General features: G+C 40.1%; 1 protein-coding gene and 3 long non-coding RNA genes across 6 annotated transcripts; 2 read left to right on the plus strand and 2 right to left on the minus strand.

The window, feature by feature from the left end:
* Window positions 1-945: 945 nt before the first annotated feature.
* Window positions 946-3,445, minus strand: LOC143413680 (uncharacterized). The gene is made up of 3 exons (XR_013094287.1): window positions 3,391-3,445; window positions 1,512-1,910; window positions 946-1,354 (listed from the first exon to the last, which is right to left on the minus strand). It is a non-coding gene; the product is annotated as an uncharacterized LOC143413680 (long non-coding RNA).
* A 23,071-nt stretch (window positions 3,446-26,516) lies between these two features.
* On the plus strand, window positions 26,517-28,940 carry LOC143413684 (uncharacterized). Its single transcript, XR_013094288.1, has 3 exons — window positions 26,517-26,623; window positions 27,844-28,518; window positions 28,723-28,940. It is a non-coding gene; the product is annotated as an uncharacterized LOC143413684 (long non-coding RNA).
* Window positions 28,941-29,299: 359 nt separating this feature from the next.
* LOC143413686 (uncharacterized) lies at window positions 29,300-32,311 on the plus strand. The gene is made up of 3 exons (XR_013094290.1): window positions 29,300-30,717; window positions 31,313-31,589; window positions 31,664-32,311. It is a non-coding gene; the product is annotated as an uncharacterized LOC143413686 (long non-coding RNA).
* A 41-nt stretch (window positions 32,312-32,352) lies between these two features.
* On the minus strand, window positions 32,353-38,994 carry LOC101468782 (uncharacterized). 3 transcript variants are annotated; one of them, XM_076877038.1, is made up of 15 exons: window positions 38,905-38,994; window positions 38,685-38,742; window positions 37,591-37,694; window positions 37,311-37,385; window positions 36,718-36,934; window positions 36,331-36,406; window positions 35,815-36,126; window positions 35,606-35,687; window positions 35,429-35,526; window positions 34,975-35,172; window positions 34,488-34,741; window positions 34,135-34,263; window positions 33,933-34,070; window positions 33,085-33,187; window positions 32,353-32,815 (listed from the first exon to the last, which is right to left on the minus strand). In XM_076877038.1, the coding sequence occupies exons 2-15, from the start codon at window positions 38,712-38,714 to the stop codon at window positions 32,598-32,600; spliced, it is 2,034 nt and encodes a 677-aa protein (XP_076733153.1). In that variant the 5' UTR covers window positions 38,715-38,742; window positions 38,905-38,994; the 3' UTR covers window positions 32,353-32,597. The 3 variants fall into 3 exon arrangements, with proteins under 3 accessions (XP_076733153.1, XP_076733152.1, XP_076733149.1); XM_076877037.1 differs by lacking the exon at window positions 38,905-38,994 and having other exon boundaries at window positions 35,429-35,523; window positions 38,685-38,792; XM_076877034.1 differs by lacking the exon at window positions 38,905-38,994 and having other exon boundaries at window positions 38,685-38,792.
* Between the last annotated feature and the right edge of the window lie 17,609 nt (window positions 38,995-56,603).

The raw sequence follows: 56,603 nt of genomic DNA on the forward strand, positions 1-56,603 counted from the left end.
AAGCATACACATACAGATCCATAGTGCTAATTGTTCTGACTTTGCACACACACAAGAACAGAAAGCGGGTTCCTTTTGTTCATCTCTGTCTGTCAGCTCTCTACCAGTTCAGAGGCTCCAACCATTTTCCTGAGCTTTGACTTTACGCGTTATAAAGTCTATGCAAGCAATAAAAACAATATATAAAACATGAATTCCAAACCTGTTTGATAAAATGAGTTCTAATGAATGTGTAGCCAAAGTAAAATCATCTGTGGCAAATATATAAACAGACTTCTAGCAAAAGAAGAGTCAGACAGTTTGAGTAAGGTTTCGGTCGCACAAGAAGGTCAGCAACCATCTGGGAACTACCAAGTCTGCATTCCCCGGCTGGTTGGTGACAGGTTGCTGGTGATATTGGTGACAAAGAGGTCCTTCAGATTACTTTGGTCACTAGCATGTAGTTTGCATGGAAGATGCCAGCTTGTCTGTAAACACTCGCTAACAAACCACTCAGTAAAACTTGGGCAGCTTACACCAGAAAAGGAGAATGTTTACTATTGTTTAGCAAATAGTTTACAATTGTTGGCAGTCTTTACAACTAATTTCACGACTGACAGAAACTTCGAGAAACTGCTCACAACCATCAGAGAATCTATACTTCATCTAGACTCCACACATCTGTATGTAAATGAACAAAGCTTCAGATGAGCTAACTGGGAGTTAAATAGTCTTCCATTAGATTTTGGTGTCCCTCTGAGTCATCCGCATTTCTTAACATTTATCCATCTGCTACTATGTTTGCTTTACTTTAACAGGTTTATTTCGGTTACCTTTGTGTCTTTGACATATCAATATCCAGGGTTAGTGCTCTTATAGAGCACTTCAGCAGCACAGGAGCATTTTTAGAAATATTAACTGTGTTTTAATATTTTCTGACAATAAACACAAAAGCATGTGGTTTTCCAAAATCACAACATGAAGCCAGATTTCTCTTTTTCTTATCTATCAAAAGGATATGAATACAAAAAGATGACTGAACGGATACTAAAACAAATAAACCAATTTGATTTTCGACCCCCAAAATCAAATTGGGTGGTTGTTACATGCATAAGATCCAAACTTGTAATTTGAACTAAATAATTCCATGTTTCTATGGTGAACGTAATTAAATCATGTAGCATCTGCAAGAAATTCAGCAACTTAATTTGTTCTTGTTGAGATGACATCATACAATCTAGTAAGAGTGGCTGGATCCAGGCAACTAACCGCTCCTCTTCTGTTGACCAACCAGGTTGTCCAAGTGGAGATCCAGCTGAGCCAGGAACTTTGTTTGAGGGGGGATGGTGGCAATTCTCTTAAACTCAGCGTTGATCTGAAAACATGAGCACAGAGAAATGAGCTTCAAAGGTTTAATACCTGGAAGAAGGCCGCAATCACTCATGCTGAAGAAATGGGCTGTCAAATAACAACTGTGCCTTAACCATTTTAGGCTAATACCACAAGAACACCGTGTATGAGGCGAACCTTACCTCATGGAAATCAAATAGAGCAGGCCATCTTGCCATGAAAGCCTCCACCATTGGTGCATCACGAACAACTTCATGTCTTCTGTATGAAAAAGTCTTTTCCATCTTTAGTTTCACCAACTCTGTTACTCTTTTTTTTATGTCCATGTGGTGGGCTTTGACATGTCAATAGCTTTAAGAGTCCCCTTGTCTGCTACTTCTGAAACTGAGGTAAGGTTAAGAAACTCATTCCCAAACAAGGAATCCATAAACTGAAGTCTGAAACTGCCCTGAAGACAACACTGTCTCTTGACTTCAACGATGAGATCCTCAGTTGATTCAGGCGCTCCATTAGAGAGTGAGCCTTCGACAGGTTCCGTCAGCCAAAACAGTCTTTAGGACCATAGGACTCCCCATAGGACTCTGTAGGAAAAAAAGAATTAATATCAGACATTCAGAAAGAATCATTTCAGTTTAGTTTTCATAAAGCTATCCATACCCAATACTCAAAGTTATAAAGATCAGACATAAAAAAGAAGAATTTATCTAATGAAATACATGCGACTGAACCTATTACACTTATATGAACACCTTTTATTTCTATATGCCATTTTAAAGTCACAATGTGGACTGATCCAATCTCATAGTCAACCAATGGATAAGTATCAAGGAGTTCACAGAGTGAAGCGAGAGTGAATATTCTTGTGGATACTGGGGGGAGCTCAAAAGCTCTGTCGTGCTCTCTGTACCAGCCACCAAGCTCTCTGACAATGTAGAATATGCTGTGGTACAATGCAGATATGGTTTTTCAGTATTCTGGCAATCCACCTGCTGCCCTTTGGGCCAGTACCATTCCATTTCTATACGTTATGCCCTTTAATGTCACACACTGTGCAAAGTTGACCTCTAGAATGTCAGGGAATATGTACCTAATGACTTAAGCTATCTCCTCTTTAAGCAAATCCACTAGAAAGGCCGATACAGCTGAGCTCTCTAATTCAGACTTGCCAAGAGATGGGGAGTTTAGATGGTAAGCTATCATCATCTGATGTTTTGACTTCTGTAATCATAAAGGTAAAAATTCCACCATCACAAAAAACATTAATTTTAATTGAAAAAAGGTATTCCAGTCCAGAAGAGCATCAATGGTTTTTTAAAGTACCAATCTTTCCCTCATTTATACATAATGTTTTGAGAAGCAGCTCACATATGTTCTACACAAAGTAGAAAAAAAAAGAGGGGGGGGGGGGGGGGGAGGGTCCTAATTTGTTTTGGGCCGATGTTGGAAAGTTCACAATACATCACTTAATAAGACATAGTCTGTTGAACAAACTTATCTCCTTGTAGATATCTGCTGTATTATTTGGGCATGATCGATAGAATAGTCAAGTAAGTGACACTTCACCTAAAACAATGACTAAATGGAAAAATGATTTGGCATTTATGGGCACAGGTTCTCAAACCCACGTCTAAGGTGGCAGGATGCTTATTATAACTTGAGTGCATGTCATCAGCAAGAATTAAGGTATGGCACTGTGGCCCTCCCAGCTTCTGAAACTCTGACGGTTACAGCCAGACTAATTAGCCAATGTAGCCATAGCTAGCACGAGTAACACAAACACTATTGCTCTCTCAGTGACGTTTTAACTTGCTAAGCCATCAAAAACGTCAGTGCTCTCTGTCACATGCATAAATTCCATATCTGACCGACAACAGCTGCTTTCTCCCGACTATGTGCAATTTGTTAATATTTTTCAGCTTTGGCCACAAAGCTAATACCAACTTTAGCTAGCACTGTAAAAACAACATGTAGATGCATTACAGATTACGTTTCATATAGCATGCACTACAACAATTCTGTGAAAACGTACCCAACTAAAACAAATGTATTTAAATTACTTACCTTCTCACTATGCCTGACTCAGTGCCAAAGGTTGCATGTGGCTGAACAGTCTTCCAGAATCTGGCGGTCAATTGCGCTCTCCTTAAATTATGCTGTTGTCTTATTGGATAAGGTAGGTCCTATTATCCAATCAAATTTAGTTGTTGTCTTTGAATATATTGCATCATTTCCGGTTGTGGTCAAACATGATTACAATGGTTTTAGTATTCTAATTTAGTCACTTTAAATCAATGCAAGAAAAATGAGTAGTCTCAGTATTGTTTATAATCAAGTAAATGGTACTTTATTTAATCATGTAAATAAGAGAAACATGAGAGGCTTGTGTAGCATTAACTAAATTCATTTGTGCAAATTCAAAAGCCTGCCAATTCCCATTATTTCAGTGTACCCTGTCCCTCTTGCCCTATCACTTCCGCAGCCCAGATAAAGCTAAGAAGATGGGTGGATTGAAAGTTGCTGTAAATCCATTGATTTCTTTTGTTGAACATTACTTAATATGAATACAACATGTACTACAGACATAAGTTACATTTCATTCATTCAACAAGATTATCATTGGTGTAACAAACAACTATTTTACTAGTTCATGTAACAAGACAGATTTTTGATGTGCCAAAGTGTTTAAACAATATAAGATGGATTTAAATAAATTTAATTAGACTAACGTGGTGCAAACATGTTGATTGAACAAAAGTCAAATTAATTGAATGTTAATGTTAATATTATGTTAAACCTACACACATATATTGTGTTGACACAACACAATCAAGATGGATTAATATAACATGATTTGTTTAGATGGAATATAAGTGGCAAGATAAAATTACGTTCATCCAATGAATTATTTTTTTGAGTGCACAGCATCAAACACTTAAATGTCTTCAGAAGCATTAAAATATGATGCCAGGTGAGCAGCCTAGTGTGAGTTGTGCGTCACAGCACCAACTACCACGGACAGTTTGTCATTTGGGGAAATTAGAACTGGCTCAGATTACAGAACAAGCTCAAAGAGAGACATACAGAGACCACAGAAATATGGTAAAAATAAAACAAAAGTGCACAAAAGACACAGTTAAGTTAGAAAGCACACAAAACAGGCTACCTGACTTATATTTGGGTCATAGATTAGACAGGCAACTCCAAAACCAGCAAAAGAAACACAAGAATTAACATCAGCTGAGGCTTCATTGCATCCAGAGATGCAGGTTGGTGCATGTCTTTGTGTGTGTGTGTGTGTGTGTGTGTGTGTGTGTGTGTGTGTGTGTGTGTGTGTGCGTGTGTGTGTGTGTGTGTGTGTGTGTGTGTGTGTTTGTGTGTGTGTGTTTGTGTGTATTTGTGTTATCCTAGCCTCTGGGAGCTGAAGCCACACGGAGCATATACTCTGTCCCACGATGTGTGTGTGTGTGTGCACCTGCAATCACAGTCTTCACCGGAGATCTGTACTGACAGTTGAGCCTCGCAGCAGCAGTTTCAGTCACATGAAACACCGAGAACGAGGAATCTTTTTATGTTAAACACACACGCACACACCGCCGTGTCTCTGTTGTCAGTTAACTTTGGGACAGAAGCCATCAGCCTCGAGCCTCTGCAGCACACACAAGAACACTGATTCAGTCACGTATCACTGATGGATTCGAGTTAGAGATGCTTATCAGATATCGAGGGCAGCACACTCACAGCATCTCTGCTCAACTGTAGATGTTTCCTGGTATCAGTGTGTATCGGATTTGTAGAAAAGTTTGCATTTTACAAGGTATGCTCCCTGAAATAGTACATCCAGGCCACCGTGCCCTACAACATGCTCAGTTGTATGCTTACAGATTCAGATTTGCTGTTTCTCAGCTCATCAGGATGCAGGATCCCTACAAACTGGAACAGAATTGTTATTTGGTGATTTGTATTAAAAGATCTTCCCCAGTTTAAGATGTGACAGACAGGTGAATGAACTTTTTTTTTTATTTTTTATTTTTTTTTACAAATTTATAGCATCAAACTACTGCGGAGCTCCTTGGTTAACAGAATTATGTTTGACTCTGAGATTTAAAGAAGCAGAATAAGGTGTTTAGATGACCTCCCACCAAGCCCCATTCTTCCTCTGCCTGCTCTTGAACACTTTAACACCTGTGTCATGAAATTCATCTTGACTCTTGACTCATCTTGAGAGTCAAAAGAAAGCAATCAGCAATATTCACCAAATGCAGCAGGCTGGAGACAACTTTGGTTGGTTTCATTATAGTGTGTAAGCAGAGAAATAAGACACAAAAAACTAAAAAGTAGGATGGACCAAAAGGTGTGCAGGATTCTCCAGAGTTATGAATCTTTAACGTCTTAGCCTCTCATAATGCATGCAGCCTTGATAAAAACATCCCTGTTAGCATCCTAATAGCAGACGTGCCAGCCGTAAAATACCAATAGAGCATGTCCTTTTGCCATTATTCTGCATCAGACTGTTCACTCCATCTGTCAAATGGGTTGAATTATTCAGTTCCAAAAATGCTTATTCTTACTCCTTTGAGTGAGGAGCAGCTCTGCCAGCGCATCAAGGATAAAGATTTTTACTTGAAATCGCTTTCCTCATTTCTGTTTGTTTGTGTGTGTGTGTGTGTGTGTGTGTGTGTGTGTGTGTGTGTGTGTGTGAGAGAGAGAGAGAGAGAGAGAGAGAGAGAGAGAGAGAGAGAGGGAGAAATCGATCTAAGTTGCTGTGTAATCAGATTCTCACACTACTATGTGTTGTAAGTGAAAAGGTTAAGGGAGTGGCTGTAGAGATATAAAAACAGCTTTTATCCCTCAAACACTACAAATGTACTTCCATGATACTTCTGATACTGCAGTTGCAAGCTTCTCTGTGCTGGACCATCCAGGGACGTCCATCTCTCCACCCTGGAACACCCATTTTCTCCACGTTTCTCATCCCACAGAATGTTTGTGTCTCTCACCTCCAGAAGGTGTTCTTGAGTTCTGCTTCTTTCCAGAAATTGTCTCAGGTCTCGATATCTGACAGTAGTTAGATGTTGGTTGATGTTCACATCATGCATGTAGTGAAGGGGTTTAGGGACTTTTACAGCACTGTCCAGCTCTACTAGAGTAACTGCCTGTTTCATGGATTCTCCTCCATGCTCTTGAGACTGCTGCGAGACAGCAAACCTTCTGACAATAGTGCACATTGACCTGCAATCCTGGAGGAGTTGGACTACCTGTGCAGCCTCTGTGGGGTCCAGGTATATCCTCATGCTACTAGCAGTGACATATGAAATGTCAGTGTCCTCCACCTGTAAAACACTTTTGGGCTTGTCTCATTGTTGCCCCTCTCGTGTATCTGACCAACTCACTGACAACTTCACTGACGTGATGCTGAACCCTGATTAAAAAGTGTTCCTTTAATTTTTACTGGAGCGGTGTACATACTTTGTTTTCTTTCTGTCCATACTCTCAGCATGTCCTCCTGCGAGGACCTACACTCTTATTCAATCTTGCATTCATACTATGAATCCTTGTCAAGAACACAGTGTGTAAATACACACACATGTAATCTGACCTTCATTTGTAATGTAATTTATTTGGTCAAGTACAAATTCACTTTAGTCTCGACCTCCCCGCTTTGAACACGCAGGGACGTTTCGGTGTCCTCCCACCTCTGCATGCTCAGCTGTAATTCATTTTAAGACGGTCTTAAATATATTTGGTAGATAAGTGAAGAAAGGAGGCACGCTATCTCTGCTGTCTGGCCTGGAACAGAGGCAGACTGTTAACAAAACAAAGCAATTTCCCAGCACAAAGGCAGAGAGAGAGCAATCTATCATCGGCCCATGAGAGTCGGAGGCAGGCAGCGCCTGGGCTGGAAAATGGGCAGAAGCTCTTGTTTGTGACCGAGACTTCGGCTTAAATCTGCCTCTGTAAGGAAGTCAAAATAAATAAATAAAATTGGATTTAGGCACTGTCTGCAATGACTTGTTGGCAGGCAGTGGCTTCCCGTTCATCAATGTCTTTGCTAAAAAATACAGGTAGAAACGAGACAAGGAAAAAGAAACGTAGACCTCTGTTCCAGCTCCACTTGTACATCCTGCTTGAATAATCTGACTGGGATCATTCATAGCGGCTCAACACCGTTCTAAATCGATGTTTCAAACACTTCTGTGAATATTTAAAGAGGCATTAGGTGATATTTTCCCCTCCCTGTTGTACAAAATGACCACACAATATATTACAGCTGCAGTAGCTGATGGGGTAGTTGATCAATACTAGTGACTCAGCACTCGCTTTGCCAGCTGCTGAGATTTTTGCTTTTCATTCATTCCTCCTCTTGTAATTTGGAGACATTCTGCTCAACAATGAACATTACCGCCTGTTTTATTAAAGAAGACGTCTTCATTTTATCTGCATGTTGCACAGCCGATAAACTCTCCTCAGTCTTAATGGCAGCTGGAGATGGGGACGGTGCCACATGACACCGTGATATCTCATTTCTTGATGACTGGATGCCATTTCTTTATATCATCATTTATATACAGTACATTTGCACATCATCTATTATCCCTGCAGTGATTAAATGCAAGCTGCTTTGGGCCAGTGTCAAATTAATTCATTTTAATGAATACAGAAAATGTCTAACAAATGAGAAAGCAAGCTAACGGCAAAATGAAAACCCAAGTTATTTAAAAAATGTCCTGTGGGTACCTGCAACTACACACCGATTCTGAGTAGTCAGGAATAACCCTCATGACTGAGTCAGTACTGATCCTTGGCATGCGCTCAAATCAAATGTCTCAAGGCACTTTAAAACACTGATTTTAGATCTTAATACAAAAAGTTTGTAACTTATGCACTTTGTCCACAGACTACAACACAGATGGCTGCAAATTATGTTGTCGATCATGCTACAGAGAATTGGTCCGTTATGAGGTACACCTGTGATCCAGGTTACTGTCAGAAGTTCTTTCATATTGTAAAACCGCAGAACCTGTGACTTGTTCGCTCAAAAAGGACAAAAAGAAAGAAAGGCAGTAATATTTTGCACAGCTAAATCTGTACTGCTGGGCTTAACAGTTAATTCATGTAAATGTAAAAAAAACTAAACATTTCCTAGATTTGTGTGTTTTTCAAATATGATAAGAGTAAATGCCAAATAGTTTTTAAAATGATGATTTCATTTATCAAGGGGGGAAAAAGTGAACACATCATCTGTATGCGACACAAACAACACAACAGCGTGGGATATTGTGGAGGCTCAGCGAGCCGGAGCAGCTCAGCGAGCCACCAGCTGAGGAGCCAGCACCGCTGTGGCTCAGCGAGCCACCAGCTGAGGAGCCAGCACCGCTGCCGGTGGAGCCAGCGCCACTGCCGGAGGAGCTCAGCGAGCCGGTGGAGCCAGCTGAGGAGCCAGCGCCGCTGCTGGAGGACCTCAATGAGCCGGAGCTGGAGCTCGGCGAGCGAGAGGAGCTCAGCGAGCCTGTGGAGCCCGCGCTGCCGCCGGAGGAGCTCGGAGGTCCGGAGGGACCCGCTCAGCCAGAACTGGAGGCCAGCGAGTCGGAGGGACCTCCACGTCTGGCGCGCCCTCCATGCCATCCACGTCCAGCGCGTCCACGTCAGCGACCAGTGCGTCATCGGCCATGTACCACACCTCGCTGTTGCTCACCGGAGCAGCGCTGCCGCCGTCGGACCCGGGGCAGGCCGCCGGAGGAGCAGCACCACCACCGTCGGACACGGGGCAGGCCGCCGGAGCTGCTGCGTTTCCACCAAGGGGTTGGAGGTAGGCCACCTGAACTGTTTTTCCGCCACTGCCTAACCCACCGCATGTCCCGCTTGTTTTGCCGTCCTGCGGGTCGGCCGCCAGAACTGTGTTTGCTGCCACTGGACCGGGGGTTTGCCTTTTGCACTGGGTTTTTCTTTTGTTGTTGTATGGTGTCTGTTTAACGGTGAGGTTTTACATGTTCCAGCAGAAAAACACACATGCACAGGATGGAGAGGAGAACACCAGAAAGTACACACAAACGGCACCAAAAATTGGCAAGGCGATCAGTGAGGACCGTCTAGCCATGACAGTAATTGGCCAAAGGGCAAATGTGCACGTCCCAGGGCAGCGCGGGGGAAATATCACATTGTGTGCTGCCATAAGCCTTCGAGGGCTTCTGCATCATCATGCAAAACTAGGTCCATACAATAGCCAACATATACTCACATTTCTAGATGCTCTCCATAATATAGTTGTACAGAACAGACCAGATCAGCCCAGGTTTGTGGTGATATGGGATAATGTCAGTTTCCATCGGGCTGCTCTGGTCCAGGCCTGGTTCTCCAACCACAACCAACTTGAAGTGGTATACTTGCCCCCTTACTCACCATTTTTAAACCCTATAGAGGAATTTTTTTTGGCTTGGAGATGGCGAGTATATGACCGCCAACAACATGCCCGCATGCCTCTTCTGCGGGTAATGGAACAGGCCTGTGGTGACATTCAGGTGACAGCAATCCATGGATGGTTTCGGCATGCAAGAGGATATTTACCCCGGTGCCTAGCGAGAGAAGACATTGCTTGCGATGTCGATGAGGTCCTGTGGCCAAACCCCAACAGACCGTGGGATCCATGAGCCCACGTATGCACAATTGTCATGATTTTTTGTGTTTACAGTATAGTGTTTTTTCTATTACTGTATTATGGTTTTTTGGTTTTTTGTTTTTTTTTGCTTTATCTCAATTCATGGTACTGCAATGTACAGTGCTGCAATGTACAATATTGAGTAGGCCTATTTGCTTTTTGGTTGTTTGAAAATGTGTCTCCTGAAAATATGCCTTCTGAATAAACAATGGAAATCAAAGACTGCAGTGTTTTATATAAAGTAGACTAGTGTGTTCCCCCTGATGTGTAAGTGTTTGCATATGATGCAAGTATGTGTCATTTTGTCAACAGAGTTACATTTTGACAAAGGAATGTTAGGTTTTGACAGCAGAGTTTAGGTTTTGAGAGTGGAGTTTCAATTTGGCACAGATGTGAATGGTATAATTTCCTAGTGTTGTGTCATGTTTACTTGTGTTTAGAGTTTTGACACAATGAGCGAAGTTTTGCAAAATGTGTTCAAGCAACGGGCGAAAACTGTAATATTCTTTGATTTAGTTAGGTTAGGTTTTGTTACTGGGCCTCCCCTGTGTTCCACGTGTCACATCGAGTCAGTTATGCTTTCATGTCTGTTGTTCCAGCGTCAAGCCCGCTTCTCTCTGTGTCATGTTTCATGTTTTATTTCTATAGTCCATCTGTAGTGTTGTCTGTTTTGCTTCTTGTATTGTGTGTGTGTGATTAGTCCCAGCTGTGTTTCCCTCCTGGTGCTCATTCCCTCCTTACCCTTCTGTGTATTTAGTCCTCTGTTTCTTGTTGGGTCATCTGCTTATATCTCCTTGTGGGTCCCAAGTCCCAGTTTTGTTTTGTTTTTTGTTTGTTTGTTTGTTTTACGTTTCAGAGTCCACATTCTCTTCACTCCACACCATCTGCCACTGCAGACATGACAGCACCAGCCACTACCACCTAATGGAAAACCCTAGAAACTGAGTCGAGTCAAGCCACGCTGAGTAGGTAGTAGTGGAAAATTGCTAAAAGAACCCAGAACAACATCTGCAGGCCTGACTTGGCTCAGCCAAGGTCAAAGGCCATGATTCAACAATAAAAAAGAGGCTGGGCAAAAATGGCCTCCATGGTAGAGCTCCAAGGAGAAAACCGCTGTACTCATCTCACATCTGCCAATCTCACATCTCATGATACCTGAGAAAATATTTTGTGAACTGACGAGACAGAAGCGGAACTTTGTAGAAGGTTTGAGTCCCGTTACATCTGGCATCAAACTAACAGTATTTCAGAAAGAGAGCATCACAGAAACAGTGTGATTGTCTGCTGTCACGTTGGTTTGCTGCTTCAGGACGAATTGCCATAGCTGATAGAACCACAAATTCTGCCTCTACCAGAAAATCCTGAAGGTTTTGTCGGAGTCAAAGTGTGAACTGAGATTCTTTGTCATGACCTTAAGCAGGGCGTTTAACACTGATACAGCTGAATTAAGTCTGCAAAGAAAACTGGAACAAAATTCCTTCACAGGGATGCAAAAGACACTCGCTGCTACAGTGCAGGTAGGTTTGGATAGCTTTTTTTCCCTTAATAAATGAAATCATCATTTAAAAAGGAATTCTGTTATCTAATGTTAAAATTTGTTACATACCAAACTTTAATTTTGGCAAACTTTGGCATAAACTACAAATTGTATGTTTAACCACATAAGACAGAACAACCCGTTTACTGTCGTCACGTTAACGGACATGATCAGGTTTTTTTCTGTTAGTTTTGGTACTAAATGTGTTTTCTGCAACAACACAAACACAAAGTGCCAGTAAATTTACTGAATTCAGTTAATTAAAAGACTCCTACAGAGTTGTTTTTTTATTGGTTTAGCTGCATTTTCAATTACTCCACTGTCAAGCCTGTTAAAGAGAAACAACTGCTGATGTTTACAAAATGCAAAACTGCATTTCAATTCAGAGAAATACATTTCCATATTTATTCATATTTATATAATTACATCAATATGTATCGCAGGACATTTTCTTTTTGCTAAATCTAACCTGCATAAGGCTTCTTCCATTGCCTGCTCTATAACTGTGGACAGGAGCAGCCCCGGTCTGCATTCAGCTCTTATCAGCATTACTCAGAACTCTACAAAATACAGATAAAGTGAACTGTGTTGATCCCCGAGGGAGAATTTGGGTCGTTACGGCAGCAGAGAATGGAGAAGAAGAAGAGGATGATGGAGAATACAGAGTAAATAATATATTAAGCCATTTGAAAAAGTGAATTAAAGATGGTTAAGCAGTGAAGGAGTTTATGAAAGCCTGCGGTTTGTGGAAGTACAAATTTACAGTTGTTGACGTATCAGTGCAGTTAGAGGTCTGGTGTATGAGCCTTGGTGTGAAGGCTTCATATCCTGCTTTACTGGATGTGGGATGTTCAGGCTGAGGGAAACAATAGCTTATAGGAAAACAGGTTACACTCCTATTTAGAGCATAATTTCTCTCTCTGTCACATTCTCTCTCACTATCCTTTTCTGTGTATCTATCTTTGTTTTCCTAAGTCTCCTGCATCATTTTCATCTCTCCTCTTGCATCCTCTTTGCTGTACACGGAAATAAATGACCTCTTGTCTGTGTTGCACGCGTACAAAAACACTCCCCACAGCCCCATTCATAAAGGACATGAGTTAGATATTGAGCCAAAGAGAAAGGAGAGGCAGGGAAGGAAAGAGGGAGAGAGTAGAGGAGCACAGGGACATCAGCCAAGTGTGACAGTGGAGTCGTATTTCTCTCCCCGGCCGTCCGCTGTGGATTCTGAGCTGAATACTGAGCACGCCCACTGCAGAGCCCGAGGACAGACTGAAGAGAGCCACAGAGGTGGCCTGAGGACCAGATCAACCGCAAAGCCACCTGATGGGATCAGATCTTCCAAATCAGGTCTATGTGCAGCCCAAAGGCCACTTCAGATAAAAAAAAGAAAAACAGCTGAAACTGGGAAACTAACTGTGATCGTCTACATTTATTCTATAAATATTAAGCAAGGGTGTGTAAAAAAAAAAAAAAAAAATTTAACCAAATGAACAAAACCGAAACTGCTCTAATGAAACTGTATTTGATTAACAAAGCAGGAATTACTGCATGATGACTTCACCAGCAAAATGAGAAAAAGGTGTATTTTATCCAGCAGAGCCGAGTGGATCACAATGCAGTGAACTGAATGTGATTAGATTAGTGGTGCAGTGAACACTGAGACAAAGACCGACAAGAAGGTTGGAAAGAAAGAAAAAAAGGCAAAGGGTGAAGGCTGCCCTGCACACAGTGCGTCTCAACTGAACTTTGGGTCCAACAATCACTCCTGATTGATGATCTTCCGTCTTAACAGATATTTTCAAGTATTCAGCATGTGGCTCTAATGTCCATATTTGTGTTACCATCCCTGCAGCTCATAGACACACAAGGTTTTAAAAAGGTAAAATACTGAAATGTCAGGTAAGCAAGCATAAAAGGGTAATTCTGCTCCTCCCAGCATCCTCCTCTGTTACACTAACCCTCTGCATCGTGCTTCTGACTTTCATTCCTCTTCTCTCCTGATCATACCTCCACCTCTCCATGCTCTCATCCCCCACTCCCTACTCTCACTGTAGGTCACAAACAAGAAGGGGCACAGAGCAGAGTTAATCCCACCCCCATTCGTGATGTTCATTTTGTAAACTATTGTCCTCGACTTGTGCACGCTCATTGGTCAATGAAGTTAGCCAATGAGCGTGCAGTGTCCCTTGGTTTCGCAGCAAGATGTACAACAGCTGTCGAGACTCACAGTAACGGCTCAAATGCGCACCTCCAGACGCAACGTACATTCAAAGTCTTTACTGAAGTATCACTGGTGTAGTTCCTGCTCCACTGGTGTGGTACTGGTAAATGGTCCAATAAGGGAGCCGGCAGAGGCAAAACCAGGAAACTGAATTGGTCCAAAAACACTGGGACACTACAAGAAAAACGATGGAATATTAATACTACAGCAGACGGTCAGCAAAGGAATTCAGGCATAACATACAGCTTAAATACACAGGGGACATGATTCAATGAAATACATTAGGGTAGAGCAGGTAATCATACAGGAGGCAGACAGATGAGCACGGGGGGGGGGGTCACCCTGAAACCAGAGACAAGGGTGAGAAACAAAAGCATACACGAGGGGGAGAACAGCTCATAACTGATGGAGTCCAGAGGGGTCTCAGACCGCGTCCATCATTGGCCACATTTGCCAAAAAAAAAGTCTGAAACAATTTTTAAAAAACGTAAAAATGACTGATCACTGTTAGTCCTAACTACCTGGCCCAGATCATCATTTATGACATGCCTGACTTTATATACTATAATTTATGTGAATGTAATTGAGTAAAGTACAGTTACAGCTTTTCTATCCTTTAATGTCAATAAAAAGATTTTAAGATGACATTTATGATAGCTGCACCGCTGTGGCTTTAACATAATTTGTACCCTACATAATGGTCTCATGGTGTAGCATGTTTTCTGCAGTTAGGTCATAAGGTCTTAAACAGACTAAAGCACATTTCATTTTATGTCTCTAATCATCTTCCATCATCTATCAGTTCCAGCATAAATGCATCAACAATTCCAAACATGTGGTCATTTTTAGTTTAGGAAAGAGAGCTGGAAATCTATTTTCTGTTTCAGTCCAGATAAATTTATCCTCACATCCAAATCACCATCAGAGCTGGCAACAGAAGGCCTCAAAATTGTGATGCTCAAAGTCGCACATGCTCTCTAATGGTACTGGCAGAAAAGCCTCGGTGGACATCATGATGCTCAAAGTTCCTGCTCCAAACTCGTTGTGTCCAAAAAAAAAAGCCTGCAAATTTACAAAGGTGTGTGTGCAGCAAGTAAGTACGTGGATAAGAATAGCTGTATTATGTTCACACTTCATATGTTTTTACTCATTTTGTAATTCCCCATGTTAAAGGGGAAGCTCAGGGTCATTTGCAGAGCAGCAAAATTTCTCTTCAATGTCTTGTGTGAAGAGGAGCTGCTGTATTCATGCCTTGGATTCAAATAATATGCAGTCACTGCTTTACTGCAGCTACATTTATTATCTCATGCTAGTTTATATTGTTGTGTGTCAACTGTGTGAGCTGTTTGTTCCGGACCCAAGTGCATGAGGGAGGAGACAGCAGGCAAATAAAAACAAGCATTTAATGCTAATTAGTCTGAATTTCAGGAACAAACAGAGAACCAAGCAAGGGAATCCAAAAATAAAGAAATAAATAACAGAAACCAGCTGGAAATATAGATTCACAGGGAAACACAGAGGCCACAGGGCCAGGGAACACAGGGCTACGAGGAGACCGAGACATTATGCACATTCACAGGTGGGATGTACGGCTGGAGACAACAGACATAATGAGACAGTGGAAGCAAATTGAACACAAGAACAGAAAAAAATATTACCAAAATAAAACAGGAAGATTTAACTGAATGAGGAAACGAGGATTAATTTGACACAGAGGAGGACAGACTGAAAGACAAATGACAACCAGAGACAAGACTAAAGGAAACACAAAAATACAAACTAAATATAAAGTGAGAGCCACAAAAAACTAACAATGAATGAAGACAGGGCAAACTTTGGAGTACACTAATGACTAACACAACTTTAAAATGTTTAAATCCAAGAGAATAAATTTATAAAGGAGCCAATGAGAAGGTGTAATAAATGCAAAGAAGCTGACAGCAATAAAGGAACAAAAATGAAAGATGAAACATAAAACAACCCTTTACTAACTCAACCTGAACTTGAACGGTTAATTTTGTAAATGCATCATGTTTGATTATATTTTTAGTTGCAACTTAACAGTTGATAAGTGCAATGTGTCACCAGATATAACATCAAAACAACAAGAAGAAGTCTTGAAATTCAGTGATGAACGTTACCACCAATAGTGGTTTAGTTGGTTGAATGTTTGGGGAGGAGTTCCTACAAAAGACAGAATTATCTGAATGCCTCTCATTAATAAAAAGACTGCAGCCCATTAGTAGAGTCAGCAAAACTCTTGCGTTTGCCGGAGTGTTGACTGAGTAAATAGCATCAGGTCTGATGAACTTAACTGGATTAGCGGCCTGTTCATTCATGAAGCGCACGCCTTTCAAATCTTATCACTGAGAGGGATCAAGACTTGCTGCCAGCTTAATTGTAAAGGGAGGAGTGTTATCTGGATAAAAACAATCTACTGTGATTATATACTAAGTTAATTAAAAGCAATCCCCCTCGTTGCTCAGCCATGGAAATCATAATCTTTAAATATGAAGAAAGAAATACAGGCTGCTATTTTTTATTGCAAGGAAGGCCTACTGCCTTCCACTAATAATAGGATCCAAACTCTTAAGCCTCTAATTGCAGGACTGCTGCCCCGCCCACCCTTTGTGATGCGTGACATTCTGAAGAATTAATTGGACGGCTTTAACGGTAATAGAATAGCCAGAAGGCTCTGACAGCAGCCCTAACATGCTCCATTAATATAGAAAATGAGTTCAGAAAATATTTAAGTCAGATCTATGTCGGCATGGAGACTGGGAGAGATTAACACTGTGTCACACCAAACTCACCAGCCTGCAGCTCTAACCTCCTCAGGATGGAGCTTCAGCCTGTGTCTCAGAGTTATATCACTGAAATCAGCAAATGAAGTGATGTTGCCATGCAACAGAACCAACAGGCCAATCGGTCAATGAGGAATGATTTAGCAGGAAGGTCTTTAGGCTGTTTCACTGGGTACAAAAAAGCTTTTAGATCCAGAACGCTTCTCCATTGCTCAAGAGTCCAGTGTCAGCGTGCTTTGCACTGCTGCATCAATGCTTTGCATTGTAGGCTACTTGGTAATGTAAGGCTTGGATGCAGCTGGTCGCCATGGAAACCCATTCCCTAAAGCTCTCCACACGCTGAAGTTTGGAGGTCTGCAGCTATTCAGTGGAAAACGTTGGTGATCTCTTCACACTACGTGTCACAGCATTCACAGACCCCAGGCTGAGTTGGTGTCATTCCCAATCACTTCTACTTTGTTATAATCCCACAAATAACGGAGTGGATTTGTTGCACAGGTGGCATTCTATCACGGTACCACGCTGGAATTCACTGAGCGCCTGAGAGCAGCCATTCTTTCACAGACATGTGCACAAGCAGTCTGGATGCCTAGATGCTGATTTTATACACCTGTGACACCTGTGGAAGTGATTGGAACACCTGAATTCAATGATTCGGATGGGTGAGTGAATACTTTTGGCAATATAGTGCATAATAGATGGAGACAACCACGATGACATCACCCTTTCTGTTTTGGAGCCTCAGCCTGAGCCTTTTTGCCATGAAATAGTGATGGGTGATCGTGGCTCAAGAGTTGGGAGTTCGCCTTGTAATCGTAAGGTTGCCGGTTCGAGCCCCGGCTCGGACAGTCTCGGTTGTTGTGTCCTTGGGCAAGACACTTCACCTACCGCCCACTGGTGTTGGACAGAAGGGCCGATGGTGTGATATGGCAGCCTCGCTTCTGTCAGTCTGCCCCAGGGCAGCTGTGGCTACAACTGTAGCTTGCCTCCACCAGTGTGTGAATGGGTGGATGACTGGGTGTGTAAAGCGCTTTGGGGTCCCTAGGGGGGACTAGTAAAAGTGCTATACAAATACAGAACATTCTCTGTCATGTGGGCCTGCATGAATAAACTTTCTGAATCCTTTATCATCCGCAACTGAAAATAGTTGTGGATGATTACTATACCTTTCTAATGTGATGTTGTTGTCCCTGGCTCTCTTTCTCTGTCTCCCCCTCCTGCTCTGTTCCTGTGCTACTGCCAGTGTAACTACCGCCGCTCCCCCCTCTTCCCAGCGCAAAGCACAAGGCTCGCATGCGGAGTGAAGCGGGAAAAAAAGTGCGAGAGAGAGGGTGAGAGAAAGAAAAAAAAAACCCACGGCTCCCAATAAGGAGTTGACTCGCATCGTTCACTTCAAAGACCAGTGTTACTACTGTCACATCACACCGAGAAGGTTCCTGGTTCAAAGCTCCAACTTACGCTGGTAAACTTGATAGATGCAAAAAAAAAATGAACAGAGAGGTGGATGGTGATGGCCACTGGATATCTAAATCGTTTTTATCTCTATCTTGGAAGCAGTCACATTTACAAAATTACTAAGAAAAACGCCAGCTCTATTCAATGGTTTTTTAAAAAGAAACGCTCTAATACATATCCACATACAGCAGACACAGACTATCAGGATAGAATTGATAAAAAAAAATCGGGCTTAAGAAGCATCTTCTTTAGACCAGAGCTCAAAGCAGAGTGAATATTTATTTAACCCTTTAAGACCTACCATAGAACCAAGTCCGCCAGAGCTTATATTATATTTTTACATGCTGTGGAGCCATTTTTGGGAGCATTTCAAGTTGCTATACATCAATACAACCATTATAGCCCAAACTTTAATAATATGTCTGCATTAGGTGCATAGTAATTACATAAATTGCAGAAAAGTGCAATAAACTACAAAAAAATTGAACGTTTTTGTTTTTTTTAACATATATTTCTAGTTAGAGAAATTTAAGAGGCTTATCCCTCAAAACTGTAAATACAAAAAAGTTGCACAAACTAGTTTCCCACCACAGGAAATTTATTTTAAGTGTCTTCATAGTTTTATTTTTTAAATACACCAATTTTCATATACTGCAGGGAAAACGAAAATAAATATTATAATGCAAATTTGCAAAATAACAGCATATGCATCAAAATAAAGTATTTCCAGCAGTGCAATATGAGTCCTAATCATCCCAGAAATGACACAGAAAGTCATAAACTCAAACATAACTTGTAAAAACACAAGTATAGGCTCATAAGGCCCCGATCGTAAAAAAACTACATTTTCGCAAAATGACGTCACTTCCGGTTTCGGGCAGCTCATGGCGGACATGCGACAGTTCACGCTGATGGACGTAGGAAGTGTTACAAACAGCTGATCGGATTGGCGAAGCGTGTTTCTGGAATATTGTGTTTTTGTTGCTGCAAGTGCTTTTTATGCAGTTTTTGCAAAGCTATACGTGGAAGGAAACTGTGACCTAGGACAAGCTGATGGCATAAGATGTAAGTACAACTCCTCCGGTTTCATATGCAAAAAAAATTATTGCGCTAGCTTACGTGGTTGCAGTGCTACCGGGATTTAAAAATAGTTACGCAAAATGGAGCGTGTCCGCTCCTACCGGCTTTAAAGGGCTAATTGAATGTATTCAAAGTGGTCAAAAAATCTGACTCTGAATTTGCTACATGAGGATGTAAACTGGTTGCGTTGTGTTCTGTATTGTCAACATATACAGAGTACAGCATAAAAACTTAACATATCATGTCACATTTGACCTCTGACCTCTCCATCAAGGTCAATCTGAAGGTCATAATAATGGAGCTGGGTTTTCAAGCAGACAGGAATATGTTGGCATGGGATATTTATAGTTGATCAATTTTATTATTACACTAGAGTAACAGGTTCTAACTGTTTAAACACATTGCAGTATGAATACATGTATGATCTCACTGAAACAGAATTAGTTTTTAGAACAAAAAATTAACTTTTGTCATGTTATATTTATTACTGATTTCACTAAACAATGAAAAGAAAGCTACATGTACATTATCCACATAAATAAAAAATACAACATTAATAATCTCAAAATGACTTGTATTAAAATAGGTTTCAACAAGGCGTGCAGTTTGAAGAGAGTGAGCCTTGGTTGAGGTTTCCGTTTGCTGACTGCTTAGTATTTTCTAATGTTTCTGACTTAAAATCAAAATGTGATGAAATGTTTTTTTCAAATGTGAGTCCCACAAAGCCTTCGTTGTCACGACCACTGATACGATACGCTTTCACTACAGAGGCAAAAAAAACTTGTGTAGTTGTGGCAGTGAATCCAAAGAGATAGTGGTGGGAAGACTCTACACTCCAGGAGCTGATTCATCAGTCAGACTGGGTTTGTCTTTAAAAACTAGTTGTGAGGGAGCGCATTAAATGACTAAGAAAAAGAGTGTGTCATGTCGTGAAGCTGTTCTTTGACTCATGATGGATGGAAGGGCAGAACTAATGAAGGCAACTTTGATATGACAGTTTGGACTCAGGGGATCACCTCCTTACCACATCAAGGGCTTTTGTTCATGCGCACGAAATGCAGGAGGCAGACATGACACTGATTAATGACATGAGAATCAATTAGCTCTACAACATCAGTGTTTGTCCCGTTTGGTTACCGGCGCTCCGGCGATCAGATGTCAGAAGTAACTTTGAGGCACCTCAGAAAAGCTCATGGAACCACTGAGGGCATGTCAAAACACGGCTGACATCTCTGCTAGTCATACGAGCTGCGGCATCAGCTGCTGTTATGCTCGATCTAGCTACAGTTAGCTCATTATTAATGGACCTCGCTCCATGAGTGTGCAGGCAGCAGATGGCAAACTCTTCACAAATCGTGAGTGTACAAGGCAAGCATCGATGTGCAAGGAGGAGGATAAGAAGCAAAAGGCCCTCCTGGCTGCTTCGAGGGATTCCAAACGTGATGTCACGGTTAATCCCATCAGGAAAACACAGCTAAATCTGCTGCCACTGGGCCACAGTCACGCAGATTAGCCATGGCAGGAGCCACGGAAGGGATAGGCCTATAAATAGGACTGCAGAGCAGCAGCCTCTGGTGCTGTCAATGGGGACTGGGTGGCAGACGACTTTTATCCGATGGGGTGGTCGCAGAGAGAGAAGAGTGGAGAGGATTCCCCCTGTGACTCAATGCCAAAATGCTCTTCCCCAATGTCATGCGCTCGCCCCAACATGCTCAGGCAGAGTGGCCGCGAGGTGCAGTGGCAGCAAACACTCAAACACGATGCTGGTTGGCTGTGACTTTGCAGGCTGTGAGGCTGCTGAGCTGAGAGTCGGCACACAACATGATTTTTTTCTCCTACTCTTCATACACAGTGTTGTAGGGATGCTAGTGTACAGTCAGTCTGTTGGCTTGCTGCAGGCAAAAATGTTGAGAGCAGGTTGTATTATCACAGTTAAACGTATGGAATCTATCCTGCATCTATGTTGCACTTACATGTCCAACTCCTGGTAATGGTACATTTCGATGTGCCATCCTGGAGAAGGTTTGTTGTGTCTCCCAGCACAGTCTCAAGACCACAGAGGAGATTCCAGGAGACAGGCAGCTACTCTAGGAGAGCTGAATAGGGCCCTGGAAGATCCTCAACCCAACAGGAGGATCTGAATCTGCTAGTTTGTGCAAAGAGGAACAACATTCATAAGCTTTATTTTTGGCTGATTCTAGTCACAGTCATAAAGGTAGCTGGCTGGTCAGAATGTCAGGTCAGGACAATATATATCAACAATATAATGAATAAAATCTGATGGTCCATATGTAGAAAGTTCAAATCAGTCTTGTGGAGCTTCATGCAAACAGCTGCGGTTCAGATGGATTCTCAGGTCCTGGGAATATTTTGGCTTCTACTGTCAAAAAGCTGCCTTCTCTTTTCCGAAGTGAACTTCCACAACAATAACACAAAATGAAACAGCTGATTAGGAAGTCAGAATTCAGAGCTAAACAGCTTTTCCACCTAGCTGCAACTTTTTCTTAGTGACAGCACTGAATCCTCAGTGTGTTTAAGAACTTCCAGAAGACGGATTATGCAGATTCAGAACCATGCATCACAAATGTGAGTCTGCACACATTTGTGATGCCCTGCATACATTTATGTATGACTGCAGCCACACATGACTGAGTTACTAAATGGATTATTCACATGCGGGCACATGTGATTGAAGAAGCTTGCTCTGGGAAACTCACACATGAAAGTGTTGAGAGATTATGTTATTTGGTGGGGAAATCACCCCTGAAAATACTGCACACTGCTGCCATCCTGCAGAAATCCTACAGAGAATACACTGAAGGCACTAATACAGAACTGTCTTAGTAATTCATACTAATATGATACAAGAGCCACAATCTGAGGGCTGACTGGCACCGTTCAAAAAAACCTCATCATGAGCCCCTTTTTTTCTGTTTAACAGAAGATGGTTTAATTAATATTCTGATAGAGCAAATAAATAGAAACATATTTGTCAGTTTTACATTTAGCAACACATGGTATTTGTTCTCCTGTGTCCTTTGATCTGGCTGCAGGGTTACTGTGGTACTACAAAGAGCACTGAATGGAGCCCTCCCACTAAACACTGGATGTCAGTGTCAGTGGGTCAGTTGGTCAATGACCAATTCTGGATATCTATGCGACGTCCAAACTAGGCCCACTGGTTGGACATCCAAAAATGGCCGAACTTGGAGGTCAACATGACGTTCAACATTTGAAGTTTGGACTGGGTAATTTTTTTGCATGTCATGTGGACGTCTATGACAGGGGCAGGGAATTTACATGATTAATAATTGTAATATTTTTATTTACAAATATCAGCATCGTTGTTTTTAACATGACACATATGAAGGCAGATTATTTATAAACACACACAATTTATTATGTGTCAGCCTTTGGATTTATTCTGTATATGCAGGTAATTTTTTTTGTCATTTTACATTTTCCTGTTTTTATTTAACTAGTTTACTTTTTTCAATTAATAAACTTCTATTATTTGTTTGTAACCAGGTTAAAGAGTGTTTGCATTATATATGGTTATATTTTTTACTAGCAATCTGTTTTATTGTGAAGAGCTCAATAGTTGTAAGAGGAAGTGAATGTGATTTTGTGTATTCTCTCACCCCAACCAGTCGTGGCAGATGGCCACCCCTCCCTGAGCCTGGTTCTGCCAGAGGTTTCTTCCTGTTATAAGGGAGATTTTCCTTCCCACTGTTGCCAAAGTGCTTGCTCATAGTGGGTTATGTGATTGTTGGGTTTTTCTCTGTATGTGTTATTGTAGAGTCTACATTACAGTATAAAGCGCCTTGAGACGACTAATGTTGTGATTTGGTGGTGTATAAATAAAATTGAATTAAATTGAATGTGTTTGTGATCGGTAGCTACATTAAGTCTAAATTTAACATTGAAAAGACGTCCACAACAACCACATCCGGACTTTAAATAGCCCGTATACGGAGGTCCTACGGACGTCAACACTAGAGTTGCAGTAGACATTTAAAAAAACACGATGCCTGGCTAGAGCTGGGCGATAGAACGATAACGATATGTATCGCGATATAACTTTTTCTCGATAGAAAAATTAAACTATTGCGATAGACCTCACCGCTCTTGTCCTCTTAAAAAAAAAAAAGAACAGCCAATCCAAATTAAGTAGCGCAGAGCCGAACCAATCACAGCCGCAGCGTCACGTCACGTGACTTGTTACGTACAGCACAAGTGCCAAGCCGCACATGTGTATTTGTTTGGGAAGCAGCCAGCCACCGTACTGCCCGGGTAATGGAGGAAATGAGTGTGCCGACTAGAAAAATCAACCGAGCATGACCGAAGAGAAAACAGATGATGGTTCCAACGCCGGAGAGATTGTCGAACGGAAGAGCCATAGAAGTTCCGTAGTGTGAAGGTATTTCGGCTATTTCAAGTCTGACAAAAAACAGAGTAGCGCGCACTGTAAATTGTGCTGAAAGCAAGTCTGGAAATACAATAAACTGGTGCATGCGCTACGTCCACACGTACCCGGGTATTTTTGAAAACGCAGATTTTTCTATGCGTTTGCACCTTTCGGCCACACGTAAACGGCGTTTTTGGTCACTGAAAATGAAGATTTTTGAAAACTCAGTTTTTGCATTTACGTGTGGACTAGAAAAACGGAGAAAACGCAGCGTCAAAGGTGTGCGCATTTTTTGACGTCACACTGTGTGGACGTAACCTCAGTCTCTGACTGGAAGCGCTAATTCGTCATTCGGCTTTTGTCAGACTAAAGTAACTGTTAAAACTGTTTGAAAAGCTCAGCTATACAACAAGGAGAGATTGAGAATTTCTTTTTAGTTCTCAGTTTATTTGATATTGACAAAAGTTAGTCAGTTTTGTCTGTTCTTCTGTAAAACAAACTAAGATTTATTTTTAGAATTAATATTTTGTTTCTAAGTGGAATTGACAGTTTAGTCTGTTTCGCTTGTTCTATTTTGAAACTTAAACGCTTTAGCGGCTGCCTTTTGTGTAGTTTGCAATATTTGCCTTTATTTATCTGAAAAAGTCTCATGTTCCTTAAGTACATCTACCTGAACTTATTATGGGAAATAAATATTTAAATAAAAACAAGCTGCTGATTATTTCACATTTTACTTGTGAGCAACGGCACATTTAAATTTTACAAATATAGTTATTTGGCTTATATCGTGATAGATATCGTTATCGCCTGAAATGAAAAAAACATATCGTGATATGAAAAAATCTTATATCACCCAGCTCTATGCCTGGCTTTACAAAACACCCCCATCAATGGACCAAAACTGGACATCCAAAAATGACATCATTCGGATGTAACTTTGACGAGGCACCCCCCTCCTAAACCAACAAACTCACTGTGCAGAGCTGGCAAACTTAAATTTCACTTATGAAAAATGACATAACTAACTGACCTCTGCTGCTGTTTGACACACTGATCGTGATGCCAGCAGGAGGAGGAATGGTTAAAATCAGAGCCCAAACAGCAGCTTTTTGTTCTCAGATTGTACATGCTGAACTCAAGATTCAAATTTCCTAACTGTGACAGGGGCATACATATACATGATACATACAGACATCATTGCAGTCTTATGATATTCCAGTCTTTGAACAATCTGGATGAATAAATTATTTTTAGAAGCACTTCCTCAGACACACAAACAGAATGCAAAATGATGAAGAGTTGTGTGTTCTCATTAGTCTGAGGTTGAGCTGCTAATTTGTTTGCTGATTCCTGAATATTGCAGAAAAGGCTTTAATGAGTGCTAGGTCTTCAATAGCATCTTCCCCAGAGGACTTTATAAGTTTGTAAGCTACAAAACAACAAATAAACGCTTATACTGCACTTCCTGTTGTTTCTGCCACTAATGGTTCATTATTTTTGACATGCATATTGTCTTAGTAAAACAAGCCAGATGTCACCCACATTAAGAACTCCGTGTCAGGCATACATGGACAAGGACTGATAACATGAGACTGATGCAATACTACTATACAAGCTGATCCAGTGAGAACGGTTATAACAATCCATGTGGCAAATGTGGATAAAGAGAAAACCAACAGCCACACTGACTAAGAAGCACCTGGTGGCTCAGATGTCCTCAGCTTGGAACAACTGTCAACAAAGAAAAAAAATTATCAACTGAAGTGATTTTCTGTTTCTTTAAAGGGAAAATCCTTTTGCATCTCTAGAATCTCTTGAAGGAATTGATTGTTTACGCCAGGGGTGTCAAACTCAAATACACAGTGGGCCAAAATTCAAAACTGGAACAAAGTCGTGGGCTAACATTAACCCTTGTATGGTGTTCGGGTCTGTGAGACCCGTGTTCAGTTTTTTTCAAAAGAAAAATTAAACAATTAATTATTTTTTCACGTGTAAATGTGTTGTGTCTTTCCACTCACTCCACTTGATTATAACTGATTTATTTATAACATTTTATATAAAAGAAAAACGAGAAGCACATTAATTCATAAATGTGATCTAACAAAGGTAAAGGGAAAAAATTAACCATGTTTGCTGTTCATATGTCTTGTAATTGGGATGAAGTAAACATCTGTTGAGTAATTTAACATAAAATTGTTTGATAGTGTTAATTTGGAAAGCCAAAACTCTAGCGGGTCCACCAGACCCATGAACACTGGCTGAGTAACAAAAATACGAACACCACACAAGGGTTAATATTTATTGGACAAAAAAAATCTTCCTCCAGATATAAGAATGAATCTTTTGTTATGGACTCAAACAAGTTTTGCTGAAAAACTGAATATGGAACAAGCAAAGCCTAATACTAAACGATATATATATTAGCTGTATAATACCAGTAGGCCAGCTCTAATAGTAATTTGGTGTGGCTTCGTGGGCCAAATGTAATTAGGCTGTGGGCCAAATTTGGCCCGCGGGCCAGAGTTTGACACCTATGGTTTATGCCAAGGTTATGGAAGAAATATAGTATCATCAGAATTCAAGTATTTTTAGACATTGAATTTATGACACTGAATTTGTATCCTCCAAATTTCCCTGCAAAAATATTCACCTGCAAAAATTCACCTGCAAAAAATTCACCTGCAAAAATTCACCTGCAAAAAATTCACCTGAAAAAAATTCACCTGCCAAAAATTCACCTGAAAAAAATTCACCTGCAAAAATTCAACTGCAAAAGTGATGAACTTTAATGACCCAAGCCAGAGCAATCAGCACCAGATCGAGTCGAGTGGCTCTCGGCCAATTAAATTACGCTGTTTGATCACATGACACCGTTAGCCAGCAGTTTGTCTCCTAAAAGAGAGCTGTTTAGAGGTGAGTGATTAAGTTTTTCTCCTAAATAGAGATCATTACAGAACGCCTAGTCCTACTTAAAATCCCATTTATTTATTTTTTTTTTTTTATCATCTACTCGAACTAAGGAAAACGTTTGACTAACTCAAAGACAATTTCCACGCCTCCCCTGCCTGTCTGCAGAAGCAGTTTTGAATTTAGGAGCGCCAAGATGGCAGCGGCAAACCCTGGCGGCTCTCCGGTGAGTATATATTTTTTTTTATCTTCAAGTTTGTCTTTTGAAACCTTAATTTTATTTAAATCCGTTGCTCACGTATAAAGTACACAGACGGGGTCTTTGCTCAACTTGTCTGAGGCGTGTCTCACTAAGCGCTACATGCTAGCATCCTGCTAACCGAGCTACCCTTTACATGCTGTGCTTTAGAAAATAGGATACTCGTTAAAAAAATACTCCGCAGATATTGATAGATAGACGAACACTGCAAATATAATGTTGGAAACGAGAACGGCCTTTGGTGAAGGGGTAAAATACACCATGAATAAAGCCATAGAGTGAATGGCTGCCATGGTTGCAGAACAGCCTGATTTAATGACAAGAATGGGGAAGAGTGAGGTGAAGTGAACCAAAGCCACAAAACACGGTCAGACAAGGCGGCAAAAGGGCAGTGATCTGTCCGTCAGTGTGTGCTTTGGTGAACAAAAACTCCAGACCGGTAGCAGGAAGATGGGAGACTCGTGTTTCACTGGAATAGTGGTGAATTAAAACATCCTTTGTTGGGGACATTTCGGTGTAAATGCATCCATACAGGCAAGACAGAGGCAGACCAGACAGTGAAGAAAACAAGGCAAACATTAGAAATATTAAAACGGAAATATAGGATTGAGTTGAGGCCCTTGCAGGCTACCCACAATTTCCCCAAACTGAGCCACCCATTAAGAAATTCATTCTCACTGTTTCATAAACAAAAGGGATTAAATTTGACAATATCAAATTTAATTTTCTGACCTTTTCATAAATGAAACACGCTGCCAGGCAATCTGTTTTCGTTTTTTTTCATCCATTCAGAGTATTCGTTGGGAACACTGAACTCAATAATCATTTCCAGCTTTCTTCATTAAGTTTTGGTTTGGCTTTGTTCTCAAAAACATTTAAATAAAACAGATAAAATAGAAAATAAAGCTTTTTCTCTTGTGAGCTCAATTTTTACTGTGCTATTAAAACAAAAGATGTAAGAAAATAATAAATAAAATCCTAACCAGAAAATCAAAATACTGCAACAAATGGCATGAATTAAAAAATATACTTTTTTCAAAGAACCATAAGGAAATATGATAAAATAAACATTGGAATCTTATAGCCTAAGAATATTCAGTTAACGTAACTAACCTTGTGTTTTTAACTCACTTTTTGTTGGTGATTTAAAAATTACAAAAATAATTCTACTTTTTCCTCTCCTTTAGGATCTTCTCCTACATCATATTCTTCTGAGACTGCGTTCACGTTTAGAACATTGTCTTGAACACCTTCCCCTGGATCTGGACTTTTTAGATTTCATTTGCACCCAGGAACTAGTTTTTCTACAAGCTTTGTCTGGTCAAGTTCAGGTTTGCCCTGTCCTCTTAGATGCATTATGTAGTTTACATACTCTGATAAACAGAGAAAAGGATAAAATGAATCTACATAGTGCTGTCATTCAGTTTGAGTGGGGACCTACTGGGCGACTAAGAATGGCTCTTTCCCCCCCATCATCTTAACAGTCTTCTGGAACTGAACTTGTCCATCCCAGCCATTGCTAAAATTTTGGGAATGTCAAGAAGCACAGTATTCCGACGCATGAATGAGTTCAATCTTTCAGTCAAAGCACTCTATAGCAGCCTGTCAGATGAAGAGTTGGACCAATGCATTACAGACATAAAATCCAGGCAGCCTCACGCTGGATACCGGATGGTGAAAGCACTTCTTCAGGCCAGAGGACACAGAGTCCAGTACCAAAGGGTTAGAAGTTCTATGCACCGTGTTGACACAGCTGGTGTTGTGTCAAGGATGTTTTCCTTGGGATGCATTGCTCGACGTGCTTATTCCGTCCCAGGACCACAGTCTCTAATGCATATTGACACAAATCACAAACTGATACGGTAAATTATTTGATCTTTTGAAGTGAAAGATATTCCTGAGAATTTTTTCATCTGCAAATGTTCAGAACTGTATTTTGTTATCTTACTCGTTACTATATTTGCATCTGGACATACATAAATTACATCTTGCATTGCTTACATTTAAACACTTCAAAGTGATAATTCAAAAACTGATAAAAAAAACATTTTGTTTTCCCCATTCAGCTATAACATTGTGATCTTTGGAGGTATTGATGGCTTTTCTCGTAAGGTAAGTTTAGTTTAGTAAGTAAATCAAATGTAATATTTACATGGAAGTTTCCCATTGTTCTTTTTCCTATAAAGATTATGTATCTCGGTGCTGCTTCCAACAATCTGGCATCAACAACACTGGCATTCTTCCAAAAATCAATCGAGAAGTTTGGTTTTCCTCTCAGGTAATAAGTGATGCATTTTATTATGGGTTAGGTATTTTCTTACATACCTTTTGTAAGACTACATTTGGATATTTCATTAAAAGTTGTTTAAGATGATTCTAACTTGCCTCAATATATATATCTCTAATTTCAAATGATTGTTATGGTGAAAAATTAATTCAACACCTTTACCAAACACTGCTGTTATGTAATTGGATACAAGGGGTGAGATAGTAATATTTTGCCTCCTTGGCTGTAACTCCCTGACATTACAAGGGTAATCATTTTATGATGTCGGGTTCAGTGTTACACCATGATTTCAAATTCAATATCATCATCAATAAGAATTAGTATTATCATTTCAGAGTTGTAGGTAACCACTTTTAAATGCCATAGACTACTTATTTGTTTAATTTGATGTAAATATTTTTGCAAAAATATTCTAAAAATTGTCTCCTTACACAGATCATAATGATACAAGATGGCACTTGCGTAATTTCCAACAAATACAATAAATCTAAGTAATTACTACTAACCTGTGAAATCCTGAAAAATGTTTTAACAGCTGTGTTAAATTAAACTTCATACTGACACATGCTGGAAAGTGCATTCATGAGACAATTTTTCTGATGCATTCAAGAGCAGTAGCAATGAAAGATTTTAAGGATTCTTTTACAATTTGTTTTTCAAACTTTGCTTAAGGCATATACTGTTCTTTATTATCAGATCTAAGTTTGTTTAACCCTTTAAGACCTACCATAGAACCAAGTCCGCCAGAGCTTATATTATATTTTTACATGCTGTGGAGCCATTTTTGGGAGCATTTCAAGTTGCTATACATCAATACAACCATTATAGCCTAAATTTTAATAATATGTCTGCATTAGGTGCATAGTAATTACATAAATTGCAAAAAAGTGCAATAAACTACAAAAAAATTGAAAATCGTTTTTGTTTTTTTAACATATATTTCTAGTTAGAGAAATTTAAGAGGCTTATCCCTCAAAACTGTAAATACAAAAAAGTTGCACAAACTAGTTTCCCACCACAGGAAATTTATTTTGAGTGTCTTCATAGTTTTATTTTTGAAATACACCAATTTTTATACACTGCAGGAAAAACGAAAATAAATATTATAGTGCAAATTTGCAAAATAACAGCATATGCATCAAAATAAACTATTTCCAGCAGTGCAATATGAGTCCTAAGCATCCCAGAAACGACACAGAAAGTCATAAACTCAAACATAACTTTTTAAAACACAAGTATAGGCTCATAAGGCCCCGATCGTAAAAAAACTACATTTCCGCAAAATGACGTCACTTCCGGTTTCGGGCAGGTCATGCGGTCATGTGATAGTTCGCGCTGATGGACGTAGGAAGTGTTACAAACAGCTGATCGGATCGGCGAAGCGTGTTTCTGGAATATCATGTTTTTGTTGCTGCAAGTGATTTTTATGCAGTTTTTGCAAAGCTATATGTGGAAGGAAACTGTGACCTAGGACAAGCTGATGGCATCAGATGTAAGTACAACTCCTCCGGTTTCATATGCAAAAAAAATTATTGCGCTAGCTTACGTGGTTGCAGAGCTACCGGGATTTAAAAATAGTTACGCAAAATGGAGCGTGCCCGCTCCGATCGGCTGTAAAGGGTTAAAGCTTCGAATGTTTTGGGGTACGATTCTTTGTTTTCAGGGTTCGTGGCGACCACGGAGGGGAAAATGTGAAGGTTGCACGGCTGATGTTTACTGTTCGTGGCACAGGAAGAGGCAGTTTCATTTCAGGAAAGAGTGTGCACAATCAAAGGTTTGTTCTCATAAAATACTGTCCACCTCAAATGTTTCTGACATAAGATGGAAGGTGTTGCATCTTTATTTCCATTATTTAAAAATACATACATTTAAAGGGTATAGTTTTATGAAAGTTTTACAGTAAAATGTCTTTAGAGAACAGTGCCCTATCCAGCATGATATACTTTCTGATATGTATCAGGTGTTCCTTTTTTTTTTTTTTTTTGGCATTTTTTGTTGTTTTTTCCTTCAATTTCCATTACTTACCCCTCAAGGAAGAAAACATTGGACAGGTCCTACAAACCCCAAAGAGCCTTCAGGAATGTGCCCTATTTTTTAGTTATTCACGCACCTTTTCCAGTCTGTTCCTTCCTTCCATGAATGTTCATTCTGTGTTAATGGTCTGGTTGTCATCTCATGTTGCCACTGATCATTACAACCCTTTTGGCACCTTTTAAGTGATATGCCTGGGTCCTTCCTACATGCCCTGATAATGTATTATTACTGTTGTCATGCACACATTTCATGTAGGGTTAGAAACAAGCAGGGAATTTGTCATACACACCAAGAAAAGCCATACCTAATTAAATATTTTTTATATATTATTTCAGAATAGAGCGACTGTGGAGAGACCTCTGGGTGGCCGTTACATGCATTTACTACGATGTTCTTCACAACCTTGAGGAAGAGGGCCTTCTTGACATTTCAAATGTTGCACACCTCTTTTGCTGCCATTACGTCTTTCTTCCTCGACTGGAGGATGATTTGAATACATTTTGCAGTGGATGGGACAACCATCCACTGCAAACAGAAAACAACATGAGTCCCAACCAGCTGTGGGAGTTGGGTCACAGATATCACCCTGTTCCTGTTCCAGAAAACACACAGGTAAAGGTGCACATTTTTAGTACTCTGATTCCTATATACAATTATTCTTTCCTAATTTTGCTTGTTCGTTGCAGGGCTTCCAGATTCCAGACATTGACTGGGAGGACAGTGGCCTATCTTGCCATAACCATTCAAGCATTGTTGTTCCGAACACTGACTGTCCATTGACAGAAGAACAAATGACAACTTTACAGGGCGTTGTTAATCCAAGAGCGGCATCCCAGTCCTTTGGTGCGGACATGTACATTATGGCTGTTCAGTTTTGTCAGCAATTCATTTAGAATAGGAAAGCTACATACAGTTGCAGGAAAAAGTTTGTGTATCTTGTTGAATTTCATTAATTTCTGCACAATTTGGTCATGAAATGTAATCGGATCTTCATCACGGACATCTGGACAATCAGTCTGCTTAAACTAAACCAACTCAAAGAATTTTCAAGGATTTTTTCATTAACATAATTGTGTATAAGCAGTTCTGATTATTGTGACTTTGGTCATGAAATGGGATCTGATCTTCAAATTGTGCTGAAATCTGAGATTACACAGGGTTCACCAACTGTTTCAAGCTATAAACTTCGCTATAAGTAACAATTTTTAGTAAAGCTTCGTAATGTAAACACTGAAGAATTAGGAGAGAGGGAACTTAAAAATATTGATTCACTCAGAAAACTAAATAGAAACTGCTTGTCAGTTTGAATGTTATGTTGTAAAGCAATATTTGACTGAAGGCTGATGGTTGGAATGTTTCAAAATTAAAACAGCAATGTAAGTCAATCTTGTCCTTTTATTTTGATCAAGATGCATGCAAGATGTCATTGACAAGGTAAACTTTCAAGACATTAACAGTTTTAAAAACTACTTAAAGGCATTTTCAACCGAGAACTGAACCAAGAACCAATGTTGCCTGCACAGAGTAAATGGCATCAGAGAGGCCCAGTAGATGTGAACATTTATATTCCAAATCTTAAACAGAGACTTGTACACCACTACCTTGCATTATGGGAATGACTCAAATGAGTCCAAACCCTGAGTGGCAGGTTTCAGAGCAGGCAATGAGGTCTTCCTTAAAAGTTAAATAGTCCTTGTAGTGGTATGGAATGCGCAAGGTCTCATAGCAGGTGGCAGCAGTTGGATGTCTGCCATCCACTAGCTCCACTGTGAGACTTTTTGGCACAATCTCCCATCCAGTCCAGAATTTTAGGACATTTGTCAGCTCACTTGGTGTTGCTGTGAAGAAAAAAGAGGTTTAACAACCTTGAAAAAAATCCAACCAATATATTTTTAACATTACAATAATATTGGTATTCTACGGAGCCCCGCAGGGGACACGGGAGAAAAAAAAAATTAAGACGGACTTTTGCGAGATCTCGCAAAAACAAACTCGGGATCTCGCAAAAGTATTGCGAGATCTCGCAAAAGTCCATCTTAATTTTTTTTTCTCCCATGTCCCCTGTGGGGCTCCGTAGTATTCCCCTCCTGCAAAATGGCAAACCTACCATTTAGAATAAAATGCCTCATGTAGCCTGTGATTCGGCATTTATTTTGAAGAGGACAGTCATCATCTTCATCTTCTGGCCACACGATCCGCTGAAGAAGGACCTGTAACAGAACAAAGTATACCCTTAAAAATACTGCTGCACATTTTTCAGATTTCCATGGATTTTGTCTCTTCTTGTTTTGGGGAGTTCCCTTCCCTATAGCCATATTTTATCTAATTAGTCACACCTGTTCTTAGCTCACTATCACCCACTTAGCCTTATGGTCCATGACTTGATTTCTTGAATAAATTTCTATAATAATCCATGTTTTGTGCTTTTTGTGTTCACTTGGATCCCCAAACCTCTACATAGTTTTGACTGTATCTTAAAAGAAGAAACTGTCTCAAACAAAAAATGAAAATAGAAATTAAAATTTTTTTTTTTCAAATTCAAACAACAGTAATGGCTAAATATATAATTAGAAAATGTGTATTACCAAATAATTACTAATGTATTTTAGTCATTATGTCTTTTTCAAATCTACAAAATCGTTTTCTATATGTAAATCATGCTTTTCGAGCAGTTTTATTTTTACAGGACTAAAGAAAAACTGCTGTAAAGATGTATGGTCCACAAGAATATGTTCATTTTTAGTATTTGTGCATTTTATTTGTAAAAATGAATACAGCTTTGTTATGGTAAGTTTATTATTTGATACATAATTCTTGGTAAATGCCAAATTAAAATTGCAATTTTTTCACTTTGTAGAATGACTCAAGTCTTCATAGTTTGCTTTGGACTACATTTTCTACAACGCACAGTAAAATGTTATTAATGAATACAGTATTTAGGAACACAAAATTTACCTCAGGATTCACAGCAGCCAACTCTTGTGGAAAGAGTAAGGGCACCGTGTCAGGTCGCTGGGTCAGCAGGGTCCACATATGGGTTTCTTTAAGTCCCCTTCTCAGCTGTTTTATCGACCTCGTCACTCTTCCAATGACCTAAGGAAATACGTTAACTAAACAGTAACACAGAAATATTTTACTTACTTTTCAATTCACTCACAGAATGGAGTAATAATTTCTCAAACAGCCATCTCCTGTTGTTCTCTGTCAAGGGGGGGAGGTCCCATGCATATGCCAGATCCTGAACACGTTTTCTCTCTTCATCCGACAGCTTGGATTGCCCTTCAAGCTGTAACCCATAAGACAGTAATTCAGACAGAAACAAGAACTATAAATTCCTAATTCCTCATACATAAAATTTTTAAAAAAAGACAAGTTTAAAGTCTCAGACCATGTCTCAATGGCAGAGTTTTTGATCTAGAACAATTTTAAAGGATTAGTCTAGGTTAGACATGTTTATAACTCATACGGGGCAATGTATAAACGTTTCCTCATTTAAACATAAAAACCTACAAGCTGAATTGTCCCTCTCAGGTCTAGATCTGGACAGTCCTCGGGTGTAACGGTGGCAGTTTCAGGACTACCACCAAGTAGGACATGCACAACGGCTGGGCTAAGTCCAGATAGGCATGGGCCTCCATGAAGAAAGGAGTGCCCTACCATCCTCCCTGCCATAAGGAACATATCACTCTCCACAAGAAAGTGAGCTGCTGATGGTATGTAATGGCCTGGCTCTCCCTCAAAAAGTGGAGTAACATTAGAGTTTGCTATGAGATAAATGAAAAGAAAGGAAAAAAAAAAAAGATTACTTACACACAATACAGAGGTTTTCACAAAATAAAGAGACAATTAACTTGTGAAAAGTTATACAATATAATGATCATCAAACATAGGTACGGTCAACCAAAACAAACTAACCAAAATTGATGCAAAAACCAGACATAATGAATACAAATAATTATTTCAAGATATATTTATGTATCATTTTCAGAAAATTTACCCTCAAGCCTGCACTCCAAGGGACGTGCCCATTCAACATTGGGTCTCTTGTAGAATGAGATGAGGGCCATGTCCTGATCAGCTACACTTTGTCTGATGTCCATTGTGAGACGTAATGGGCTCTCCATTTCATGCATGTCCAAAGCATTCTTTGCACATTCATATATGGCCTTTGAAGAGTCCAAAACAGTTAACCAGCCTAAAAGAAAATAGAGGTGATTATAATTGGATATAGTCTGTATATCAAGTTCTATCTAGATACTGTTACAAAAAGATTATGTTTTATCCTTTGAAGGATTGTCTAAAGTAGTTTGAATATGAGGCTATCAAAAATAAGAAATCCATTGAATGGATACAAACTAATGGTTTGATTTCCGGGAATTGTTCACATTAGCTGTTGATTGTTACTAATCAACACCTTCCTTACATAACCTGTGACTAAATGATTGACCTACCATCCCTGACTTCACAAGTAGTTCCAGATGGTCCTGGCATATCTGCTAGCCCTTCCTCAATTATTGTATCTTCATGCCCCTTTTCATTTCGTGAGCTACTATCAAAATATGTTGTTAAATTTCATTCAAGGCTTAAATCCAATGACAATAAAATTTGCAATTTTTGTTGCTAAATACCTTTCTCCACATGAAGAGGCATGCAGCTCAATGAGGTCAGAGTGAAACATATCTGTGCAGACAGGACACTGCTGCAATGGTGCTGTTGTGCAATAAATTTTAAAGGACAAAGTTTAATTTTTTTAACATTTAATTTTTCCTTCTAGCTAGCTCTTAACACTTTATGTTTTTGGGTAATATGTTAGTATGAAATTGTCAAAAAAACCTACATTCCTTTTCTGTAGGTTCATCACCATCTAAATTCACCACAGTACTTTCACTGGGAATTTCCAAAGGAGGACAGGATTTTAGGTGTTCTGACAGAAGTTGCAGTGGAACACCTATGCCACACTTCTGGCATTTTGCTTTTGGCATGCATCTGAAGGACTCATCGCTTAGTGGTACAGGGTCATTGCTAAGTTCCTCTTGAATAGGAGCAATATATACATTTTTACCCCCACAACTGGCAGCCTTTAGGATTGTCCCTGTATAGCCAATATCAGCTGGAGGAACCAGAGAGAGTTTTCGGCTTCCCCAACCACCTGTATAAAAGCAAATTGCAGCAGATTATTCTGATCATGAAATATATCCAATGCCTCAAGAAAAGTGAAAAAGAAAAGTATCTTCAAAACTACTCAGAATTAGGAATTCACAACATGCGGTGAAAAGGAACTTGTCTTAAAAGTACTTATTAAACAGCAGGATCAGTTTCTAGTTTAATTACACAGTGCAGAATTCATACACACCCCCAGGTTTGAACAGCAGCCAGCCACCTGTTACCTCCTTCAGTTTGGGAAACAAATCATTCAAGGCGTCCCTTAACTGAAAGCAATAATACAAATACAATCTCTGAGTCCAAATAAATTACACATTTAACATTAATTATACCCCTGTATATACTAAGAAACGGTAAAAGAACCATGCATTTACAGTGCAAACTGGATATAATAAAAAAATCTTTTTCAATCCAAAATTTACAGTTACATTTTCATGATTAATGATGAATATCCAATAATAATATTATTTTTTGTAAATGCCACCTGTGACTTGCAGTGATGGTCACCTTCAATAACACTTTTATTAAGCGAAAACTTCTCAGTTTTGATCAGTGAATAAAAAGAATAAGTTTATACCTCTTCATGTGTTGTGCTCTCATCAAGATGTGCTGTTCTTTGACCCATCCCTGCCTGTGTGTGGATATATTTTTCATGTTCTGTTGGGGTCTTCTCCATTTGTTTTGGGAGCAAATAAAATACCACTTCAAAAGGTTTAGGCTTCTTAGCAGGCACCAGAGATGTAGCAGGGAATCGCCTTTTCCCCTTTCCTCTTGAGAAAATACCAGGAAAAGACCTGTCCCAAACATTTTAACAAAATTATTTAAAAGCGACTATTATGAAATGCTTTTTTAGTTTGTTTATACAAATTCAACACAGCACTAACACTGCAGTATACACAGAAACACGGAAATATAATATATTAAAAATAATAATAATAATAATAGCAGCACCCGAAAAACACAAACATTCAAAAATAAACCAAAACATCAGAACTCAAAATACTGGGTCGAAACGAGCCAGATCTGTGACAGACTCAGAACTACCAAAAGTATATTTTTATGTGATTGACTGTTGTTGTAATTCAAGCCCTGAGTGTAGAGCAGGTAAGATATAAAGTTCCATCCTAAATTCCATGCTCATGCTGAGTGTTTAGTTTATGACTTTTTCACCTGGTCATTTCTTGCTGAAGGGATGGTCTTTCAGGGTTGACCAAGCTGGTACCCTGGCCACCTTGACTCTGTTCTCTGCAAGAAATAAAATCATATTCTCATGTGTGTGTGTGTGTGTATATATATATATATATATATATATATATATACACACATATATATACACACACACACACACACACACATATATATATATATATATACGTATATGTGTGTGTATATATATATATATCTCAATTTAGTTGAATGTAGGATTGACTCATAAGTCTTGCTAAAGTACCTTGTATTCTGATTCATCGCAGCAGCAACAGCAGGAGTTTGGTTGGATGATGTAAGCAACTGCAGCAAGTGTCTTGCTGACCGAATAATTTCATCCTGCATAATCTGAAACGAACACATAAAGACAGAAACAATTTATAAATTAACGTTCGATAAAATCTAAGAATGTATCATTTATTAGATAACAATATGAATATGTCTAACAAAAAACTTGTGTGGAGCGAAGTTACATTCAATCAAGATAGTCTGGCATGCTACAACTTTATAGTTGTTAAATTCTGGGTACAAGTATACATACCCATCTTGTACATGTTTATTATTATTATAATTATTATTATCCTACCCAATTACATGTTTCTTTTAATCAGAGTATGCTGTTTTAATGACTTTACAATATCATTTACATTGCGTTCCTTACATTTTCCCAAATTGTATGTTATATTAATCCTATATTTCCGTTTTAATATTTCTAATGTTTGCCTTGTTTTCTTCACTGTCTGGTCTGCCTCTGTCTTGCCTGTATGGATGCATTTACACCGAAATGTCCCCAACAAAGGATGTTTTAATTCACCACTATTCCAGTGAAACACGAGTCTCCCATCTTCCTGCTACCGGTCTGGAGTTTTTGTTCACCAAAGCACACACCAACTTCATACTGACGGACAGATCACTGCCCTTTTGCCGCCTTGTCTGACCGTGTTTTGTGGCTTTGGTTCACTTCACCTCACTCTTCCCCATTCTTGTCATTAAATCAGGCTGTTCTGCAACCATGGCAGCCATTCACTCTATGGCTTTATTCATGGTGTATTTTACCCCTTCACCAAAGGCCGTTCTCGTTTCCAACATTATATTTGCAGTGTTCGTCTATCTATCAATATCTGCGGAGTATTTTTTTAACGAGTATCCTATTTTCTAAAGCACAGCATGTAAAGGGTAGCTCGGTTAGCAGGATGCTAGCATGTAGCGCTTAGTGAGACACGCCTCAGACGAGTTGAGCAAAGACCCCGTCTGTGTACTTTATACGTGAGCAACGGATTTAAATAAAATTAAGGTTTCAAAAGACAAACTTGAAGATAAAAAAATATATATACTCACCGGAGAGCCGCCAGGGTTTGCCGCTGCCATCTTGGCGCTCCTAAATTCAAAACTGCTTCTGCAGACAGGCATGGGAGGCGTGGAAATTGTCTTTGAGTTAGTCAAACGTTTTCCTTAGTTCGAGTAGATGATAAAAAAAAATAAATAAATAAATGGGATTTTAAGTAGGACTAGGCGTTCTGTAATGATCTCTATTTAGGAGAAAAACTTAATCACTCACCTCTAAACAGCTCTCTTTTAGGAGACAAACTGCTGGCTAACGGTGTCATGTGATCAAACAGCGTAATTTAATTGGCCGAGAGCCACTCGACTCGATCTGGTGCTGATTGCTCTGGCTTGGGTCATTAAAGTTCATCACTTTTGCAGGTGAATTTTTGCAGGTGAATTTTTTGCAGGTGAATTTTTGCAGGTGAATTTTTTTGCAGGTGAATTTTTGGCAGGTGAATTTTTGGCAGGTGAATTTTTTGCAGGTGAATTTTTTTCAGGTGAATTTTTGCAGGTGAATTTTTTGCAGGTGAATTTTTGCAGGTGAATTTTTTGCAGGGAAATTTGGAGGATAAAAATTCAGTGTCATAAATTCAATGTCTAAAAATACTTGAATTCTGATGATACTATATTTCTTCCATACAAGGTGCGTTCCCTTCACTTCCTTCCCCTGTTTTTTCACCAGTTCTTTGTGTTCGTAATGTTCAAATTTTGCAGTTAGTGGTCTTAGATCTTTAATTTTTGGTGGACTCCGTAAAAAAAGATCTGAGCGACTGTCATAAAGGCCTAATGTTTGTTCAGGACTGTAAGTAGTATTTTTACTAAACTGCTTTTATTCTGTAATTCTTTAGCTAGGAACTCAATGAGTATAATCCTCACTCATTGGTGTTCAGTGGTGTTCAACGGCAATCCTGGGCATTTAGACGAGGCATTGATTTGTTGAGCACAGATGGTCATGCCACTTGTTAATTAAAGTATTCCAGTTTGTCCAATTTGTTAGATTTAAGAAATGGTCCAAAAAAAGGAAAAGACTTATGTCCTTAGCTCAGTAGTTCAGTCCTAAAGTGTTGTTTGTTTCCAGCAACAGCACTGTCGTTTCGGGCCACATCATACCTTTTTAAAACTGCTACTTCAGAGATGACGAACTTAGTGGAAAACTTGGAAAATCTACATTACTGCTATAACTTGGTCAGCATCAGGAACACAGATGGATTTCTACCATGGACAATTTGTCATGCTGATGCTTTGTACTGCGTTGTGTCAGGTGCCTCCTGTGTCAGGTAAGGTGTTCTGTAACACTCTAGCTGGGAATATGTTGGCTGCTGACAGATTACGGCTATGTTTAACAGATATGCAAAGTCCTCCTATGGACATTCAAGGGGAGAGACAAACAGTAACACACTTTGCAGGGTTAACCACCAGGAGACCTGGCTTTGCCTCCTGTTGGGACCTTTGTGTTCTGCACTTTGTTTATTTTTTCTCCCTTGCTTTTCACTTTCAGTTCTTTGAGTTGTTGATTGTTAGTTTTAGCCACTAAAAGCTACTTACTTGTATTCTCACCCAAACCTAACAAAGTAGTTTTTAGTGTCTCATGTCACAACCCAACAGCTGGATTTCCTTTTGTCCTGTTGTTCAGTGACGGTGGCAGCACACTGTGCCAGTGCTCAATGAAAGGCCTCAGAGCTCAGTTTCTATACCTTTCTTGGACTTTGGTTACTTTTTGGTTTGAGTTTTTACACTAAATAAACTGGATACACCATTTTTTTTCATCCAAGCACTCATTAACACACTGTACTGGTTTGTTTAAGTTATTTCCTTGTTTCTTTTATTTTAATTTTAATTTTAATTAGCATTTTTCTGCATCTCACTTCCCATTATAGCCATGAGGCCCAATCTGTGACACTTACAGTAACCAGGTAACAGCTTTAAATAAAAATCAAACAAATGATATATATTGGTTTGATACAACTTATGCCTCAATCACCCCTCAAACCTCTAAATGTGAACTTTTTCTTCCCTTTTAACCAGACGAGCAGACTGATGAAAAATTATGTTCAAGGTCACAAATAAAATTGGAAGATTTGTGATGAGGTACGTAAAGAAACATAAAAATAATAAATAAGTGGTGAATATATCACCACCACGAGACAGTTGCTGATGCAGTGCAGAGAAAAATCTTTTTATGCATTTTTATGCTTTAAAGATGTCCCGAACAACAGTAACCCTGCTCACTGACAAATACGGCGGTGTTAGCAGTGACTGATTGCTTGACGCAGTACCCACTGATGGCCCTGGTATTTTATACTTGGACAGCAGTGACCTAAGCTGACGCAGCAAGGTTTTTACAAAAACATTGATAAAGAAATCTATGGAGTCATATTATATCTGTGCAGAGTGACATTAACCTCCTAGGACATGGCGTCCACATATGTGGACATCACATTTTTGGTTATTTAGACCCAAATATATCCACTTACGAGGACATTATACTGCTACTGTTCTATCGAAATTTTAAACGAATATCCTCATATGTGGCTCTCATTTTTCTTAGAAACAAAAATTGGGTAAAAAAAAATAATCTGGTAATTCTTTGTTTTTACATTCATCAGGCCCCAATATGCCCAAATATCAAAGAAAAATTAAAAATACATGCTGTGGAAGAGTTCAGGTCTTAGGAGGTTAAACATTGGTTAGTATGCCAATCCCAAAATGACAACCCTGCTCCTGCTGGGACCTTCAGGTACACACGAATTAGCAAAACATTATAGGTGTTGCAGAACATCATAGAAGCTACAGTTTGCTGTGGTTTCTGGGATATGTTAGGTGATCATCAACATTCTGCTTGTGCCGTGTCAGACGAACGGAAAAACTGGCAAACAGCCTGAAAGACTTGACAAACAAAACTGTTATGGTAAGATGAGAAGGTCAAAGTGTCTGTGAATTGGGAGAGCTTGTGATGCACCAGTGCTAAGAGCCACCACACCCGCCAACAGACCTGTTTTCCCAGGTTTTGTCATTATTCCAAGGCCATGATTCTATTTTAGTTCTTCTGGGAAACCTATGTAATTATGTAAATGCGTAAGCCTCAACCTTAAGTAACATGTATTCATAAGTTTGGGAAACTTGCTGAAGCTACGCACATGGACAGAGTGTCTGAAACACCAAATGCAAAGAGAAGCAAATGGTGCAGCGTGATGCCATCTCCCAAACTCCTTACTGCCACCCAAAGAAAAATAATACGTTAAAATTTTATTAAAAATTCATTAAATTATCTAAACTTTGGCGGCTCCAAGTGTGAGTGCACTGTTTGCAGCAGATATTAGCCAGGGAATATGATAATATGCAGTACTGCATGAAACACTATTGCACTTTAGCCTTCATCAGCATAATAAATATACACTGTGCAATTAAAATTCACACTGATAATATCCGTTCCCATCTTCTTCCAAATTGTGCCGTTAGTGTGCTGTTCATTCCTGTGCAGGCAAGCTGTATTTTCTGCATTCATATGGTGGCGTTTCTGTTCTCTCCTACTCTTTGAGACCTCTCTCTGCTCCCACAGCTTGTCGCCATAAAAACAGATGGCTCTCCTGCAGACTAGCATCCCTATTGCTTCTGCAGAGGATCGTAAATTGAGCCGCAGTGGATACAACACAGTTTCATCAGGGCCACAATATCTTGTCATGCGAACAGAACGTGGAGCTGAATAATAATACAACACAATGTCAGGCAATGACAGACACCTCTCCAGGGACCAGTCGTGTGACCCAGGAGATAGAGTGTGTTTATGTGAGTGTGTGGAGGGAAAAGTGTTTCACTGTCAGAGATAAACAGAAGGAAAGTAAACAAAAATGTTGATCTTAGTCTCTTTATAAACGCTAATGCTAATAAAGGTAAATGGAAATTAAAGCGAAGGAATAAAGCAGCATCTCACCTGTGCACTATACTGCATAGTGCCCCTGTAAAAATCAATAGAGACACCAGATCTGAGCAGAATTCAGATGTTTAGTTTATTATTTTAAAGATATTTGACATTGTCAATAACAATGTGGCATATCTGGAAATCTCCTTCTGGGAGCTCTGACAATGGAACTGTTTGGGGGCAAAGCTGCACTGACAACAGTATAACAGTAGTTTAAACTCCATACAAGTAACCTGATCATTGTTTGATAGAACACAATCTACAGCTCCCTGGATAACAATTTGTGACAGCATTAATATGTTATTCCTGTTATATACATGCAGAGAAAATCACTGTGTGATTAATGTGCATGCACCATTGAGAAATAACATGTTTTTTTCATCACAGCTGCAAAGAGCATTTTAATGAACCTTATAAGACTTGCCAGACTTTCTGCTAGCAGATGGTCCTTACCAACTACAGCCAGTTTATTTCTATAGTTTTTGCATCACTCCTACATCTCATATGAGAAGTTGACTGGATGGTGGCCTCCAGCTGTAAACCCTGAACGCTGAAGCAATGGGAAAGTGTCGGGTGACAAAAGCCACAACTTGGCCACAGGGAAAAAGCAGACAGGGCCAAACAAAGGCAACAAGATTTCAGATCCAAGTAATGAAGATCGTAAAATCAGCAGTTGTGTGGGAAATGTACCTGTGTGGAGGGATTAAAGCCAAAAACAGCTCCATACAGTCAGAGGACACGGCAAGACCAGAGAGAGGAATCATTTGAACAGTGACACACAAATTTGGTATTGACTTTGTCCTGTTACTGTTATGTTTTTTTTTCTTTTCCCATTTTCAAAATGTTTAAAAAAAAGTGTTAAAAAAGTTAAAAACACAATATTTCAAAATATACCAAAATATAATACAAATGATTATTCTTAACCAAAATGATAAAGGTGGCACAAAAACATGCTGATTTTACCACGGGTCATTTTTGACCCACTTGGTCCAGTCACTCATGCATCTAAGGGTTCAATTTGATGCCAGTGTGTCATGCATCTATAAGGACACTCACTACTACTGTAACCCAGTTGTGCGACACTATGAGTAACAATACTCATGCAAAAAGTAACAGCATTTTTGTTTGGTCAATTATTTCTTTGTTGTAACAATGCTTCTTAGTAAAAAACCCCAAAAAAAACCCACTTATACCATTGGAATGCCTTCCTTTTAAGTGACACATTTGAAAGGAAAATGCATTGCCTTTACAAATGTGGATTGCATTTGCAACTCCAGATTGAAAACCAAGTTTAATATAACAGAGGATGTCAGAGACAGGTCGCAAAGTAGGTGTCCCAAAAAGACGACACCACGACACAACCATTTCCTCACCCTGTCAGCACACAGGAAACACAGACAGTCTTCTACAGATTTGCAGTCAGGTGTGCAGGACAATATGGCCGACGGCTCTCTGTCCACACTGAACAGACTCCACCGCAAATCTCCAGTGTGAGCCACGACTACCCTTCACCTTCAAATTCTCAAATTTACACAAAAATGCAGAATTCAAGCAACACATAAGTGGCATAATTTCTTATTTATTTCTGTGAAATGAATTGCTGAGACTAACACGTTTATTTACTAACATGGTTGAAGACCCTTTGTGCCATTTTTACCTCTGCACCAGAAGTCACGGATATGCAGCAGCAAGCCTTCTGACTCTAAGCTAACACGGTTCGACAAGTATTAAGCAATCACTTCCTTTTCCTTGCAGAGGAGCTGTAATGTGTTTTGAAGGCTGTGAGTAAACTGATGGGATCATATCAAAGGCACAAAGCTGCTGGAAAGAAGCCTGTGAGCGAAACAAAGGCCCTCTGGTCCCCAAAGAAGCAAAGCTGCAGTGCTGTGACAACCCAGAGAAGGACAAGTCAAAATGAATTCCCCTCTCTGTGATTGACCTGCTGCAGAACTTGTCAGAGCTTGGCTATTGCAACCTTAAGACAGCATGGATCAGACATGGCTGGGAAAAAGACATCTAATCATTTGCTAAAAGAAGAAAGGAATATGGAAAAATGTGCAAGACAGAGAAAAGACGGTTTGATTTATGAAGCTTGATGGAGCTTATCAGCAGCAGGCAAACAGTGAGGAGACATCAAGTTGACAAAGTAAAATTCAAACTGGGAGTCTCGTAGGAACGAATTGACAGTTAATTCCCGTAAGCTCTGGAGAATGAACATTTTGGACGGCGTGGAAAATCTCAAAGATGAAGCTGAAAGCTGAACTTGTTCCAACACTGTAAGGCGAGTTCTGTTGTGAACTGGATCTATAGAAACACAGTCAAACTGAGCCGAACTGCATCAAAATATAACGGGGTCGTTGGATTATGGGATGGTGACAGGATGGACAAGGAAGGTGAGACAGACGCCAGTCTATGAAATTAATATTTTAGTTGTACAAAACAATCATTTCTTTTTCTCTTTGGATGAAACATTCAGTAGTACAACAAATTTAAATTTACTTGTGTAACACTCAATATTTTTGGTATGGCAGAAAGGCAGAACACAGCACTAACATTAACAATGGATGAATATTAGTTTAATGACCCTGGTTTAGCAACAAAAAGACATTTTCATTTGTCAAAGCTGAAAAAAAAAAACACACAGAAGGAACTAATGACATCAGTGAGGGCTCAGCTCCATTCAAGTGGTCCCCAACAGGAAATGAATGAAATCACTACTGTAGCACTGTGGGGCAGCAAAAGTGTCAGGATCAGCAGGGTGAAGGACACATGGAGTGTAAAGGAAATTGGAAATCACTTAAAACAACATGTGTGAACGGGTTTTCTTTGGCTATACATTCATTGTTGTGAATAGCCGTGTGATGAAGGCAGGAGAGGACCAAACCGCAGGTTCACAGAGGCAAAAATAAACTAAAAAATGCAGCTTTATTGCTGGATGACAGAAAGACACGACAAGACAGTGGAAGCAAAACTAAACACACTGAACATAGAATGCGAGATTGTCGAAATAAAACAAGAACTTAGTGAGATATGAAACACATGACGGACTGGGGAGACAGGATGGAACACAGGAACAGGTAAGGGAGACAAAACAGAGATACTGCTAAAAGTGCGAGGGAAAGCGAGATGGGAACACAAGGGCGAGAGAGAACAAGGAACCTAGAGAATCAAGAGAGCACAAGAGGGACATGTAGGGCTGGGGAAATGTGGGATGAACATGATAGATGGGGGAACATGGAATGAAACACACACACGCAAACCCACATAAAGCCACAAACACAGAGAGGGATGCAGAGGACAAAGACACAGGGGGACCTAAGAACCAAGAAGCTAAAGAGAACAACCTAGGCATTAAAGAATACACTCAAGACTAAAAAAATTAACTTAAACATAAACCAAAATACAAAAATGACATCAACATACAAAAAAGAACTCAGATCGCTGGGTCAAATGACCTAGGACCATGACACTCATACACAATATGAGGACAGTAAGAGCCACTGTGGAGGACATGCAGGGCAGCAAATGTGTGAATTTGATCAAAAACATTCACAGATCATGTATCAGTAGGCTTGCAGCGATGCATCATGTCTTTCCACTCTCCCTCTTGCAGCGCTCTTTGTTTTGCATGTATATGATCATGTTTCATGTCCCTCCCTTAATAAGATGGCCCTTGTAATCCCATCGGGACCTCCCCCACCTGCCATCCCTTCTCCTGTCGCAGTAATGCACCGGATTGATCAGGGAGATCCATACAATTATCCAGGCGTCAAAGCTTTTAAGTTAGTGTCCTTCATGTCGACTAATGCTGACTCAGTGTGCGCGCTCTGCCTTCAGCTGCACTGATGACAAACCAGCCAATGAGGCTGTATAAAAGGCTCTGAGACTTTATTATTCCTGCAATATTGTTTGAGATGGAGTTGCGGGAAATGACGTAGGCAGAAGTTTGAGGTACTGCGCTGTTACTCCAGAAGGGGAGATTGTAGGGGTGTGTATTGGCAAGAATCTGGCGATACAATATGTATCATAATACAGGGTAGACGATACGATATATTGCAATACTAAAAGCCAGACGATATTTGTGTTTAGTAGGACTAAATTTAATTAGGAAAACTCACAGTAAACAGTCCAAACTGTTTAATGCTTGACATGAAACATCTGAAACAAAAACACTCTCTAAGTTCAAAATGAATGGAGAAATTCACATCTGCCTCATTAGAAGTCATGTCAAATAAACAAACAAAAACTACTTTACTGAAATATCAAGTATTTTTTAACATGAAAAAAGTAAACATGTAACACTGAAGTCTTTCTAAGTACTATGATTGTAAAATACTTATCCAAAAACAGCTCTATGGAGCATCAAAACAAAGTACTTTTTATGTGACCTTAACATAAACAAATATAAATCAAAAATGAAATTGCTTGAAGAATCCATCCAAGTAAACATTAACAAAAAATGTAAAGTGCTATTACAATTAAGTCTTAATAAAATAAAGTACAGCTCTGCAGTGTCCATCAATGGAACACTTTTAGTACAACCTGAAAAAAGGAATTTACTCATCTAAATAAAAGTGCTTATGAGACTCAACCAAAATGTCAAACATTCTCATATCAGAGATTTTACATGTGTAGTGTTTTCTCAGTGTTTATTTTTTAATTTCCAGATTTTTGTGCAGGAATACAAGCTGATCAACATGGTCAGCTCTCAGGACACTTCTCTGTGCATTTACTACAGGGAGTGTAGAATTATTAGGCAAGTTGTATTTTTGAGGAATAATTTTATTATTGAACAACAACCATGTTCTCAATGAGCCCAAAAAACTCATTAATATCAAAGCTGAATGTTTTAAGAAGTAGTTTTTAGTTTGTTTTTAGTTTTAGCTATTTTAGGGGGATATCTGTGTGTGCAGGTGACTATTACTGTGCATAATTATTAGGTAACTTAACAAAAAACAAATATATACCCATTTCAATTATTTATTTTTACCAGTGAAACCAATATAACATCTCCACATTCACAAATATACATTTCTGACATTCAAAAACAAAACAAAAACAAATCAGCGACCAATATAGCCACCTTTCTTTGCAAGGACACTCAAAAGCCTGCTATCCATGGATTCTGTCAGTGTTTTGATCTGTTCACCATCAACATTGCGTGCAGCAGCAACCACAGCCTCCCAGACACTGTTCAGAGAGGTGTACTGTTTTCCCTCCTTGTAAATCTCACATTTGAGGATGGACCACAGGTTCTCAATGGGGTTCAGATCAGGTGAACAAGGAGGCCATGTCATTAGTTTTTCTTCTTTTATACCCTTTCTTGCCAGCCACGCTGTGGAGTACTTGGACGCGTGTGATGGAGCATTGTCCTGCATGAAAATCATGTTTTTCTTGAAGGATGCAGACTTCTTCCTGTACCACTGCTTGAAGAAGGTGTCTTCCTGAAACTGGCAGTAGGACTGGGAGTTGAGCTTGACTCCATCCTCAACCCGAAAAGGCCCCACAAGCTCATCTTTGATGATACCAGCCCAAACCAGTACTCCACCTCCACCTTGCTGGCGTCTGAGTCGGACTGGAGCTCTCTGCCCTTTACCAATCCAGCCACGGGCCCATCCATCTGGCCCATCAAGACTCTCTCTCATTCCATCAGTCCATAAAACCTTAGAAAAACCAGTCTTGAGATATTTCTTGGCCCAGTCTTGACGTTTCAGCTTGTGTGTCTTGTTCAGTGGTGGTCGTCTTTCAGCCTTTCTTACCTTGGCCATGTCTCTGAGTATTGCACACCTTGTGCTTTTGGGCACTCCAGTGATGTTGCAGCTGTGAAATATGGCCAAACTGGTGGCAAGTGGCATCTTGGCAGCTGCACGCTTGACTTTTCTCAGTTCATGGGCAGTTATTTTGCACCTTGGTTTTTCCACACGCTTCTTGCGACCCTGTTGACTATTTTGAATGAAACACTTGATTGTTCGATGAGCACGCTTCAGAAGCTTTGCAATTTTGAGACTGCTGCATCCCTCTGCAAGATATCTCACTATTTTTGACTTTTCTGAGCCTGTCAAGTCCTTCTTTTGACCCATTTTGCCAAAGGAAAGGAAGTTGCCTAATAATTATGCACACCTGATATAGGGTGTTGATGTCATTAGACCACACCCCTTCTCATTACAGAGATGCACATCACCTAATATGCTTAATTGGTAGTAGGCTTTCGAGCCTATACAGCTTGGAGTAAGACAACATGCATGAAGAGGATGATGTGGAAAAAATACTCATTTGCCTAATAGTTCTGCACTCCCTGTATGTCTCCTGCAGAGGAGAAAACTCTCTCTGCAGAGACACTTGTTCCAGGAATGCATAGGAAACTTCTTGCTACTTTGGATAGCTGAGGGTATTCCTGTTCATGGTCCTTCCACCAACTGAGAGGATTTCCTGTGAGAGGCAAAGGGGTCTCATCTCTATACCTCTTGATCTCAGCTGCAGCAACATCATGTTCTGATTTTGGTGCAGTATTGTCACTAGTAGAGGCAAACGTAGCTCCGAGCAAGTCCACCAATGCACATGAGGTCCTCTGTCTCTTTAGGGGTGGCCGGGGGATGGAGTCAAAGTTGTCTTTGATATGTGGGTGATGAGCCTCCTCTGTGGCATTCTCTTCCTCCACCTGTTTGTCAGTCTCCTCATTCTTTTGCTGCTGAAAAACATTAAATTCAAATAGTATTAATGTCAGAAAGTCAAAATTCAAATCCAAGATTCACCCTGTTTTTCACTAATATTTGATGACAAATGTCATCAATATGCTTTTTTTTTTTTTTGCTTTTTACTTTATTCACTTGCTTATAACTTCAGTTGAATTTTTCCAAATAAATTAATTTATTTACTTACATTTTCTTCCTTCTTTATCACAGTCACCACTGTGTCCAACAGTCTGGAATAGGTCTCACTGGTCTCTGCTTCAGACAGGAAGGGCAGGTCCTTAAACCGAGGATCAACAGTTGATGCCATCCATAGTGTCTCCCTTTCATTTACATATCTCTTTCCCAGATCTTCTGCTATGGCAGTCTTAATGTCCCTTACTATCGGTGTATCATCAACACTTTCTTGTGCATCCATCACAAGCTTGGCATGAAGAGGAGCAGGGTTGGCATACTCTCCTCTGACATCACCAGGGTGGCGTCCTTCATTGGCTTGAGTGCCCTGACAACTTCTTCTGCACATGTGATGTCAGACTCACTTAATGTGAAAATTTCTTTTTCACTCTTCCTAACTTCTGCAGAAAGCAGAGCTGCACAGATGGCTGGTTGCTGTTCTAAAAATCGTTCTATCACATCATAGGAGCTGTTCCATCTTGTAATTATGTCCGTGATCAATCGGATCCTCCCGAGAAGTCGCACCACGGATTGTATTTTCAGTGCTACACAAAACTATCGCGGGAAAGCTTACAAAACAGATAGCAACTACTTACAGGCATGTGGCTCTCTCTATGTGGCTCTCTCTAAGGGTTAGCAAGAAAAAGTGAACAAAAAGTGGAACAGACAACAGTTTGGCTATCCGGTTGTTCAGTCTGACGTCACTAGCCATGTCTGGGCCTAAACTCCGCTGCAGGTCCATATATCAAACGATCACTATGGCATTACTGAGAGTTGAAAAACTGTCTAAAGTCTTTCATCTTTAATAAAATGATCAGTGTTCTGCTCTACCAGGTGTAACAATTGAGTTTAACATCCAGGCCTCCATGAAAATGGAATTTATGACATTTAACGGAGTTAGAAGTTAGCAGGAAGTTAGCTCGCTAGCTTCTATCTAAATACAATATAGCATGTCCTGACTGCCGGGTTTTGGAAACAAATTAAAACGTACAGCTCTGTTATCACTTCCAACATAAATGAAGACAGAAAACTAAACAGCAATGATGTTTGTAGGGTTACTGAAGTTTGGCTAGCTGGTATATAATGATGTCCTACGTGACCGCTAGCGACGGTGTCACTACCCGATCCGTACCGGAAACCCGATCAGTACCCCGCATGCGCGAAAGGTTTCTACTTCCGGTCGTAGTGTTTTACGATAGTTATGGGTCAGAGTATCTGTTAAGATGTTAAGAATAACAAGTATATCTTAAAATGTTTGCAATAATGAAGCATTTCAGTACAATGTAGACAAAAACGACAAATAAAAAGAAAGTTACGGATCAGGACTCTCCGATCCTTACTGCGCATGTGTAAAGTCTGACCATACAAATCGGGTCTACCCGATCCGTACCGCGCATGTGCAGATGTTTTCTTCTTCTTCTGTTCGTTTAATGGCAGTTTACTCCCCAGTGTATGAGGATACCGCCACCTGCTGACCGAGCGAATAAACCCTATTATAAACTGAATTAGCGTCATTACTAGAGATGGACCGATCCGATATTACGTATCGGTATCGGTCCGATACTGACCTAAATTACTGGATCGGATATCGGAGAAAAATAAAAAATGTAATCCGATCCATTAAATATCACGAAAGCACCTCGCAAAACTTGCAACACGCCGTAACTCACCTCAGAACGTTAGCAGTCGGAGCAGTATGCATCACGTGATAGAGCAGCTGTGGCATGCCGGACCTGTTGGTGGTCTGGATAGCATTTGGAGCTTCGCTAGCAACCTGGCATTTCATCTCCGACAAAGTTATCCCCGAGAGAAGTAAAGCAAGTGTGTAAGTCCATCTCTGAATGTTTGTAAAGCATTCCCACGTTAAGCTTAACAAGCGACTGCCTCTCGCTCTCCGGCTGCTACTTCAATCGTGAAACTGCTTAAATGATCAGCTGATCGGCTTTTCTGTCGCGAGTCCGTCTCTCTTGTTTGTTTTTGGCCCACTTTGCACCAGAAAGAGGAAACCAGCGGCTGAACAACAGCAGAACGTTTAAGCTTGATCAGCTGTTGTTAGAATTTATTTATTATTACTTTCTACTCCAGGATCTTTTTCTACGTAGCTGACGCTGGTAACTGTGCAGGGGCGGATCTAGCAAAGTTTAGCCAGGGGGGCCGATAGGGCATTAACAGGGAAAAGGGGGCACAAAGACATACTTTTCTTTCTTATTCTCATTTAAAATGTCGAGCTTTTAATAAATAATTATCTGACACCAAAAGTTTTAATTTGATGTAAAATGAATAGAAGTCAATTACTGTATATAGTGACTATTAAGTCTAATATATACCCTAGTAAGCTATAGTACTTTTTACTTTGGGAAGGTACCATCTGTGCAGTCTGCAATTTTGTTGAAGAAAGATGTTGAATCTATTTAATATTTCTTGAAAAATAATTGATTTCTGTGCATTTTTTTTCACACTGCATCAAATTAAGGTTGATTACGTCGATTAAGCATCATGAGGTGGCACGTGAGGGGTGGTTCCTTATTTTTTATTTATTTATGTTTGTTGTTGCTGGGAGTTGGAACCCTATTAGTTAGGTTGCTTAATATTTACGCTAAGTACTCTTTAAAATACCAGAATAGGGAGGATGGTGTAGGTCTAAGTTTATTAGATTGATCAGTATTGCTGAACTATGAAATATTTTTTTTGTATACAGGTATAACAGAATAGCTTTAGTGTAGTTGTTGTTTTAAACTTGAGTATGAACTTGCAGACTTGCAAAATGCAGCAAGATATTTTAAAAAACAGTTTTGTTGATTAAAAAACACTATATCGGATTCATATCGGTATCGGCAGATATCCAAATTTATGATATCGGTATCGGTATCGGACATAAAAAAGTGGTATCGTGCCATCTCTAGTCATTACAAACGTGTGTTAAATCTGATTTAGCGATAGTCGAGTGTGTTTATGCTTGTCTGTGAGGAGAGGATTGTTGGAATAGTGATGATGATGTGCACTATCACTGTCAATTGTCAGTAAACAATTAATCTGGCTGATGAATCTACACGTGAGATATTACAAAGTCTGCATTATTAACTCTGTAATTAGGCGCCATTCTTCTTATTTTACGGCGCTGTTGCTCAATCGGGGGACGCTCTCTGTTGAGGAGAAAAGCATGAATTTCTTTGTATACGGATTATCCATTGTTTAAATGTCCCGGGCAGTCGAAAAGGAGGCAGAGCTATTGAGAAATGCTAGGAGCTAACTGGGCGCTAACCGTATCATTCAAATATATTGAATGTCGCAATGTTGGCAAAGAGAGGAAGTGACGTAAGATTTGCGCATGCGGGGTACCGATCGGGTTTCCGGTACGGCTCGGGTAGTGACAGACACAGCTATGTTAGCATAATATAAACAAGCTAACTTTTTTTCCACTCGATAAAAGTCAACGTGAGTGTTCTCGGTGGTCAGGAACAAATGTAATCGCATGGCAGGATGCTGTAAAAGGACCAAACTTCAGCCAGGATAACAACTGAGATAATCCATCCACAATACGAGGTTAGTCATTCGTATACTGCTGCATGGGCTGGGCTGTAGTTACATCCTAAGGTTTTAAAAACTGAGCTTAAATAAATGATTAGCAGTAATAAAAGCCGAGGGAGGTCAACAGTGATCACTGACTGTTTTAGGAGCTTTTTGAGATTAAATAGAAGAAAATACATAACATTAAACGTGTTAACAACACAAAAGCCATATTAAACGCAGACTACTTTAGGCCCGGAAGTAGGATTCGTCACGTCATCACTTAACAATCGGATAGGACTGTTTTTCACTGGTGAGGTACTACGGCAAGTCTGCTGGTACAAAAAACACACACCCAAATTATCATGCCTGCCTTAAAGGGGCAGCACAATTTGAGTTAACTTGTTAATTTATTCACATATATCTCATAAACCCCAACGGACATGGTCTGCAGTGCATGTAACAATCACTGTGCGAAAAATAACGTTTCCTCAATTATTTTATAGTTATAAAGTTTTGAAGGGATACTGTGTCATTTTGTGAAATATTTGTATGGACTTATTTGAATTCTTTGCAAGACTTGTTGTCAGTATTACATCTGTATATGAAAGCACTGCTCTTCCAGCTGGCTAACAAAACTCACACTGGAAAGAGCTGGCCTGGCTGTAATGCATAGCTGGACTGGCCATCGGGCATACCGGGCATTTGCCCGGTGGGCCGCTGGTGATTTTTTGTTTTTATGGGCCGATCGATTTTTTTTTTTTTTGGAAGGGTATAAATAATGAAAGGTGTTGGATTGGCCAATTGGTCATGATCGACTCTGGGCTGGACCAATTACAGCCGAGGAGGTCGGATGCACCCTCCCCCTTGTTTAGCAATCTTATAGATCATCGGTGTCGAACTCTGGCCCGCGGGCCAAATTTGGCCCGTAGCTAATTACATTTGGCCCGCGAAGCCATACCAAATTACTATTAGAGCTGGCCTACTGGTATTATACAGCTAATATATATATTGTTTAGTATTAAGCTTTGCTTGTTCCATATTCAGTTTTCCAGCAAAACTTATTTGAGTCCATAAGAAAAGATTCATTCTTATATCTGGAGGAAGATTTGTTTTTCAATAAATATTAATGTTAGCCCGCGACTTTGTTCCAGTTTTGAATTTTGGCCCACTGCGTATTTGAATGAATAATGAATGAATGAATGAATGAATATGAATGAATATTCTTTATTGTCATTGTCACAGGTACAATGAAATTGAAAGATGTCTCTGGTCAGTGCAACATCACAAAAGATAAATACTTAAAAACTATAATTAAATACTTAAAAACTATAATGATAGGATATAAAAGATAGAAATACATATAAAATACAGTATTCTCATACCGTAGATACACCCAAGCAATCCAGGCCTAAGGCCCCATACAGACACTCAACATACGACCTAGTTGATATATCACTCAAACAATCAATCACTCAATCAATTTGTTAGCGCATCCAACAAAACATGTCTGAAAGCATTCCAACATCAAGGGCACAAATGACAACAGGGGCAATGAAAGTCATCTACTTTTAGTAGCATTGAGACATGATATTGCAATTGGGTAGAAACTGTGTTTGAGTCTGTTAGTCCTTGTGTATGTTGTTCTATACCGTTTACCTGAAGGCAGCAGTTCGAACATGGAGTGTCCAGGGTGTGAGGTGTCCTTTATGATGTTATGGGCTCTTTTGAGGCAGCGGGAACTGTGTAGGTCTTTCAGTTTGAGGAGAGGGCAGCCGATTGTCCTTTGGGCAGCGTTGATTACTCCCTGGAGTGCTTTCCTCTGAGCCACTGTGCAGCTAGCGTACCATATGCCTATGCAGTACGTTAGTATGCTTTCGATGGAGGCTCTGTAGAAAGACACCAGCAGTCTCTGTGTGATGTTGTTCTTCCTAAGCACTCTCAGAAAGTACAGTCTCTGTTGTGTCTTTTTCAGTAGCTCAGAGGTATTCACACTCCAGGATAGGTTTCCCTCTATGCTGACTCCCAAGAAGCGGAAGTCTGCCACCCTCTCCACACAGTCGTCGCTGATGATTAGTGGTTGGATTTCTGTCTTCTGTCTTCTGTAGTCAATTATGAGTTCTTTGGTCTTTTTCGTGTTTAGGAGAAGGTTGTTATCCTTGCACCATGAAGACAGCCGCTCCACCTCATCTCTGTAGGCAGACTCATCTCCCCCAGATATGAGCCCCACCACAGTAGTGTCATCTGCGAACTTTACAATGGCGTTGCTCTGGTGGGCGGGGGTGCAGTCGTGTGTATAAAGCGAGTAGAGCAGTGGACTAAGCACGCAGCCCTGTGGCGACCCAGTGCTTAGATTTAGGGCTGGAGATGTGTAACATCCCACTCTCACTCTCTGTCTGCGGTCGGTGAGGAAGCTATTGATCCACTTACAGGTGCTGTGAGGAAGCCCTAGGTCTTTTAGCTTGGCGTCCAGTTTGTATGGAAGAATGGTGTTAAATGCCGAGCTATAATCCACAAAGAGCATACGCACATAGCTTCCTTGCCTCTCCAGATGTGTTAATGCTACATTGAGTGCTGTTGCTATGGCGTCCTCTGTCGATCGGTTTGCTCTGTAGGCAAACTGGTGTGGGTCAAGGCTGCTGGGTAGGGCTGCTGTAATGTGGTAACGCACAAGTTTCTCAAAGCACTTCATCACCACCGGGGTTAGTGCCACTGGTCTATAGTCATTTAGGCTAGAGATATGAGATTTCTTGGGCAAGGGTATTATGGCGGAGGTCTTGAGGCAGGGTGGGACGTTTGACTGTTCAAGGGATTGGTTAAAAATCCTGGTGAAAATATAGGCAAGCTGGTCTGCGCAGTCTCTCAGCACACGTCCTGGTACGCCATCTGGGCCGGCTGCCTTCCTCGGGTTAACAGCCCGCAGGGTGCGCCTCACTTCATGCTCCTCCAGAGTGATGATGGTACTGCTGCTGTGGGCTGTATGGTGTAGCTGTTCCTCTGAGGCATAGGGTGCAGTGACCTCAAAGCGTGTGAAGAAGATGTTCAGCTCCTCCGCCAATGCTGGGTCACCTTCAGCCATACCTGATTTGGACTTGTAGTTTGTCAGCTGCTGGACACCCTGCCACACCAGCCGGCTGTTCTTACTCTCCAGGTGGTTCTCGATCTTCTTCCTATAGTCCGCCTTGGCCTTCTTAATGCCTTTTTTCAGGTTGGCTCTAGCCCTGCTGTTTTGAGTTTGACACCCCTGTTATAGATGAACTAAAGAAAATGGAGAACAAAAAAAGGAAAGGAGGTGCAGAAAAAATTAGGGCCAAAAAGAAACAAACCCTTCAGGCAGACGCTGCCAAATGTGTAAAAATAACTGAATTGTTTGGCGGCAGCTATGGCATAGCTTCCACAGATTTAGCAACATCAGCAAGTGGTGGAGGCCAGCAGGTGGATAAGGGAAAGGGGAGGCAAGAGGAGGAGAGACCCGAGGCGGCCGCCGGTCATAGTGGCAGAGGAACTGAACTTCAGGTAAGAAGTTATGACCTGCTGTCTATCTGTGTCAGATATAAACCAAGTTTAGTTGTAGTTTGTTTTCGTTGTGCTGACTTTTTACAGTCGCTTAGAATAACTGGCACTGCGTACTAGCTAGCATGA

Source organism: Maylandia zebra, linkage group LG2 (assembly GCF_041146795.1).
Source record: "Maylandia zebra isolate NMK-2024a linkage group LG2, Mzebra_GT3a, whole genome shotgun sequence".
NCBI lineage: Eukaryota > Metazoa > Chordata > Actinopteri > Cichliformes > Cichlidae > Maylandia > Maylandia zebra.

Coding starts and splice junctions, on each gene's coding strand:
- LOC101468782 (XM_076877034.1), bottom strand. CDS start 38,756: ATGCCTGTCTGCAGAAGCAGTTTTGAATTTAGGAGCGCCAAGATGGCA. Junction 36,935..37,310: donor CTTCAGCAAGAAATGACCAG/GTGAAAAAGTCA, acceptor TGTTTGGGACAG/GTCTTTTCCTGGTATTTTCT. Junction 36,127..36,330: donor GCTGCTGTTCAAACCTGGGG/GTGTGTATGAAT, acceptor GCTTTTATACAG/GTGGTTGGGGAAGCCGAAAA.